This window comes from Mustela nigripes, chromosome 1 (genome assembly GCF_022355385.1).
Source record: "Mustela nigripes isolate SB6536 chromosome 1, MUSNIG.SB6536, whole genome shotgun sequence".
NCBI lineage: Eukaryota > Metazoa > Chordata > Mammalia > Carnivora > Mustelidae > Mustela > Mustela nigripes.
Genome location: NC_081557.1, coordinates 46,320,250 through 46,388,343, shown reverse-complemented (window position 1 = coordinate 46,388,343; position 68,094 = coordinate 46,320,250). Strand labels below are relative to the sequence as shown.

Sequence of the window (68,094 nt, the reverse complement as noted above, 5' to 3'; positions counted from 1 at the left end):
TGTGGGTAGGAGAAGAATCAATGAAACAAGATGGGATTGGGAGGGAGACAAACCATAAGTGACTCTTAATCTCACAAAACAAACTGAGGGTTGCTGGGGGGAGGGGGTTTGGGAGAAGGGGGTAAGATTATGGACATTGGGGAGGGTATGTGCTTTGGTGAGTGCTGTGAAGTGTGTAAACCTGGTGATTCACAGACCTGTACCCCTGGGGATAAAATATATGTTTATAAAAAATAAAAAATTTTTAAAAATGGAGGCTTTTTCTCAACTATTACAACTCTATGTTTTTCAAAAATACTGACTCCTTAATGTTTCTTTGTGGTTGAGTGTTGCAACAGGGTAGTATGTGCACTAATGAATAATCAGAACTCTCTCGTTGGGATGGGAGTTTCAGTTGTAAATTCAGATCTGTTTGGTCCAAGAACAACTTTTTAAAATGTGGTCCTCTGTTAATTTTTCCAACCCCAATTTTGTTCTTGGCAATTTTGGTCTAATTATAATGCCTTACAACTTTATCATGTGTCCACTCCCCTCCCATGTTGTCTATTAAACGTACATTCCAAATTGCTAATCTCTAGGCACTGCTGTATTTAATATTTTCAACTGAGAACCAGCTTTTTCAGGAGTTGAGAACCTCAGTATAATAATTGTCCTACAGAAAATGTACTCAAGTACTAAAGAAATTTGCCATTCACTGATAGTCTAGGAAAGTGAGAGATTATTTATCGCTTAATAGTCAAAAAACCCTCACAGTTCCATCTTTGAATGTCTTCTTAGGGAATTGTCAGACAAATGATCTAAACTTACTGACTTACCTGGCATTGGATGCCTCTCATTCTCCTTGTACTTTAATTTCTCTAATATGAATTTAAATCACTCTTCACAGATTTTCTTATAAAGCAAATCAATAATAACATACATTTTGAAACCTCTGCTGATTTAAGTAAGCCAAAATGCAAGGAATTTTAGCCTATGGTGAAATTACAATGTCCATAAATGTTTAAGTAGAAATTATTTGTATCATATCACATTTTATCATATGAGCATATATTATTTCTGAGTTAGTCTACCTCAGCAAGGACACTATCCAAATAAATGTGTAGAAATTGTCTTTAGTGACAGACAACTGCAGGAGTATTTTGTTTCCTTATTACAAGGCACTGAGATGATCTCTGTAAATATCTCCTTATTCATGAAACTGAGAAGCTTTACTAACTTTTACTAATATATTTCCACAGATGTATTTTCATTAATGTACATGTATGTATATGTAATTTGCTATATTACCAGCATCATATAAATGAAGGAAAGTACTAAGTATTGATATCCAGAGTTAAATGTAGGAAAATCCAAAAATCTTCCATTGGGAAGATAGTTATACCACTTGTAAGCTGAAGAATGTGTATGAGTCTTAGGTTTGGAGTACTTAGTAAGAAATAGTCTAGTTGTGAGACAATAGAGTGAGACATGGTATGATAGACAGTTTTCACAGAAAATAATTCCCCCCAGATTTTTTAAAGGTATTAGTCTAAACAGTTTAGGGACTGCCAAATTATAGGGCAGGGCTTTGAGATTGAAATACCAGAATTTGTGAAGATATGCTGCTTGCTGGGGAATGAGCCAAGGGAAGTTCATTTGCACCAACATGAATTTCATTCAGCATGATGTCAAGGTGAACTTGTTGAGTGTGTCAAAAATGGAACAGCTCCTTGCATTGCTCCTGACTCTCCACTTGTGACACAATTTGTATTTACTTCTGACCTCAGCAGGCAAGAATTGCAGCAATGTGGTTATAATCCACACTCTGAGGTTCCTTCTCTTCCTTACATGTTTCCAGTTAGTGCCATAGCTTTATGACAACTTTATGACTTTCTCTCCATTCAGTCCCCTCTCTAGACAAATTCATCCAAACTTCCCCTGAGGACCTTTCCTTTGCTCTGCACACTTCTGTATTGGCCGACCCCTCTCCCACCCCATACTGTGATTGGCTGGCTATACTTGTTTCATTTCTTAACACCATAGTACAATATTTTGAAAGTTATACTGGTCCCATAATAAACAGCCTCCACTCCCCGCCCCACACACACTTTCTTCTTTTTAGGAGCACAACTGAAATTATTCCTTGGACACTCTTTTACACTACCCACTGATACCAGAGGCAGGGGAATTCTCAACACCTGAGACCTCAACTGCCAGCCAATGCCAGGTTCTTGACTGTGCTGGAGAAAGAATTAAAAAACAAGTCAGAATAAAATGTAGCAGAAGCAGCTTTATTGCAAAAAACGAAAGTGCACACTCCAGATGAGGAAGTGAGGACAAACTCAGAAAATTCGAGTTGTGCCATTTGGACGTTGAGCTCTGATGTTTATGGGTGTTTATAATTTGGGAACAAAATATTCATGTGAGGTTCTGGGTATAGGAGTGGATTTCTAGGAATTGCGCCCAATATTATTCATGATATAAGTTAGGTATTATGTGTAGACAGTCTAATCTTTCTCTTGCAGGTACTCCATATATAGACATATAGACAAAACCTACTAGGAATCTTCTCACATCCAAAGTGGAGGGGCCATTCTGTCATTTGAGAGCTAGCTGGCTTTTTGTGTGTATGTATGCTGCAGTTAAGCAACAGTAGCAGGATGCTTGTGGTTATGGGAAACCACAGAGCGATCATAAGTTTGCTTAATCACCACAAACTGTCAGGTGTCAGACTCAGTTCCCTGTTTTTTTGTTACTCTTGAAAATATCCAACACTTCCCTATTCTGCCTGCCTCACCTGTATTATAGACACCTGAAAATTATGGAGTCTTGTGATGAGGAAAAATAACCCTTAAACCAGTGTCCATTGAAGCAGGGATTGGAATATGTATGGCAGAGAGGGCATCAATACTGAGTTACAGTGATTTACTTGTCCTGTTGTTGAAGTTTCATACTCAAAATTTCTGCTTACTGTGATTATATGGCCTTCAAGATCCTTAGGGATGAATATTTTCTTTTGAACATGAAAACAGCTGGATGTGTGGGTCAAGGAGTAGGGAATGTCTAGAGAATAACATTTTTGAATCATGATATAAACGGGGACACAAGAGGGCTACAGGGTAACCAGATTATTGGGAAGTAATATAATAATTTGCCATTCCTAAATGTTTACTCAGAATCAGTTGTTTTTCTGAGAACATTCCATGTATTAAACCACATAAATTTTAACTCGAATCAATATAAGTTTAAGTGACTTGTATAACATTAGACAGATGACAAGTGATAGACCTGGTTTGTCTCCACACACCGACTCCAGAGCCCTCATTCTAAAATGTTTTTATAAATTGTCCTAATGACACAATAGTTTATTTGTATTTTTGCATGTGAGACACTGGATGGTGACTATTCTGTACATAATATTGGAAAATACCATCATTAATTTGATTATGGGTGTTGGTTGAAAATATACCTTTTAAAAAAATTCCTCAAAGGGGCTGGTCCACATCTGAGCCTTTCTCTTCCAAATTAATGCTTTTGCAGTGCACTTACCCACCATATATGAGCTTTTACCTCAGAGTAAAAAATCATCACCAGACAAAAGCTCTCTCAATCTTACCTTGTCCTACCATTCAGTTTCTGTATATTCGTCAAGAAAACTCATTTTTACATACTTTCCTTTTTTATTTTTTTGGTCCTAAAATAAACTTTTATATCTTTTATATCTTTTTATCTGTGTTTGTGGCTTCATCAAGAGCACTTGGGTGGCTCAGACCGTTAAGCATCTACCTTCAGCTCAGGTCATGATCCCCAACTCGTAGCATAGAGTCCTGCATCCGGGTCCCTGCTCAGTGGGGAGTTTGCTTCTCTGCCCCTCCCTTGGCTTGTCACATTCTCTCTCTCCCTCTCGCTCACTCTCTCTCTAAGTAAATAAAATCTTTTAAAAAATTCACATTTCTTTTTTCAACATTTTGAGGAACCTCCATGCTGTTTTCCAGACATGGAAAGCTGGTTGCACCAGCTTGCATTCCCACCAACAGTGTATGATCTCCCTGATATGAGGAAGTGGTGATGCAACATGGGGGCTTAAGTGGGTAGGAGGAGAATAAATGAAACAAGATGGGATTGGGAGGGAGACAAACCATAAGTGACTCTTAATCTCACAAACAAACTGAGGGTTGCTGGTGGGGAGGGGGGTTGGAAGAAGGGGGGTTGGGGTTATAGACATTGGGGAGGGTATGTGCTTTGGTGAGTGCTGTGAAGTGTGTAAACCTGGTGATTCACAGACCTGTACCCCTGGGGATAAAAATATATGTTTATAAAAAATAAAAAATTAAAAAAAAAAGAAAACTGGTGAAATCCAAAAAAAAAAAAAATTCACATTTCTCATGCACTTTCACATTCATTCTTTCTATCTCTATCCCATTGCACAATTTATTTTTTCTTTTTTTATTTAAATTAAATGACCCAACATATGGCACATCATCAGCTTCAGATGTAGAGTTCAATAGCTCATCAGTTGCATATAACACTCAGTGCTCATCACATCACGTGCCCTCCCTAATGCCCATTATCCACTTACCCAAACCCCTACCGAACTCCCCTTCAGCAACCCTGTTTTTTCCTATAGTTAACAGCCTGGTTTAAAACATGGTTTGCCTCCCTCTCTGATGACTTTCCATTCAGTTTTCCCTCCCTTCCTTTGTGATCACTTGTGCTATTTCTTATAGTCCACATATTAGTAAAACCATATGATGACTGTGTTGATCTGACTGACTTCTTTGGCTCAGCATAATTCCATCCACATTGATGTAAATGGTAAGAGCTCACGTTTTTTTGTAAGATTTTATTTATTTATTTGACAGAGAGAGAGATTACAAGTAGGCAGAGATGCAGGCAGAGAGAGAGGGGGAGGCAGGCTCTCCGTTGAGCAGAGAGCCTGATGCGGGGCTCAATCCCAGGACCCTGAGATCACGACCTGGGCCAAAGGCAAAGGCTCAACCCACTGAGCCACCCAGGCACCCCAAGAGCTCACTTTTTTGATGGCTGAGTAATATTCCACAAATATATAAACACACACACATATGAGAGACATATTGTGTGTATATATAGATATATACATATATATGCATATATATGTGTATATTATATTATATTATATTATATTATATTATATTCACACACATACATACATATACATACCATGTCTTCTTTAGCCATTCATCTGTCAATGGACGTTTGGGCTCTGACCACAGTTAAGCCTCATGCTGTCAAAAATTTGCCTATAATTTCTGACTCTCCAAAACTTAACTACTAATATAGCCTTCTGTTAGCCCTACTGATAATATAAACAATTCATTGATGAACATATTTTGTAAGTTATATTTATTATATACTGTATTCCTAGAAGAAAGTAAACTATATAAATAAAATGTTAAGAAAATCATAAGGAAGAGAAAATACATATACTGTACTATATTTATAAAAACAATACATGTATAAGTGGACCTAGGCTGTTCAAACCTGTGTTGTTCCAAGGTCAACTGTGTAATATATACACAATTGTAATGGGAATTACATAAACATAGGAAAAAACCTAAAAATCCACACATCCAAACTAGGAGTCTAAAATGTAGGATGGATGGCAAAAAGTACAGAAAAGGTATCATTTAGTTGACTTTCTGGGGTCTGACATTTTTAACAGTGCCAATGTACTCAGTGCTTTCCCGCCTTACCTGTGTTGCAGTTACAATTGTATTCATCAGAAAAAATACATACAAATAAATTACAAAGAAGATGTGGCTTTCCATGTCTTGTAAAACATTCAGAAATCTTTCGCTCCTCTTAAAATACTTTTCTATATCTCACTGCATAGAGAACTTGTCATCTACTTAATTCATGAAGGTGGCAACTCCGTGTCTTTTTCTTCATGGCATTTCTTCACATACAAAAACCTCCCTCGGTAACTTGGTTAGAAGTGATGGCTCTTTTCACATATCAGCTCTTATAAGAGTAATTTTCTAGGAATTTGAACCCCGATTGACACTTATCCTCTCATCCATATGGCATGTGCACTTACCTGTCTTTCATCTCTTGTCATATTTATTTTATATTTTTGCATGACTTTCTCCTTTATTATATTGCACATTTTTCTTTGGAAGAGATCTTGTCTTTTCATATAGCTGGCTGCCATTCCAATGAATGAAGAAAAAGAGAAGCAGAAATAAAGTAAAAGAGTGTTATTATGTGTTTGGTAAATAATTTCAATGTAAATCTGAAACAACCAGTGAATTGTCATAAATTTATTAGAGCCCACACTGACCTCTAAATGCTATAGTGCACTAACAGTTTCCTGATTATAATATTAAATCTTTCAGACACAACCAAGAATCAGTCTCCAACAAAATTGAATTATGTCAACATTTTGCTCCTTACTTAACTACAGAATGAAAAGAAAAGAGAATAGAGGACAGAAACTCACATCTTCTTTCCGGGAAGAATAAAATAAATGACCTGTAATGTTTTCTGGCTAAATCCTACATCCTCTCTCTATCTCTTTACAAGAAATTAATTAATTAAAAGAAAGAAAGAAACAAATGCGTACTGAGCATATATGAGGGCTATGTGAGTTGCATTACAGGCGTTATCCCATTTACTTCTTTTTTATTTATTTCATTTTATTTTAAATTTAATTCCAGTATAGTTAATACACAGTGTTCTATTAGTTTCAGGTGTAAAATATAGTGATTCAACAATCCTATACATTACTCAATGCTTATCTTCATAAGTTTATTCTTAATTCCCTTTAAGTGTTTCACCCATGCCCCCACACACCTCCCCTCTGATAACCATTAGTTTGTTCACTCTAGTTTAAAGAAACTGTTTCTTGGTTTGCTTCTCCATCTCTTCTTTTTTGTTGTTCATTTGTTTGGTTTTTTAAATTCCACATGTGAGTGAAATAATATGGACTTTTCTTTCTCTAAATGTGTCATTTCACTTAGCATTATACTCTCTAGATCCACCCATGTTGTTGCAAATGCCAAGGTATCATTCTTTTTTATGGCTGAGTAATATTTCTAGGGATGATAGATAGGAATTTATCTATCTATATATCTATATAAGGATATATAGATAGGAATTTATCTATCAATCTATCTATCTATCTATCATCTGTCTTTATATATATACCACATCTTCTTTATCCATTAATCTATCAATGGACACCTGGGCTCCTTCCATAATTGAGCTATTGTACATCCTACGATAAATATAAGGGTACATGTATTGTTTTGAATTAATGTTTTTGTATTCTTTGTGTAAATATCCAGTAGTGGAATTACTAAATCATATCATAATTCTATTTTTAATTTTTTAAGAAACCTCCATACCATTTTCCATATTACAATTAATGCTTAAGAAATTTCATGGGATATAATCATAGCATGACACAGTTAAGCAAACAAGCTAATAATGTTCAATTCATTTACCTAAAACTACTCTAGTATGAATTCATTATACTGGAATTTGAACCCAAGTATAATTACAAATTTGTAATCTTTACACTTACATTGTAAACTTTGGATTCATATAGTTACATATCATTAAGTCAGTAGTCACTAAACTATTAGTAGTTAAGTTTTGGGGGAGTCAGCTTAAAAGATAAGCACTCCACAGGGTTTTGTAAATGTAAAATAACATAATGCATTTAATACTGTTTTGAGCAGCATGAAACATTACTCAAATATTATAGATTTCTTTTAAAAAATTATTTATTTATTTATTTGACAGATAGAAATCACAAGTAGGCAGAGAGGCAGGCAGAAAGAGAGGAGGAAGCAGCCTCCGAGCTGAGCAGAGAGCCTGGTGTGGGGCTCGATCCCAGGATCCTGTGATCATGACCGGATCAAATACTATAGATTTCTAAAGTTTGTTCAGAATTTGGGACTCCTACATCTACTCTCCCACCCATTCCTTCATCAACCTTCCTCTGATGGACTGAACTAAGCAGGGGCATCCATGCGTGAATTCATCTTCAAAGAGGCTGCAGTCTAGTCCCAAAGTATAACAGAATAGAGATGCTGGTGCTTTTAATATGGGCAATTGTATGATTTTAAGATCCATAGACCCTTTATTTTATTTAAGACTTTAATCAGTTGGAACGTGTCCACTCCTACTATGCATTTAAGCTAAGCTAGCCATCAGAGATACAGAGCTTCTTTGAATTTGTCCACCTAAGTCTCCCTTGGGCATTCTCTCTTCCAGTGGAAATCCCCACTATCTCATCCTGAGCCACATTCATCCCTCAGGCCCATGGGTTCCTACTCCTTAAGTAGTATTAGTAGCTATAGTTCCCTCAGGCTTCCAGGAATCCTGTATAACCAGGAGAACCTAAAATCTTCTTTCGCCTCAGATAGATAAACTGGTAACCTCCTATGTCCTTTAGGAAACACTGTCTACATTTGTGAACTCTGAGCGAGAAAGCAAAGCAGTGAATGTTCATTAAGTGATGGGGAAACAGAAGTGGCTATAGATTCAGGTAAGTTTGTTATAGGGAAGGAGGGCTAATCTTGGAGGAAAAACAATGATCAATTTTTCAATGGAAAGGAGGGCAGAAAATTTGGGGTAAAGAAAAGAAATTGTGGGTAGTTGGAAATAAGGATTGAAGTGAGGTGAAAAAGGGGTTTGAAGGAAAATAATGCATAATGTGGCACAGTTATGTGAGATTAGATATGTTGAGTGTTTTAGGTAAGTGAACAGGTAATAATTGAATAGAATTATGAGAAGGATATGTAGATTATTTTATAGGGAAAAAGAAAGAATATCTGTGCTTTGATGAATGAGGGTAACAATAATATGTATTGAGGTCAGAAATAGTAAAGCTATCTGAGAGGCAGTCTGGAGGATTTGAGCACAAAGGTAAAGAGAAAGGGGAGTAGGGACAAAATCATATGTATCAATCCATCTCCCTTTCCCCATACACTGGAAAGAAGGATCTTATTAGTAATGACGATGACTTTCCTTTCATCCTCAGATCAGTAGGCAGCAGTTAATAATTTTATAAACAGCAATGAAGGATGCCTGGGTGGCTCAATCAGTTAAGCATCTGTCTTCTGCTCAGGTCATGATCCTGGGGTCTTGGGATCAAGGCCCACTTCAGGCTCCCTGGTTGGTGGGGAGCCTGCTTCTCCCTTTCCCTCTGCCTACTGGTCCCTATGCTTGTGCTCTCTCTCTCTCTGTCAAATAAATAAATAAAATCTTAAAAAAAAAACCCAAAACACAGGAGTGATTTACCTTGTCTATGTCTTTCAGAATTGACTGCTGTAAGAAAAATTGATTTGAAGGAATGAAACAAAAAAGGGAAGAATTAGGTGAGTTAAATGGCTAACAAAATAGTTTAGAAGAGACATCATGACAGAACTAAAGAGAATAGTTAGTTAAATACTTTGGATATAGAAACAAGAGGATATATTGATGGGTGGATAGGAGTAAAAAAAGGTTTGAATAATCAAGGACAATAACTAGTTTTTACATATTATCAATTATACAGCATGAATTACATTTACTAAAATAGAAATATTAAGGCAATTATCAAGAATTCTTTCTTGGCCATGTGATCTTTGATGTGCCTTTTAGACACACAGACAGAGATATCTAGTAGACCATTTCTTATTTCCCCACTACTGTTGGAGATTCTTTTTTTTTTAAGATTTTATTTATTTATTTGAGAGAGAGGCAGTGAGAGACCATGAGCAAGGAGAAGGTCAGAGGGAGTGATTCTTTTTATTTATTTTGAGAGAAAGAGAGTGAGAGAAGGGGGCATGGCAAAGGGAGGAGAGAGAGAATTTTTTTTAAAGATTTTATTTATTTATTTGACAGACAGAGATCACAAGTAGGCAGAGAGGCAGGCAGAGAGAGAGGGGGAAGCAGGCTCCCTGTCGAGCAGAGAGCTGAAAAGGGGCTTAATCCCAGGACCCTGAGCCACCCAGGTGCCCTGAGAGAGAGAATCTTAAGCAGTCTCTGTACCTTGCATGGAGCCTGATGTGGGGCTCCATCTCACAATCCTGAGATCATGACATGAACCAAAATCAACAGTCAGGTGCTTATCTGACTGAGTTACCCAGGTGGCCGTAATTCTAATGATTCTTATGTTTGCTCAGTAACATTTCTGGGCTTCAGGCTACTCATATGTAACATGGCCTCTGTTGATCTGATATAAATAGTTAGTAGTTCAAATATAATATATATCTATAAATAATTTTTATTATGTCAGTTAGCTACTGTAAGGTATGTGATTAGTGTTTTTTTTAAGATTTTATTTATTTATTTGACAGAGAGAGATCACAAGTAGGCAGAGGCAGATAGAGAGAGAGGAGGAAGCAGGCTTCCTGCTGAGCAGAGAGCCCAATACGAGACTCGATCCCAGGACCCTGAGATCATGACCTGAGCCAAAGGCAGTGGCTTAACCTTACACTGAACCACGCAGGCACCCACATGATTAGTTTTTGATGTAGTGTTCAATGATTCATTAGTTAAATATAACATAATTTTAAGGAGTCTACAAGTACTCTTGGACATTGGGATATGATTATAACATGAATAAACTCAAGGAACTGGACAATGATATCTGTTTTTTCTTTATGTAGTTATCACTATTCATAACTTTGAATGAATCATTGCATTCATTATGAGAAATAAGATATAGATGGTTAAGTGACCAGGGCTTTAGTGACACATGTATCATGTGTGGCAAAAAAAATATAGATTGATAAAATATTAAGCTAGTGAAGTGTCTGAAGAAACTGAATTTGTTTAACACTGCTTTGGCATTCATGACTGCATGTGGTGGTAGGCTGGAACTCAAATGTTGACCAAGCTAGTCACATGGCTATAGGAAGCAGACAGGTGAGGGAGGGAGGTGAGGGAGTCACTATCCAGGGAAATCACCATCTACATGAACAAAACCCTGAAACCAAGATTTATGAAAGCTATTATTGTACCTGTGTGGCTTCCGGCAAACCACTTCAGTCTCTAAGCTTCGGTCTACATATCTATAACAAGCCTCTATTTTGACATTATTGGAGATATTTTACAGTACAAATATGATCATTAATATGTAAAAATATGGGGCACCTGAGTACCTCAGTGGATCAAGTCTCTGCCTTCAGCTCAGGTCATGATCTCAGGGTCCTGGGACTGAACCCCACATCAGGCTCTCTGCTCAACAGGGAGCCTGCTTCCCCCCTCTCTCTCTGCCTGTCTCTCTGCCTACTTGTGATTTCTCTCTCTGTCAAATAAGTAAAATCTTTTAAAAAGTGTAAAAATTCAAATTGAAAGAGAACTGGGGTAAGAACATTCATAAATTATTTAATGTAATCATCTATATTCTATTGTGAGATAGGGTTTGTTAACTTTGTTACTGAAATACATTCAAACTAAATGAACAAAGAAGCTAAAACAAGAAAATCAGGAGGTTGTCACCAGATTGAATCACAGTCTAAGGATGTCAGGGGTCCTAACTTCATTCCAAGGCCATAGGGACAGTTAGGCTGAGATTGGTGGTATTTTTCCTGCTTCTGTCAGAGATGGCCCAAGGCCATGTGTAGACAGGAGCATTAGAAAAGGAGCTGCAAGTTCCAATGACACCAAAAAGGTGGCTCCAGGATCAACGAGGATGATGTAGTTCACAATTCAATTGCATCAATGGAAAAAATGTTAACAATTCAATTAAGTAAAATCCTGGCCTGGCTGCAGTTTAAGTACATGTAGATGAACCTTGGTAGACAATATGAAATGGAAACCAAGCTCCAAATACCTGTGATTGAGTAAGTGAGGATAAGTTCTATTTACTCTTGGATGGGGTTCTGGTTCCCATTTAAACCAGTTTGAGGACTCATTTATTTCACTCTCTAATTGGTAATCACATTGCTGCATATACAATGTTTTTGAAGTATCCATTTATATCTCATGATATGATTTGATGTATCTTATGGACTCTTTTCTATTAGAGATAGCTAACTCTATATATTTATTGCCTATGCTTTTTCTGACATTCCTTCTAAATTATTTCCATCCAGTTTCCTTGTCAGAGGAAAATGAATGCTTAACATGGAGAGGTCTTGGCAAATATCCTTGCTTAACATCATACACAAAATGAATGACAAGTAAATGGTGACTCTAAAAGTAGATAGAAACAAACCAACTTATAAAAATATCAGTAGGAGATAGGAGAATATATTACAAATTTAGGGAAGGGAAGAGTATCCTGTGAATGACTCAAAATCCAGAATCAATGGAATAAAAGGTTGACAGAAAACTACATAACCATAATACACGTAAAGAATTTAAAAGTAATATATTAAAAAATGATGGTGTCTTTGGATAATTTTAAAAATCATTTTACAAACTGTACAGATACTGCCTCTACAAAGAATAAGAGGAAAAAAAAAACTAATGTAGAAACATAACTTGCTATCTTCTTAATGTTGTGTGTTTCTCTTCCTTCTAGGAGACCACATTCTTATGGTAGGAAAATGGCTACTTGGGACACCCTTTTAACCGGTTCTAACTCCAGTACTAAACAGTTTGTTTCATTCTACCTCACTGGGATTCCTGGCTATGAGAATGTTAATCACTTTATTTCCATCCCTTTTTGTGTGTGCTACCTGATTGGGATAGTGGGCAACTGTACAATCCTTCACATCATCCACACAGATAAGAGTCTCCACGAGCCCATGTACTATTTCCTGGCCATGCTGTCCCTCACTGACATGGGCATGTCATTCTCCACCTTGCCCACAGTATTAAAAATCTTATGGTTTGATGCTAGGGAGATTGAGGTGAATGCTTGTGTGGCACAGATGTATTTTATTCATACATTTTCTCTGATGGAGTCAGCTGTGCTTCTAGCCATGGCTTTTGACCGGTATGTTGCCATTTGTGATCCTTTGAGGTACTGCAGCAAACTCACTCCACAACGCATTATCTATATAGGGGTCTTCATTATAATCAGATGCTCCACTGTCCTCCCTGTTATTCTTGTTCGTATTCCCACATTTCCCTTCTGTCACTCCCATGTTCTCTCCCACTCTTTCTGCTTACATCAAGAAGTCATCCAGTTGGCCTGTGCTGACATCTCTTTCAACATTTTATATGGCTTGTTTGTTGTTGCATTTTATTGGGGTGTAGATTCTCTAGGGATCTTGTTATCTTATGCTTTCATCCTCCATTCTGTGCTAGGCATTGCATCCCAGAGAGGGAAGCTCAAAGCCCTCAATACGTGTGCTTCCCACATTTGTGCTGTGCTCATTCTGTATGTGCCCATGATAGGGCTATCCTTAGTGCATCGCTTTGCAAAACACTCCTCTCCCATTGTCCACATAACCATGGCCAATATTTACCTGTTAGTTCCACCAGTACTTAACCCAGTCATTTATAGCATCAAGACAAAGCAGATTCGCCAAGGCTTCCTAAGGATATTAGCGCCCAAAAGGGTTGGACTTGCTCACAATTAGAAGGGATAAGATCCTCTATTATTCTGACCATTGTATCCATAACCTTCATTCTGAAGAAAACCAGCTTAGAATTTTTTGAACATATTTGGTATATAGTAAGTGCATGATAGTTAATAAATTCTACGTATCTCTATAAGAAAAATATTGTAATTGTGTCTTTCATTACTTCCCAGCTTTAAAGCATCTCAAAATCCTGATACAAAGAGGTTTAGTAAGAGGAAATTCATTTCAACCAAAACATTTGTGGAGATACTTTTTGTTCAGGTTTGGAGAGAAGCCCAATCTCCCATGTTAAAACTAAGACTTACAGAATTTAATATTGCAAAGGTAACAGAGGTAATATGTAGTAAACTGGGCACTGGTAACTAGGAACATTTTCTTTCAAATGAAACAAAGTAGACCTCATTCTTCAGATTTTGAGCCAAATCATAATAAAATGGATGTTTCAGTTTAGATATAGAATAAATAATTTCTTTGTCTGCTTTACTTCTGTTGGAATGAATGTCGGAAAAAAAACTTGGGCAATGAATGCATTGGGTTAGATTTCACAAGACCAATCAACACTTCACACTCACAGGGCTGTATATTCATGCTGAGTATAAATGTATCAAACCCCCCTGGTCAGTGTACACTCATATGAGGAAAAATGTCTTCAGAACTTTAAGCAAAATAGAGAAAGAGAGATGCCAAAATTTCCCAAGACTCTTGCTGTCTCATCTAATTCCCTAGGAAAGAAGAGAAAACAAATTTCCAAATTGAAGCTTAAAGTGTACACTCTAATGGGACAATGGAAATGCATCTGAAGTAATGAAAGAGCATTCAAAGAGAATCTAAACTAATTATTTTTCACTCTAGTACCATAAAGATAATGAAACTCTGAATGCTGGTATTTTCTTGCATCTGCTGTCTGCTGTGTGTCTTATCTTCTCTCAGTGCCCACTTTTGTAACTGATGTATTTAGGAAAACTAAATATGCAGTGATTAATCTGAAGTTTTCTTTCTTACACTTCTCTGAGGTAACCCCCAATTTTGAAAAAAGAATTACGCCTGTTTAATCAAAAAATGGACATCAGATTTCTTGTAAGAAAACAATGAAGAAAAATGACATGTTAAAAATTCAACACTTAATAAAATCCAGATAGTGATAGTCCTGGTGATCCACGCAGAGATGGTAAGGGATAGAGATGTATACACGCATGTGAAATAGATATTTCTCTTTCAGATTAATTAAGAATTTGTTAGGAAACAGACACCACACTCAAACTGGATAATTTCAAGAATTTGATAAAAGGGTCAGGATTCATTGAAAATATGTTGGCAAGATTTAGGAAAATGAGGAAGGTTTATATTTATAACTATATCTATATCTATATTTGTATTTATAGTATTCTGGATGAGAAGTTTGTTACCATCACTAGTCCTATTGAGGCAAAGGAAAAAGAATTTACCCAAATTTAGAAAAGGCATCGTGTGGAGAAGGACACTTGACATCCACTCCCTCTTTCTGTAGAAAGAGGCAACCATTGTGAGGGGTTGGTGGGCTTCCAGAAGAGTTAACACCTCAACTGTATGTTCTTCTGTATTCCTGTTTTCAGCTTCCATCACTGACTAAGTCAAACCAGAAGCCAGAGATTGAAAGGAGCTATTCATGCAGTTCATTATGGTCAGGACAGAAAGCAGAGTAGATTTGGGAAATAGAATGAGCATGCCCTTGTCACAGAAACCATTTTGCCTTTCATTTTTATATCCACTCTCAGGCTTGTGAACCTAGATAGTACTCTACCCATAGCTCTAAATGTGAATATTTGCCCATCACATTTTCCTCATCATAGTGAATCATTCAAAATTGAACTTATGACTTAAGGTTGTCAAAAATGTTGGCAGTGGAAAACAAAATTATTTTCTTATTTTTTCCACTGTGTATCTGAGGAATATATATAGACAATACAGAAAAAGAGTATGGATGCAATGACTATTGAAAACACTTTAATTTGGGAATCCTTGATTATATCAAACTTACATGATACCAAACTGATTTAAGTTAAAGAAACTAAAGTGTAAGGAGAATTATGAAGCATCCAGTGCCAGTAAAGGCAGTAAGTTTAAATCATTTGTCTGGCAATTCCTCAATATGTTTGGAGATGGAACTGTGAGCGTTTTCCTATTGTTACAGTATAAATAATCTCACATTTTCATAGTCTATCAGTGCATGATAAATTTCTTTAGTAATTGAGTACTTTTTCTGTAGGAAGACTATTACTTATACTGAGGGCATCAATTTCTGAAAAAGCCAGTTCTCAACTGAAAGTAGTAAATGCAGCAGTGACTGAAGATTACTGAGTCACTGTGACATATGTGCAATAGAAAACACCCGAGTTCAGTGAACACATGATAAAGTTGTCAGATGTTTTTGTTTGTTTGTTTGTTTGTTTTCAATTTTCTTTCTTTCTTTTTTCTTTATTTTGTTTGTTCTTTCTTTCTCTTTTTTTTTTCTTTCTTTCTCTTAAATTTCACTTAGTTAACATACAGTGCAATACTGGTTTCAGGAGTAGAATTTGGGGATTCATCACTTACATATAATACTCAGTGCTCCTCACAACAAATGCCCTCCTTAATACCCATCACCTAATTAGCCCATCCTCCTACCCACCTCCATCTATCAACCCTGTTTGTTCACTATCATTAGGAGTCTATTATGTCTTGTTTCCTTCTCTCCTTTTATTTCTTTCCCCCCTTCCCATATGTGATCTGTTTTCTTTCCTAAATTCCACACGAGTGAGATCATATGGTATTTGTCTTTCTCTGACTGACTTATTTCACTTAGCATAATACACTACCTCCATCCATGTTGTTGCAAATGGCAAGATTTCATTCTTTTTGATGACTGAATAATATTCCAATATATATATTATATATCATACACACACACACACACACACACACACATGCACATATACCACATCTTCATTATCCATTCATCAGTTGATGGACATTTGGGCTTTCTCCATAGCTGGCTGTTGTTGATAATGCTGCTGCAAACATCAGCGTATATATAGCACTTTATTATATCCTTTGGGTAAATGCTTACTAGAGCAATTCCTGGATAGTAGGATTGTGCTATTTTTAACTTTTTGAAGAACCTCCAAACTCTTCTCCAGAATGGCTGCACTGGTTTGCGTTCCTACCAGCAGTGCAAGAGCGTTCCCTTTTCTCTGTATCCTCACCAATACTTGTTGTTTATTGTATTTTTTAATTTTAGCTATTCTGAAAGATGTAAGGTGGTACCTCATAGTGCTTTTAATTTGTATTTACCTGATGATGAGTGATGTCAAGCATTTTTTCACGTGTTGGTTAGCCACTTGGATGTCTTCTTTGGAAAACTATCAATTCATGCCTTTCATACATTTTGAATTTATTTTTGTATATGGTGTAAGAAAGTGGTCCAGTTTCATTGCTCTGCAGTTGCTGCCTAGTTTCCCAACTCCATTTGATGAAAAGACTGTCTTTTTTCCATTGGACATTCTTTCTTGCTTTGTCAAATATTAGTTGACTCTAGAGTTGTGGGACCATTCTGGGTTCTCAATTATGTTCCATTGATCTAAGTGTCTGTTTTTGTGCCATTACTATACTGTCTTGATGATTACAGCTTTGTGACATAGCTTGAAATCTGGAATCATGATGCCTCTATTTTTGTTTTCTTCTTTCAGAAATGCTTTGGGTATTTGGGGTCTTTTGGCATTCCACACAAATTTTAGGATTGTTTATTCCAGCTCTGTGAAAAATGCTGGTGTGATTTTGATAAAGACTACACTGAATGTGTAGATTACTTTGGGCAGCATAGACATTTTGGCAATGTTTTTTCTACCAATCTATGAGCATGGAATGTTTTTCTACTTATTTGTGCCTCTTCATTTACTTTCATAAGTGTTCTATGGTCTTCAGTGTACAGATTTTTTGCCGCTTTAGGTAAGGTTTATTTGTAGGTATCTTACTGTTTTTGGTGCATTGCAAATGGAATCGATTTCTTTTCCTGCTGCTTAGTAATTGTTGTATAGGTATTTCTGCACGTTGATTTTATATCCTCCAACGTTGCTAAATTCTGGGAGAAGTTCTAGAATTTTTGTGGTGGAGCTTTCAGGTTTTCTACATAGAATAGCATGTTGTCTGCAAATAGTGAAAGATTGAAGCTTCTTTCCCAATTTAGATGAATTTTATTTCCTTTTGTTTTCTGATTTCTGAGCCTAGGATTTCCAATACTATGTTAAATGGTAATTGTGAGAGTGGAAATCCTTGTCTTGTTCCTGACAATAGGGGAAAGGCTCTCAGTTTTTCCTCACTGAGGATAATATTAGCTGTGGGTCCTTCAAACATGGCATGATGTTCAGGTATGTTCCATCCATCCCGACTTTTTTGTTTTTTTTTTTAATTATTTCTTTTCAGTGTAACAGTATTCATTGTTTTTGCACCACACCCAGTGCTCCATGCAATCCGTGCCCTCTCTAATATCCACCACCTGGTTCCCCCAACCTCCGACCTCCAACCCCTTCAAAACCTTCAGATAGTTTTTCAGAGTCCATAGTCTCTCATTGTTCACCTCCCCTTCCAATTTCACCCAACTCCCTTCTCCTCTCCATCTCCCCTTGTCCTCCATGCTATTTGTTATGCTCCACAAATAAGTGAAACCATATGATAATTGCCTCTCTCTGCTTGACTTATTTCACTCAGCATAATCTCTTTCAGTCCCGTCGATGTTGCTACAAAAGTTGGGTATTCATCCTTTCTGATGGAGGCATAATCCTCCATAGTGTATATGGATCACATCTTCCTTATCCATTTGTCCGTTGAAGGGCTTCTTGGTTCTTTCCACAGTTTGGCGACCGTGGCGATTGCTGCTATAAACATTGGGTACAGATGGCCCTTCTTTTCACTACATCTGTATCTTTGGGGTAAATACCCAGGAGTGCAATTACAGGGTCATAGGGAAGCTCTAGTTTTAATTTCTTGAGGAATCTCCACACTGTTCTCAAAAGTGGCTGCACCAACTTGCATTCCCACCAACAGTGTAAGAGGGTTCCCCTTTCTCCACATCCTCTCTAACACATGTTGTTTCCTGTCTTGCTAATTTTGGCCATTCTAACTGGTGTAAGGTGGTATCTCAGTGTGGTTTTAATTTGAATCTCCCTGATGGCTAGTGATGATTAACATTTTTTTTATGTGTCTGATAGCTATTTGTATGTCTTCATTGGAGAAGTGTCTGTTCATATCTTCTGCCCATTTTTTTTATATGATTGTCTGTTTTGTGTGTTGAGTTTGAGGAGTTCTTTATAGATCCTGGATATCAACCTTTTGTTTGTACTGTCATTTGCAAATATCTTCTCCCATTCCCTGGGTTGCCTCTTTGTTTTGTTGACTGTTTCCTTTGCTGTGCAGAAGCTTTTGATTTTGATGAAGTCCCAAAAGTTCATCTTCACTTTTGTTTCCTTTGCCTTTGGAGACATATCTTGAAAGAAGTTGCTGTGGCAGATATCAAAGAGATTATTGCCTATGTTCTCCTCTAGGATTCTGATGGATTCCTGTCTCACATTGAGGTCTTTTCTCCATTTTGAGTTTATCTTTGTGTATGGTGTAAGAGAATGGTCGAGTTTCATTCTTCTACATATCAAGAAAGGATGCTGTATTTTGTTGAATGCTTCTTCCTCATCTATTGACAGGATCCTATGGCTCTTTTTTCTTATTAATGTAGTGTATCATGATGTTTTATTTGTTAATGTTGAACTACCTCTTTAGCCAGTGATAAATCCGACTAGATTATGGTGAATAATTCTTAAATTCTCAAGTACGTTCTCAAGAACTCTTGAATTTGATTTTCTAGGTTTTTTTGTTTTTACTTTTGCTTTTTTATAATTTTTGCATGTATGTTCATCTGTGATTTTGGCCTGTAAGTCTCCTTTTTATTGGACCTTGATTTTGGAATCAAGGTAATGCTAGCATTCAAGAATGAGCTTGGAAGTTTTCCTTCCATTTCTATATTTTGAAACACTATGAGGATAATAGGTATTAACTCTTCTTTAAATGTCTGGTAGAAACCCCTGGGAATCAATATGGTCGTAGATTTTTATTTGCTGGGAGATGCTAGCCATTATAATTACACCAATATTGCCAAAATCAACACCAGAGTTGGAGAAATTCATAGAAGACCACATTTTTAGAAGTAGTTTCTGTACCAAACAGGGCTGACATTACAATTGCAACATCCATCTAATTATAGATTTCTGATTATTCAGTAATGCACATGCCACCCTGTTGTTTCTCAATCCCAAATAGAGATTCAGGAGTCAGTATTGTTGACAAAGAGAGTTTTAAAAGTTAAGTAAAAGCTTCTCCTTTAGACATATTAAACATTTTAATCTGTGTCATTAGGAAGAATTCAGTGGCACAGTGAAGAAAATACCACCAGGCAATCAGATCTAAGTGATAATATTGGTTTCATTGTTTTATATGTGGTTTTAAATAAAGATTTTATTTTTTATAGTGGTTTTAGGTTCACAGAAAAATTGAGTGAAAGGAACACACATTTCCATATACCCACTGTTGTGTGATTTTGAGGGAAGCAGATCACATAACGGAATCTCATTTTTATGCAGTGTATAATAATAGTACTGAACTAATGTCACTTCTAGCTCTTATGGCACACACTCTAGGTCCATACCCTGTTCCAGTATTTAACAAGGTCCTCTCATTGGCTATATTGTAACCAAACACCTTTACTGACCCATCGTATTCTGGATACAAACTAATATTTCATCTCGTGTTGCACTACCTCGTTTGTTCCAGACATTGAAGCAGAAAGCCTTAAAGAATCTCAATAGGATTCTTGCCCCTGTATTCCCAAACTGTCATCCCCTGCTGCAGCCTGAGTGCTGGGGAGAAACCACACTGAACTGGCAGCACTGACAGGGTTACACACACTGTGCTGCATTTATCCTGGGGTTTCCTGTCTCAAAGGACTGGAGGAAGACTTATCTGATCCTTCTTGCTCTGAGAATTGGAATGGTCTCTAATGACAAGAGGTACTATTCTGCCAGGTATGTGAGGCTTGGCGACAATGAAAGCAGGAGGTAAGAGGGAAACACAGAGGGGGACCTGAGAGACAAAAGAGAGGAGAGTGGACACCCAGAGTGTGAGGAGGAGAACCAGGAGACTGTTCTGGAAGGAAGAGGTTCTCAGTTCATCACATAATTTTCACCAAAATACCTTCATTGTTCATGCTCATTCTTACAGCATTCAGGCCAGCCTCAGTCAGACTTTTCAGATTGGAATTGCTTGAGATCCCCTAGATCTTTATGGTAGGTGGTGTCTATGTCCCTGGGCAGGATGTGATGTTTACATGGGGGTGACAATTTTTTTTTTCTGACATGACAGAATGGAGATTCCAGAGTGATTGAGATTGTATCAGATCACCTTCAAAGACTCCAAGAATCCCAAATATCAGTGCTTTTGATATGACATTAATTGTGACTCACAAATGTAAACCCCAAATTATAACTCCTTTCAGTCTTTGAGTTTATAAACTAAGTCCTCAAACACCATCCTCCTCTTCTGAGGAATAGTAGAAGACATCACAAGGCCATGTGAATGAAGTTTACATTACAGGATCAGAAGTAGTAGGGCTTAGAGGACCCCTTTCAATATTTCCTGTAGAGCTGGTTTGGTATTTGCAAATTCTTTCAGTTTTTGTTTGTCCTGGAAGCTTTTAATCTCTCCCTCTATTTTCAATGATAGCCTGGCTGGATATAGTATTCTTGGCTGCATGTTTTTCTCATTTAGTGCTCTGAAAATATCATGCCAGCTCTTTCTGGCCTGCCAGGTCTCTGTGGATAAGTCAGCTGCCAATATAATATTTTTACCATTGTATGTTACAGACTTCTTTTCCCGGGCTGCTTTCAGGATTTTCTCTTTGTCACTGAGACTTGTAAATTTTGGGGGGCTTAAGTGGGTAGGAGAAGAATAAATGAAACAAGATGGGATTGGGAGGGAGACAAACCATAAGTGACTCTTAATCTCACAAAACAAACTGAGGGTTGCTGGGGGAGGGGGGTTGGGAGAAGGGGGTGGGATTATGGACATTGGGGAGGGTATGTGCTTTGGTGAGTGCTGTGAAGTGTGTAAACCTGGTGATTCACAGACCTGTACCCCTGGGGATAAAAATATATGTTTATAAAAAATAAAAAATTAATAAAAAAAAAAAAAAGAAGTAGTAGGAGTTGGGCAGTCAAAATGAAGCCATGTCAAAATACAAGGAGTTGTGGGATAATAGGCAAGGCAGATCATAGTGAATACATGGAATATGGTGCATATTTGCTGTTGTGGCTACTTCAGAATACTAACATGGCTGCTCAGATTCCAAGCTCATGGTAGTCCCAAATCTCATTGCTTTTCTTCAAGAGACTTCCCATTTTATCCTGAAATGTATCTTTTTTTTTCTCAAATTGGCAATTAATAGAATGAAAAGTATATAAGTAAAGCTATTAAAATTACCAGAAGAATTTGGGGGTAGAGTAAAAGAGCATGAAGCAGTTTGTACCTATGGCAATACTGAATTTTTCACTAGATGGCACAGAGATGAATCTGATATCTTTCACTTCACTCAGCTGACCTAGGTCACTTTTGTGAGATGCCCACTCAGGGGTTTCCTCTCTGGAAGGATACTCCAGAGTCTCTTCATCTCTTACTTCCTTCCATTACACTTCAAAGAAATATTGTTGTTGTCATTGTTGTCTTCATCATTATCACCATTATTTTATGTTCATTATATGTAAGGCTCTAGGCTAAGTATTTCACCCACAGGATCTCCTTTATTCTGAAGCAAAATTCTGTCAAATTGTTTTTATCTACAGTTCACAGATGAGGCTACTTTGCTACAGGGGAAAATCAGCAATTTGTCCCACTTAAAAAGTGAGGAAGCCTTGGAACCAGAATATTCCCGACGTGGATAGGTTTGTGGAAGCAGATGGAGAATCTGAATGAGGGGAATGGTGGACAGTTGTTTCCTAAAAACTCAATAGAAAGTCATAGAGATGATAAAGCTGCTTCAGACTGGCCTCCAGCTTAGGTATCTTCCAATTTTAAATTAAACTTCAATTTCACCTCTTCATGGCAAAGGGAGAGAGCCACAATAAAATTGGAGAAATGGTCTGAACTAACTAAGCAGCGAGTTAAAAAGAAGGCATATTTCTAAATTTGGATTAAGGATGAGATTTGGAAAATAATTAACGTTAAAAAGGAGTAATATTGGAAAATCTGAGCATTGAAGGTAACCAGTGGAAGTATAGAATGACAGAAAGGAAGGTAAGGGAGACAATCCCAGGGTAAGAGAAGCAAGAATTGGGGGTGGTCATTAGCCACACAGATTGAAATATATAGGAGGACCATAGGCACAGGTCTTACAATATGTGACAGGTTTGAATGTAATGGGAGTAGTCAGAGACTGAATTTATCTCTGGCATTTACTTATTTGATTTCTTGATAATGGTTCTTCCATTTTTTAGAAAATTATGATTAGTAATCATTCCAGTAAAAACTGCTGAATTCAGGTTTTATCTGTGTGGAGCTAGAGAAGATTGAAAGAGATTTTAAGTTCCCAAGGAACAAAGTAGACTTTACTAAACAGAAAAAGGCCAATTTATCCATTTGAAATGGGAAATACCCTGTCTCCTGGATTGTAAATTCTCAAAACAGCATTTTGGTGAGCAGGAATTCTTGGCAAGTGATGGGCAAGTGAGATTTTGAGACGCGTTTTCCTTCCTTACTTCAGAGATGTTTTTCTGGACCACAGAAGAAATACTGGAATCTTTTGGGAGAAAATATATTTTCTCTTTTGTTCTGAGTAGGAAAGATTTAATATCAAGTTTAGATGTTTTTTTTGAACATTATAATTTTTGTTATCCTATTTTCCCTTGTTTTTGCTTTGAAGCATGGGTTTCTACTCTATCTTTCCTTATAGTACCTATTTTGTGTGTGTGTGTGTGTGTGTGTGTGTGAAAGGTATCAGTCTCTAAATGACTGATCAGATCTGAAACTTAAGAGAAAGAAGGTTTTGAATTTTTAAAGTCAGAGTCAGACAGTTATGTTTTGTTTAAATCGTATATTTTCTTACAGTAAGAACATTACATATAAAATTTCATATTTCATTATTATAATTTTTAAATTCAAAATGGGAGGTCGGGGTACCAGGTGGTGGGTATTATAGAGGGCACGGATTGCATGGAGCACTGGGTGTGGTGAAAAAATAATGATACTGTTATGCTGAAAATAAATAAATGAAAAAAAATTGTTTTAAATAACTCTATTTCACCTTATATTTAGCTCCTAGCAATGCTAGTCCAGCACCAGGCCTGTAGCTTTAATTACACAATGAAAGATATATGTTAGTAAGATCTCTGCTTATGTTAATAAGTACTGCTGACCCATACTTGCTTGAATCCTATAAAGGTACCTCACATGGTGTTCTAGTACTTATTGAAAAAGCTGTGTTGTTTAGGCAGAATAAGGCATCATATGTAAATCACTGAAGGAGTCATTAAAAAAAAAAAAAAAGACAAATGTTAAGATCCGTACCCCTTGCCAAGAAAATTCTGGAAGAAAATTATAAATGAAAGATGTTAGCTAGAAACATTTAATGTGTGTTTGGTGCCTTAGGAGTGTCCTTAGAAGAAGATCGTCTGTATGTAGACAGGATGTCAAAGGGTCTTCATTTGAGAGGCAGGAAGAAAAGTCCTTATGGTAATAAAGTAAATGTTTTACTTAACTTGCCATTCCCAGCAATGCAATGAAAAAAGACAGAGCAAAAATGTGGAGATGAATGGAAGAGTATTTACAGAAAGTGCTGAAGTTTCACTGTTTTGTTTTGCTTTCCAGGCTCAGATGCTGATCTCATCATTGCCCTCCCCACTGGAGTGGGATCCTGAAACTGGGTGGTGATTTAACAGCGAGCTCCATGGCAAACATAAACTCCAGTAATACCCTGTCCTCCACATTCTATCTCACAGGTATCCCCGGCTATGAGGAATTTCACCACTGGATATCCATCCCATTCTGTGTCCTCTACCTTGTTGGAATAATGGGCAACTGCACCATCCTGCATATTGTTCGGACGGACCCCAGGCTCCACGAGCCCATGTACTACTTCCTGGCCATGCTCTCCCTCACTGACATGGGCATGTCCATGCCCACAATGATATCACTCTTCAGGGTGTTGTGGTCCATTTCCAGGGAAATCCAGTTCAATATCTGTGTGGTCCAAATGTTTCTTATTCACACTTTCTCCTTCACAGAATCATCTGTGCTCTTGGCCATGGCCTTTGACCGCTATGTGGCTATCTGCCACCCTCTACGATATGCTACCATTCTCACACCAAGACTTATTGCTAAAATTGGAATTGCAGCTTTGCTTAGGAGTGCCTTTGCCATGATTCCACTTCTGGCCCGGCTGGCCTTCTTTCCTTTCTGCCACTCCCACACCCTTTCTCATTCCTATTGTCTACACCAGGACATGATTCGCCTTGCCTGTGCTGACACCATGTTTAATATTATATATGGGTTGCTTCTGGTCATTGTGCTGTGGGGCATGGACTCTCTGGGTATATTTGTGTCTTATATGTGCATCCTTCAGTCAATATTAAGAATTGCATCACATGAGGGGAGGCTTAAGGCTCTCAACACATGTGCATCCCACATCTGTGTTGTACTCATCCTTTACGTGCCTATGATTGGGCTCTCTATCGTCCATCGTTTTGCCAAACACTCTTCCCCACTCATCCATATCTTCATGGCTCATGTCTACTTATTGGTCCCACCTGTGCTCAATCCAATCATCTATAGTGTGAAGACGAAACAGATCCGCCAAGGAATCCTCCATCTGCTTTTTCCCACAAAAGTCAGTTCTACTGTGATGTAGGCATGTCCTCAAGGCAATGAAGGTTTCAATCTAAATGATTTAAATAATACTTATTTATGTGCTCTAGATATGTTGTCATCATAATTGCCAACAAAAGAGTAAAGAACAGAAATAGAGTCAACAGAGTATGTTGAGAAGTGGTTATAGTAGAGTTGGTGTCCATTGGGACTATACAGCTTAACATGTACTTCATAAATTCCCTTTAAATATAAATGTATTGGAGTGGAGTGTCATAGAAATCATTTCCATCTATTCCCTTCCATTTCTAATTCCAATCTTTTCCAGGGTGATTTATCTGTTAATTCTTCATTAAATATATTAAATCCATGTATCTTTCCTTCCTGATACTCTGCATTTGTCAGGGAATTTACTATTCCCTTTCTTGTAATACCAGTGTCTCTGGATATCTACTTTTCCTTCTTTCTTAACAATCAGAAAAATCTTATCTTGACATAAAGGCATTTTAGAGCTCAAAACAGAAGTTAGAAATCCTAGCAATGTATCCACATCATATTTCAAAAGTTTATATTTATGTTATACGCTACTAAGGATATTTAGTTTCCGCTGGAATAGAAAAGTACAATATGCATATTTTTTTCTTGCTCAATTTTTAGAAATAATTTTAATTTTATAAAAATTGAGATCCTGTCATTACTTAAATACTTCAGATATTATGATGTGAAGTCTATGATTATAATCCATTGGGTTAAATGCATCTTAATAATTAAGGGCATACTATTTATTTAAATGTAAAAAATATTATCTTTGGTATCCTTGGCTATGAGGAATTTCACTCATGTAGCAATATAATTCATTGGGGTGTAGCTACTTATAAATTTGTGGTAGCTGGAAACAGCTAAAGATGAAGGTCTCACAATTTTATCTAGAACTGTTTTCAACACACAAAACTATCTCTCCTTGTGATTCTGAAATTATTTGGCACCTGGCTGTGCATAGGGTTGTATAAAAATACTTGCAAATGCAACTGAATTTTCTTAGCTGGTACAGTTAAAATTGTGCAAAGCAAAAAATAAACAAAGGGGATAAATAAAACTTTAAAAACGTGTTATGGTTCCCAGTATTTATGTAATAATTAGTAATATATTTGACATATCTTGTTCTACCTAGTATAGCAACTATGCTTCAAAGAGCTTGCTGCCTGTAGGCATGAATATTATGCTTAGCATAAAAGTGACATTAAATAATTATTGAATATATAAATAATGAAAGGAATGAATCAATTATTGAAAAAGAATGACTAGTTTGGATATAAAAAAAAAGTCTTGAAGGAAAAGATTTGACATGTCATGAACCTACATGTCACATAATAAAAGAGAGTTTACTAACTTAAAATCAGGATTTCAAATTTCAGGCACATGGAGTATATCTACAACTTATATCTGCTATCTGGTTTTAACTCAACTATGATGTTTCCACCATATTATCCTATTTCTTGATTCTAATTCTAATTACCCTTCTCCTTTTAGCACATTCACTTCAAGTAAGGGACATCAACTAAAAATAAGAAAGATGTATAAACATCATAATTAGATAATATTTGGTGTAATAAATAATTAAATAAAATTGATAGGAAAAGTAAAAATTTTGAGAATGATCATGGTATACATTGTATAAGTAATATTTAACTATTGATAATCATTTTTATTTTTATTTTTTTAAAGATTTTATTTATTTATTTGACAGACATTGATCACAAGTAGGCAGAGAGGCAGACAGAGAGAGAGGGGGAAGCAGAGTCCCTGATGAACAGAGAGCCCGATGCCATGTGGCGCTCCATCCCAGAACCCTGAGATCATGACCTGAGCTGAAGGCAGAGGCTTTAATCCACTGAGCCACCCAGCCGCCCCTAATAATCATTTTTAAAATAAGAACTTCAAATACAAAATATGTATTTTTTTAATATTTTATTTATTTATTTGACAGAGAGAGAGAGCAAGCACAAGCAGGGGGGAGCAGCAGAGGGAGAGGGAGAAACAGACTTCCCACTGAAGGGAACCCAATGCCGGACTGGATCCCAGGACCTCAGGATTATGACCTGAGCTGAAGGCAGAAACTTAGCTAACTGAGACACCCAAGAACCCTACAAAATATATTTTCAACCTGTGATGTTGAAGATACCTTTCCTAGCATCTATGCTTCAAAAAAAAACCGGTGTTGTATTAGGCTTTGTTGTTGTTGTTCACAGAACTATGTTTAAGCTACTTACTGCACCTTAGATTTTGCATTTTGCATATGAATAAAGCTATTTTAAAGGAATACCTGCATAGGTAATGCAATATTTGGACACACAAATTATTATTTCCTATGTTACATTAAATTTATTACTATAATTGCATTATAATCATATTTTATCAAAAACATTTAGAAAACCACATATTTTTAAATTAAGATCATTTTCCCCAAAGAATATCATTGCTGAGGAGATGAGTGATTGAATATCTGAATGGATGAATGAATGGATGAATGAATGACAAGTTAGTACTATGAGTTGAGAACAGAAAGATCTTGTTCTGGAACCTTACTGAAGGCAAGCGTTCAGTCTTCTGGCAAGCAGTTGGTGCTCGAAAAACAGGAGGTCTCTTGTTCTTGCCAAGAACTATAATAATATGACTGAAACGTCTTTCTCATTTGTATATGGATTTATAAATCAGGAGGCACTCTTACTCATATTACCTTGCTTGACAAAGTCATGAGTGTCTTTTGAAAACATTCTCTGCCATCTTGCAGAATGTGTAAGTGATCCAGAAACCCAAATCATAATTCATTTTTGTATACGAATCCCCAATCACTGGGCAAAATGCAATGCAATTGTTTTCATAATGTCAAACGTTATCTTTTAGGTTATACCTTAATCCTCTTGATACTGCAGAAGACTTCTTTTTTTTTTTTTTAAAGATTTTATTTATTTATTTGACAGACAGAGATTACAAATAGGCAGAGAGAGAGGAGGAAGCAGGCTCCCTGCTGAGCAGAGAGCCCGATGCGGGGCTCGATCCCAGGACTCTGAGATCATGACCCGAGCTGAAGGCAGCGGCTTAACCCACTGAGCCACCCAGGCACCCCCTGCAGAAGACTTCTTGTTGCAAAACACAATGGCAAGAAAAAATAATAGCAGAGATCACTATCCCCTTTGTCATTAAAGTGTCCAGTATTGTCTTCTACACAAAGCATTACCACAAAATACTTCATTATCCCACTTAGTAATTCAGTTATCCAATCCGGTATCTCAAATAATAAAAACATAATTCAGTCAAAAATGTACAGTGTGGAAATGATCTGACTACACTTAGAGTCTGGAAATAGCCACATGCATTAATAAGGAGAATGATAACAATATAAATATTTTGAAGGCACTCCATCAACTACTTCAACTACTAGACCATGTATATGTTTATATTATGTTCATGATACTCATTTTTATTGTCTGATGCCAGGGAAAATTTTAACTCTTTTATTAATCAACGGGTGGACATTTTATATGGGATAAAAGGTATTACATTCCAGGAATTTTGCCAGATAGATTTATAGATGATAATGTTTGTCCCAGGTAATATAGAATGCAATTAGCAAGAAGGTTTGGGGTGTGAAAAGCTACACTAGGAAAATTACATGTGCTTTTTTATTTAAAGAGCTAAATGAATCCAGTGAACATAATCCTGCTGGATTGCTGTGATTTTTTTTTTTTTTTTTGAGAATTTCGTTGACAAAATTTCATCCCCATTAACCAGAATGTTAAGTGATGTGACAGATTAATGCAGTTTTAGCAACCTGACCCAAGATGGGGCAATTAGCCTGACTTTCTCCTTCCTGAGTCATCAGTACTCAAATTCTTTGCATGTCATGCCACTCCTCAGATCCTGCTTTTTTGTTTACTTAACCCAATCAAAATAACTTTCTATTGTGTGTAAAAATATCTTTATTGCAACAAAGTATTGAAGGAGATATGAAACAAACAAGCTAAGTGAAAGAATAAAGGAAGGAAGTATTTAAAGAATATGCCCTATACAATACATAAGGACATATTAGGGCATTTGTTACTTAGAATTATTAGCATTCAGTATTTTTTTTTAAGATTATTTATTTATTTATTTGTCAGAGAGAGAGAGAACACGAGCAAGCAGAGTAGCAGGCGGAGGCAGAGAGAGAAGCAGGCTCCCCACTGAGCAAGGAGCCCAATGCAGGACTCAATCCCAGGACCCTGAGATAATGACCTGAGCCGAAGGCAGCAGCTTAACTGACTGAGCCACCCAGGCATCAATGACAATCAATGCTAAGATTGCCCATAGCAAACTGACATTAAGAGAGGCATTTTGTAGTACAAAATGGATATTTCACTCACCTATGCTATTATAGTGACTCCACTGATTATTACCTTAATATGTTGAGATACCCTTTCATGGTACTGGAGCAGTTGCCTGACACCTTCCTTTTTACCCTTTGCTGGGAAGGCAGCATTGAGAAATGTGAGTATTTTAAGTTCTATCCAGAGGTTAGGTGTTCTGGGGATAGATCTGCCTGGGTTGATTCACACTTGACATTTAAGTCTGATCCTCTACCCTGAACTCATCTATTCTTTGTTGCTTCATAACCCTTGGGTCATTTTGGTTGGTTACAAAGCCCTAGGACACGCATCCTTATCTCCTTTGTCTTTACCCCATAAACAATGGGGTTCATGGTAGGTGGCACCAGTAAGTAGAGGTTTGCCAGGAGGATAAGGACGTGTCTGGGTACATGATTTCCAAAGCGATGGGTAAAGAAGGAAAAGAAGGCCAGAGTATAAAATATCAAGATGACACATATATGAGCTCCACATGTTCCAAAGGCCTTAGTCCGGGCTTCCTTGGAAGGCAGCTGGAAGACTGTTCTCAGGATTAGCCAGTAGGACAGGGAGATGAGCACAAAGTCCAGCCCTGTGGTGAGGAGAGCAGCGGTGAGTCCATAAATGCTATTAAGGGCATAGCTATTACAGGCTAACTTGGCAATGCCCATGTTCTCACAGTAGGTATGGTGGATGACATTGCTCCGACAGAAATGCAGCCGGAAAATGAGGAGGACACCAGGAGTGACCACAGCCACACTCCGAGCCAGCAGAGCCAGGCCCACCTTGCTGATGAGAGAGCCTGTAAGTAGGGTTGCATAATGGAGTGGTGTACAGATAGCCACGTAGCGATCAAAAGCCATTGCTAAGAGAACAGCAGACTCAGAGAGGAACAGGGCATGAACAAAAAACATCTGTGTGAGACATGCAGGATAAGTTGATGGGGAAGGGCCCTGCCAGAAGATAATAAGCATTTTGGGCACTGTGACAGTACAAAGGAGAACATCATTGAGTGCCAGCATGGCCAGGAAAAGATACATGGGTTCATGGAGGTTCCTGTCCCAGGCCACCACTGCCATAACCAGGCCATTTCCTATCACAGCCAAAAGGTACATGAAGCTGAAGGGGATGGAGATCCAGATTTGGAAGTCTTCTAATCCTGGGACTCCAGTCAACAGAAAGGCACTGAGGTGAGTGGATGTAGAATTACATGGTCTTACGGACAGGTGTCCCAAGTCTGTTACATGATGGAGAGAAAATAGGTAGAGTGCACACTAGTAGAAAACAAATATTTATTCTTTTATCCTAGTGACAACCTAACCATTAATTTTGACATGGCGAACTGGAAGGAAAATAAAATGGTCTGAGAAAAGCTATTAATTATCTGAATAAGGATGCCTGAATAGCTCAATTGATAGAGCATGTGACTCAATCTCCAGGTTTTGAGTTCAAGCCTCAATTTTGGGCTTAGAGCTTACAAAACAAAACAAAACAAAATAAAACAAAACTCAGAGAACAGCAACCAACAAAGCACACACACACAAAACCCCCACCAAAACAAACAAACAAATAAATAAATAATTTTAAAAATCCTGAATGATTATAAGCAAAAATCACCTCTCTTATGGATTATCTAGTTCTTTCTGAAAAAAAAAATTAAATCAGAATAATAAGGGTTGAAATCTTTGTGTAAACCTAATTGTTATAACCACATCATGTATGTATATGTCTTTTGAACTTTTAACCATGTTATGTGTATAATTTTTGTCTACCTAATAATAAAAAAATAATTAATTAAATACAGAAAAGTCATTTTCTCTTTCCTTTTTCTCTGTAACATTACATAGAAGTCTGGAGATGGTTAATATTCCATTCTTTGACAAAAATCTTAAGGGGAGGTCATGGGTTGGAGGACAGACTGATACATAATGGGCCAGTATAAAGCTTCCAAGTCTTGTTTCCCATCCTGATAATCTGAGAGATGTTTCCTTACCCTACACTTTTGCTACAGTAAAGAAAAAGTTTTACTCATCTGCCTCTCATTTGAACTCTTGAAGACAATGAACATTTAAACATGAAGTTTCAACTGCTATGCCAAAGTTGTAGCATCATTCAGATCCTAACAAGCAATCTCAAGGATCATGAAGTAGAATCAAGGAAGACACTAAAAATCCAGAGTACAGAGTGTTCTCTTTCAGAACAAGACAGTCACTGAAGATGTCAAAGTCCATTATCATTCAACAGCTATCATTGAAAGACCCTTCTACAGAGCAGAGTTATTTCGATTTTCATACTCACCAACCAAAGAATAAGATAACATTTTAGCAACTTTTTAAAGTAACAGTAGTTCTTACTTTTAATCTATCAAAAAACTATAATATAAAAATAGCTTTCTCTAAAAAGTCCCTCCAATATAAAATTATTCTTTTCCCAAGTCAATAAAATATTAATTCAATTAGTCAAGTTTGTAATTAAGGGCAATATTTTTGGCAAAGGCACAAAGTATGTTTAGAAACGCTTTTGACTGCAATTCTTGAGAAGTTTCAAAGTGATAGACAAGTCTAGAACCTGCAAAGGGTACACTTTTCATATGGCCCTGTCACACCATCCCTTAGATCGAAAGCTACACTGTATTACATTATGTCTATTATCCCTGTAATTGTTAATTGAAACCTTTTTCAGATTATCTCTACCATTCACAATAAAAAGGGTATATTTTCATATGAATTAACACATATTTATTCTATTCTCCCTCACACTGTCTTCTCTCTCTCTCTCTCTCTCTCCCATATGAAATTGAAATAAGAAAGAAAAGACAAATTTTTTCATCAAAGGGAAAACACATGGAAGGGATGAACTTGTGTTTTTTTTTTTTTTTTTTTTTTTTTTTTTTTTTTTTTTATGTATTTGACAGAGAGAGAGATCACAAGTAGGCAGAGTGGCAGGTAGAGGGGGAGGGCGAAGCAGGCTCCCTGCTGAGCAGAGAGCCTGATGCAGGGGTTTATCCCAGGACACTGAGATCATGACCTGAGCCGAAGGCAGAGGCTTTAAGCCACTGACCCACCCAGGCGTCCTGGGATGAAATTATTTTTAATGCAACTCTGAGAGCTATTTTTTTGAATGGTTATCCTGTTAAAAATATGGAGGCAACACAATTTTATTAGCCTGGTAAGTTTGTGGCTTTGCTGCTGCTGCTGCTGCTGCTGCTGCTGCTTCTGCTGCTTTATCTTTTTTTATTGTGTTATGTTAGTCACCATACAGTACATCATTAATTTTTGAGGTAGTGTTCCAAAGATTCATTTTTTGCATATAACACCCAGTGCTCCATGCAATCTGTCTCTCCTTAATACCCATCACCAGGCTTTGCTTCTTTTATCTGGTATCTCTCAACAGTGCCTGATTTTGCTGTGTAACAACCACACAGACTATCACCATATTTGGATAGAAGGCATATCACATATCAGCACAGGGATGGGCAGTGTAGCAGTAATAATAATTGGAAATACATATTAATGGTTGCAGTGTGCTAAAGCATTTTCCTAAAACCTATGCTAATCAGTTTACATGGATTATCCAATTTAATGGTAACAGCTACTATAAGAAATAACTATCATTAGTGTCCTAATTTTACACAGAAGACAACTCAGGTACCTGAGGACCTTCCTAAGATCGTATTACTAAGGGGTGTGTAAAGTCTGTTTTCAAATCAGGGATCCTAACTGCAGCACCCACAATTTTAACCATGAAACTATTCTAACTTACCTTTCAGATGCATGGTTTTTCAAGATCAAGGTAGATCTTGAATTTCCTCTTAGCACACAGTGATATTCTTAGGTGTTAGGTGAAAATGTCATGTCTGTTTATAGGGATTTAGAGAATGTGTGTGTGTGTGTGTGTGTGCAAATAAATATCTATACTTGTATTGTACATAGATCTTTACAACAGCAACTCAAGGACTAACCTCTGGGACAAGAAGTCTTTTGGGTATTTCACATGCTAAGTGATTGCTTTGGCACTTGAGACCCACAGTTAGTATATGGATTAGTAGACTGAACCTATCTTTAATACTTATGAAATTATATTTCCCAATTTTGAACAGCATTGGATAATTTTCCATGTCCAGCCAAGTCTCTGAGCAACATCTCTACACTTTTTTGCTAGTTCACTATGTAGCCCTTAAACAGAACTAAAAAAATAAGGTTTCCTGAGTTAATCTACTGGAACATGGATGTCTTCTAAGACAAAGCCTAACTATTGAGCCTATTTCAATACATGTCTATGCATGACAAAGTGTCCTTTAGTGAGATATTTTGAGGTTTTTCAAAGGAAAAAGCATGGCAATATATTTGAATAACTCCCATTTCTCAAATAAAAGTTTATAAGTTAACACATATTGCTTGATAGAGCAGTTTGAGGTCTACAAAAAAATAATCAGAAAGTACACAGCCCACATATGATCCCTTCTCCTCACCCACCCAGTTTCCCCTATTAACACCTCACATTGCTGTGATATATGCGTCACAGTTCATAAGCCAGCATTGCCACATTTTTATTAGCTAAAGTCAGTAGTTTACATAAGACCTCTCCCTTTAGGTTGTACATTGTATGGATTTTGACAAGTATATAATGACATGTATGCACCTTTATAGTATCATACACAACAGTTTCACTGTCCTACAAATCCATTGTGTTCCACCTCACTCTAAGCCCTCTGAAAACCACTGATATTCTGTCTCCATAGTTTTATTTTTTTACACAGTGTCCTGCAGTTGGAAACATGTTGTAATTGTGCCTTTTTGAATCAGCTTTTCTTTTCTTTTATCTTCTTTTATTTTTTTTCTTTTCATCATCATTAGTGTACTCTTTAATCCCCATAAAGTATTTCACCTTTCCTCCTACCCACTTACCCACTGGTTCTCTATAAAGAGTCTGTTTGGTTTCTCTTTCTCTTTCTTTTTGTTTCCTCTTTGATCATCTGTTTTCTTTCTTAAATTCTACATATGAGTGAGCTTATAGAGTGTTTGTGTTTCTCTGAGTTATTTCACTTAACATTATACTCTCTAGTTCCATCCATGTCATGGCAAATGGTAAGATTTCATTCTTTTTTATGGCTGAATGAGATATCTCATTAGTCATGTGATATATCTAAATATCTACATCTATTATGTAGATATAGATATAATCATAAAATGTTATGCATTCACCTATTGATGGACACTTGAGCAGCTTCCATAGATCAGATATTGTGAATCATGCTGCGATATGTATAAGGGTACATGCATCTCTGAATTAACATTTCTGTATCTGGGGGATAAATACCCACTAGCACAATTCCTGGATCTTAGGTAGTTCTATTTTTAATTTTTTGAGGTACTTACACACTGTTTTCCACTGTGGATTTACTAGTTTGCATTCCCTACAAAGTGCAAGAGGTTTCCTCTTCCTCCACATCTTTGCCAACACTTGCTTCTTATGGTTTTGATTTTAACCATTCTGAGCTGTGAGGTGATATCTCACTGTAGTTGTGATGTGCATTTCCCTGATGATGAGTAGCATTGAGCATCTTATTTTCATGTGTATATTGGCCATCTGGCTGCCTTCCTTACAGAAATGTCTGTTCATGTGTTTTGCCCATTTTTAAATAGATTATTTTTGGGTGGTGTTGAGTTGTATCAGTTCTTTATATATTTTGGATAGTAACCTTTTATCTGATATCTCATTTACAAATATGTTCTTCCATTCAGTAGGTTTCCTTTAAGTTTTGTTGATGCTTCCTTCACTGTACAGAAACTTTTTATTTTGATGTAGTCTGAATAGTTTATTTTTACTTTTATTTCCCTTGCATCAGGGGACCTATCTAGAAAAATGTTGCTGTGGGTGATGTCAGGGAAATTAATGCCTGGACTCTCTTTAAAGATTTCTGTACATTGACTTTGTATTCTGTGACTTTATCAAGTTCATTTATCATTCCTAATGGCAGAATCCTTAGGGTTTTGGTGGAGTCCTTCAGTTTTTCTCTATATAGTATCATGTCATCTACAAATAGAGTTTTACCTCTTCCTTATCAATTTGGATGCCTTTTGTTTCTTTATGTTGTGTAATTGCTGTGGCTAGGACTTCCAGTACTATGTTGAATAAAAGTGGTGAAAGTGGACAATCTTATCGTGTTTCTGACGATAAGGGGAAAACTTTCTGTTTTTCATCATTGAGTATGAGGTTAGCTGCGGTTTTTCATATAAAGCCTTCATTATGTTGAGGTAAGTTCTTTCTACACCAACTTTTCAGTGCTAGAGGGTTTTTATCATGAATGGATATGGTTTCATCATGGATGGAATGGCTATACTTTGTCATTTGGTTTTTCTGCATCTAATGAAATGATTATATGGTTTTTATACTTTGTCTTATTAATATGACATATCCCTTTGATTGTTTTCAGAATATTGACCACCCGGCATACCAGGAATAAATTTCACTTGTTTGTGGTGTATGATTTTTTAAAATATATTTTTGAGGGGTACCTGGGTGGCTCAGTGGGTTAAGCCTCTACCTTCGACTCAGGTCATGATCTCAGTGTCCTGGGATCAAGCCCTACGTCATGCTCTCTGCTCAGCGGGGAGCCTGCTTCCCCCTCTCTCTTTGCCTGCTGCTCTTGCCTACTTCTGATCTCTCTCTCTGTCAAATAAATAGGATCTTAAAAAAAAAAAGAAGAAGAAAATCCAAAAAAAATTTTAAAAACATTATATATATATATATATATATATATATATATATATATATATATATATATATACACATATTTTTTAATGTTGTCTGCCAATATTTTGTTGAGGATTTTTGCATCTCTCCTCAGGAGAGATATTGCCTGCAGTTCTCTTTTTTGTGGTGTCTTTATCTGGTTTTGGTATCAGGGTGATATTGGCCTCATAGAATAAATTTGGAAGTGTTCCTTTATCTTCTAGTTTTTGGAATAATTTGAGAAGAATAGATATTAACTCTTCTTTAACAGTTTGGTAGAATTCACCTGGGACACACTCTAGTTCTGGACTTTTCTTGGTGGGAGGTTTTCTGTTTTTTGGTTTTTGGTTTTACTTAATTTTGTTTTTTACTGATTCAATTTCATTGCACTTAATTTGGTCTGTCCAAATTTTCTATTTCTTACTGCTTTAATTTTGGTCATTTGTATATTTCTAGGAATTTACCCATTGATCCTATGTTATTCAATTTGTTGACATATACATTTTCATATTTTGTTGCAATTGTTTATATTTCTGAAGTGTTTATTGTTATTTCTTCTCTTTCATTAGTGATTTTTTATTTTTTTAATTTGGGTCTTTACTGTCTCCTTTCTTTCTTTTCATGAATCTGGCTAGAGAGTTATGAATATTGTTTATCTTTACAAAGAACCAGCTCCTAGTTTCATTTATCTGGATTTTTTTAAAGTTCCATATTTTTTTAAGGTTTTATTTATTTATTTGTTTAAGAGAGAAGGAGATAGAAAAAAAGAGAGAGAGAAAGAGCAGGGGGCGGGGAGGAGAGGGAGAGGGACAAGCAGACTCTGTGATGAGCACAGAGCCCCATGTAGGGCTTAATATCTCCACCCCTAGATAATGACAGAGCTGAAACCAAGAGTTTGACAGTCAACCAACTGAGGCACCCAAGCACAACTGAACCACCCAGGTGCTCCTCTTTTTAATTTAATTTAATTGTTTTAGTTTCTATATCATTTATTTCTGTTCTAATCTTTATTTATTTTCTTTTTCTGGGTCTTGGTTGTGTTTGTTCTTCTAGCTCCTTTAGGTTGGAAGACAGGTTACTTGAGATTTTTCTTGCTTCTTGAGGTAAGCCTGTATTGCTATAAACTTCCCTCTTAGAATCACTTTTACTACATTCCAAACATTTTGGAACTTTGTGTTTTCATTTTCATTTGTTTCCATGTATTTTTTTTCTTCTTTTATTTTTTGGTTGATCTATTCATTGTTTAGTAGCATGTTATTTAATTTCCATGTATTTGTGTCCTTTCCAGATTTTTTTTCTTGTGGTTGACTTCTACTTTCATAGGGTTGTGATCAGAAAAGATGAATTGTACTATTTCAATTTTGTGAAAGTGTTTGAGACGTGCTTTTTGGCTTAATCTGTGATCTATCCTGGAGAATGTTTTATGTGCACTTGAAAAGAATGCATATTCTTCTGTTTTAGAGTGGAATGTTCTCAAATGTATATTAAATCCATCTGGTCGTTGGACACTTGGATGGCTCAGTGGGTTAAGCCTCTGCCTTTGGCTCAGGTCATGATCTCAGAGTCCTGGGATGGAACCCCGCCACAAGCTTTCTGCTCAGCAGGGAGACTGCTTCCCCACACTTCTCTCTGCTGACCTCTCTGCCTACTTGTGATCCCTGTCTGTCAAATAAATAAATAAAATATTTTTTTAAAAATCCATCTGGTCCAGTTTCTCAGTCAAGACCACCATTTCCCTTATTTTCTCTTTGGATGATCTGTCCATCAATGTAAGTGGGGTATTAAAGTCCCTTACTATTATTGTATTATTATCAGTTACATTATTGACGTTTTTTAGTAATTGTTTTATATATTTGAGTGCTCCCATATTGGGTGTATAAGTATTTACAACTATTATATTCTCTTGTTAGATTGTTCCCTTTATTGTTCCATAGTGTCCCTCTTTGTCTCTTCTTACAGTCTTTGTTTTAAAGTCTATTTTGTCCAATATAAGTACAGCTACCCTAGTTTTCTTTTGACATCCATTTGCATAATAAATATTTCTCCATCCCCTAACTTTCAATCTGTAGGTGTCTTTCAGTCTGATATGTGTCTCTTTTAGGCAGCATATAGGTGGGTCTTGTTTTTTAATCCACTCTGTAATCCCATGTCTTTCTATTGGAGCATTTATTTCATTTTCATTCAAAGTAATTACTGATTGGTATGTATTTATTGACATTTTGCTACTTGTTTTGTGGTTGTTTCTATAGATTTTCTGTGATCTTTTTCTCTTGCTCTCTTTCATGGTTGGCTTGTTTTCTTTAGTAATACACTTAGATTATTTTCTCTTTATTCTTTACATATCTACTACTGGTTTTTGATTTGTCGTTACCATCTTCTGCATATTGCAGTCTGTATTAAGTTGATGGTTGTTTAAGTTTGAACCTATTCTTCTCTCTCCACCATGTTTTAGGTATATGATATGATATTTTACATTCTTTTTTCTTATGGATCCCTTGATATATTTGTATAAAAATATTTTTATTGATTTTGTGGTTTTTTGTTTTTGTTTGTTTTTGGCTTTTTTATACTTTCACTTATGGTCTTTCCTTTTTGCTCAAGTGTCCCCCTTAATATTTCTTGTAGGGATTGTGTAGCAGTCATGAACATAATGAACTTTTTCTTAAAGAAAAACTTCAAGAGTTTTTCTGAGAAACTCTTTATCTCCCCTTCTAGTCTGAATAATAGCCTTGCTGAAAGGAGTACTCTTGGGTGTAGATTTTTCCCTTTCAGCACTTTGAATATATTTGAATATATTGAATATATTTGAATATGCCACTTCCTTCTGGCCTGCAAAGTTTTTGCTGAAAAATCTGCTCATAGCCTTATGGTGTCTCCTCTTATAGGTAACTGTGTTCTTTTCTCTTGCTGGCTTTTTTTTTTTTTTTAATGATTTTATTTATCTATTTGAGAAAGGAAGAGTGAGAGAGCACAAGTAGGGAGAGCAGCAAAGGGAGAGGAAGAAGCAGAAACATGCTCCCCGCCTAGCAGGAAACCTGATTTGGGGCTCAATCCCAGGACCCTGGAATCATGACCTAAGCCGAAGGCAGATGATTAACTGACTGAGCCACTCAGGTGCCCCTCTCTTGCTGCTTTAAAGTTCTTCCTTTATCATGGCTTTCTGCCATATTATTTACTCTTTGTATTGATATGGACCTCTTTCTTTTGAATTTCTGGGGGGATCTCGGTGCCTCCTGGATCTAGATATCTTTTTCCTTTCAAAACTTTCGGAAGTTTCAGCTATTATTTTTTCAAATAAAATTTCAGGCCCCCCCCTTTACTCTCTTCTTTTTCTGGCATCCCTATAATGTGGATGTCATTATGGTTGATGGAGTCCCTGAGCTCCCTAAAACTATTTTCAATTTGCATAATTTTCTTTCCTCTCCTTTGCTCAGTTTGACTACTTTCCATTACTTTGTTTTCTAGGTCACTAATTCATTCCTCTGCTTTACTAGCCTGCTATTTTTTCCATCAAGTGTATTTTTAATTTCATTTATTGTGTTCTTCAACTCTGATTGGTTATTTTTTTTTATCTTCGTGTTAAGGTCTCACTGATGTTCTCTACTCTTCTCAAATCCAGTGAGTATCTTTATGAGCATTACATTAAATTCTATATCAGGCAAATTACTTGTATCTGCTGTGCTTTTGTTTTTGTTTGTTTTTGGCTTTTTTATACTTTCACTTATGGTCTTTCCTTTTTGCTCAAGTGTCCCCCTTAATATTTCTTGTAGGGATTGTGTAGCAGTCATGAACATAATGAACTTTTTCTTAAAGAAAAACTTCAAGAGTTTTTCTGAGAAACTCTAGTTGTCTGCTGTGGTTTTTTCCCTATTCTTTCATTTGGGACATAATTCTCCATCTCCTCCTTTTGTCTCACTCTAAGTTTGCTTTTCTGTGTTAAAAAGTCATCTACTTCCATTGCTCTTTAACAATGATAGCTTTATGAAGGAGAGGTCCCATAGTATCCTGCAGTGCAGTGTCTCCTGTTCCCTAGGATCTGGCACTTCAGGGAGTGTCTCCTATGTTGTATGTACTCTGCTGTTGAGTCTTGACCTCTTTTTCTTTAATTCTAGTTATCTGCAGTGGCTCTCTTTTTCTATTGTGGCTAGTGCTTTGTCACCAGCTTGGATAGGTGTGTTTTAACAAGGTGTGCAGCAGTCTGCTTGCAAAATGAGACCTGCCCCTGCCACGGAGAACTGAGGTCATGCAAAACATGTGGATTGGGAGATAGGGTATTGTCTTTTATTTGAGTTGGTCTTCTGGAAGAGGAGAACAACAGTGTAGGGACTAAAGTGAGCATGCCTGGGAAGGGCAGATGTGTCAAAGAACAGGAGAAGCAGAGCTTGATAAAAAGCAAGTTAGGTAGCAAGTGTTAGCATTGTCTTGGTCCTCAGATGACCCTGGTTTATGCTGGGGAACAGAGGAGGGAAATGGCGCCTGCCAGCATCTTTGTTCCTGCAGGGGCTTCCAGATGACCTAACTCTCTGAGGTGTGCTCTGAGACTGAAAAACAAAAAACAAAAAACAAAAAACAAACAAACAAACAAACAAACAAAAAACAACACTCTTCTTCCCACCGACTCCTAGTGTTTCTCAAATTGCTGCTTCTTTGTTGTCTGCATGCACTATTTGTATGGCTGTCTCTTTTTCTTTTTTTCATTTTTTTTTCCATTTTTTTAAAATTAATTTATTTATTTTCAGAAAAACAGTATTCATTATTTTTGCACCACACCCAGTGCTCCATGCAATCCATGCCCTCTATAATACCCACCACCTGGTACCCCAACCTCCCACCCCCCTGCCACTTCAAACCCCTCAGATTGTTTTTCAGAGTCCATAGTCTCTCATGATTCACCTCCCCTTCCAATTTACCCCAACTCCCTTCTCCTCTCTAACACCCCTTGTCCTCCATGATATTTATTATGCTCCACAAATAAGTGAAACCATGTGATAGTTGACTCTCTCTGCTTGACTTGTTTCACTCAGCATAATATCTTCCAGTCCGGTCCCTGTTGCTACAAAAGTTGGGTATTCGTCCTTTCTGATGGAGGCATAATACTCCGTAGTGTATATGGACCACATCTTCCTTATCCATGTATGGCTGTCTCTTTAAGAACAGGGACTCCAATTCTAATACCCTCCAGGCTCTCCCACAACCCAGCATGCTGATTTTTTTTTTTTTTTAATTACGGGTTTTAAGTGTCACTGGTTATTAAGAACTCAAAAAATTTGTCCCCTCTTGCTTTCAAAGACAAAGGTTGTGGGAATCCATCCTCCCTTTTGAGGGCTCCCTGGTGTGAAAGTCTATTTTCTATCCTGTTTCATGCTACCGGCTCCATCCCCACCATAGATGATGAAGGTCAATTTCACTTCCAAACTAGATCTTTGCCCTTCTATTTTTTGATGGGGGCTTTTCTCTACCTTTATTTTGGAATTTGTTCTGCCAGTCTTTGGATCACTTTCTCTGTTATTTACATGGATATAGCTGTTATCTAGTGGTATCCCTGGGATGAGGAGAACCTAGGGTCCTTCTACTCCACAATCTTTCTAGCTTTCTGTCTCCTTTTACTTAGCAGAAGCATTTAAGTTTCTTTAAATCAAGAGGTAGCTTTATAAAAAGGGATTCAAGTGAGTAGTTTGAACATAACATGGACCTAATCTCTCTCTGTCTTCTCCAGTTCTCAGTTTTGCTTCTTTACCATTAGTTCCATTATTAGTAGGTATCCTTTTCAAAAGACCAAGGAGAAAATTCTTAAGAATGTTTATGTCAGCATAACTTAGCATCAAGGAAATACAAACCAAAACCACAATAAGATACCACCTCTCGCCAGTCAGAATGGTTAAAATTAACAAGTCAGGAAACAATAAATATTGGTGAGAATGCAAAGAAGAGAACTCTCTTACACTGTTGGTGGGAATGCAAGCTGGTATAGCCACTTTGGAAAACAGTATGGAGGTTCCTCAAGATGTTAAAAATGGAGCTACCCTATGACCCAGTGATTGCTTTATATCCTTGTACTTTCAACTCTAGCCATTTAAATGGATATTCAAGATATCTATGAAATATAGGTAGATCACTTTATGGTACCTGTTTCAAACCTGTATTGCCTCTTTGTGCCACAATGTTCAGGAGGTGGGGTGGTGTATCTATTTTGGATGTCCATGCCTTTTAACTCTGCATCTGTAGAACTGAGCCTAGTACCTGCCAAATAGTTGTTGAAAGAATGTATGAATGATATCTAGGATTCATAAAGTAGAAATGAAAATATTGCTTCTTATGACTTTCATTCTGCTATTTGGTAGTTTTTCAAGACATCTTGCCTGGACTGAACTGCTGCTTGAATGTAGATAAAGAATGTAGATAAAGGAAACATGGAGAAATAGAAAGCAGAATTGCTATGATTTAGACAAGGAAAACCCAGGAGAGATAGAGATAGGAATAGGCACATTGAAAGATTGACTGGAATGGTTATTTATTGATTTGGCATTGTCAGAATGATTTACTATGACTTAATAACAAGTATGTGACTTTGCAGTACTAAATATATTGATGATATCAAATATTTAGCAAGGATATCTTCTGTGATATGTTATGGGAATATATGACTTTAAGTTTATACTATCCTTGAAGACTTGTGGAACCTCACGCTGTTATTGCATACTGCTATTTAGTGTTTCATAATATTCCAAGACTCTATCAAGGAGAATGGAACTAATTGGTCACATAACTGTTTCATTTTTACTTTTTCTTTTTCATACTTACCATTGTGTTTCTTCGTTTCTTGGATGTTATCACAGCTCTCATGCAACTAGTTTTAGCTCTCCAATCTCCCTGTAATATACTAAGCTAAGAGATGGCGGTTCTGTTCCCCAAATAAATCTAATACCATTACATATATACAGATCACATCAAGCTGATATGCATTAAAAAGCACTAATCTTTAATAACAACGTGGAGTCAAGAAATTTTCTAAATTTAGACTTGTAAATTAGACTTGTAAGTAAACCTGTAAATTATTCCTCAAGTTATTATATTTTAAGCTTTAGAGTATGTTTTTGAGGTTAATAAATCAATAATTTAGAAATAATGGATTTTAATCTCAATAACCTTGAGTTTATTGACTGAGGCTAATACTATTCTTTTTTTTTTTCCCAAGAGGAAAGATACTTTGTCATTTTCCTGTCCTTCTACCAAAATTTTATCCTACACCAGTCATTTCCAGGGACCTTCCTCAGTCTTAGTATGGCTTATTTGAAGGGCAGAGAATTAACCCACTCTTGGATTCAAGTACATCTATACCAAAATGTATTTAAGAAGAGGAAATTTCCCAGTGGGTTTCCAGCCTCCCCTTATTGTACATTTTATTGTTGGTCTCTCTTATAGTAGTACATTTGGAGAAGTATCTAGGAAACTATACTTCTCAGTGGCTCCTAAATGGTTCATTAGAGTGCAGCTCTTTTGTCTTTCTAGATATCCACGGTACTGATATTCAGGACTTCCCCCAGGAAGTCTGCTGGTAGTATCCTCAACCACAGAGCTGTTTCTCCTTTCCTTTCCCAGTCCCATGGTACTGAGTCACTCTCAGAATGTCAAAGCTGGGACTATGTCTCTCCACTGCAGGAGTTCAGTGGCACAGGGTTCACGGCAACCTGGCTAATGCCCTAAAAGCTCTTTCCTTCCGAAACAGGGAAGGTTCCTTCCAACGGGCTAGGGGAAGTCATGCAGACAAGTTCTGCAATGGGCCCCAGAAAGACTCTTTCATGACTGAGAAATGTTTGGCCCTATCCCAGTGCAAGTTCTTCAGATTCTGAATGCTCCATCCTAGGCTGAGGCAAGCCTAAAATGCATGGGGGGAAAGAGGATCTTTAAAGAATTATCTCATTCTGATCTCTAGAACTGACCACTTAGAACTCAAACAAGGCAAAATCTTATGTTCTGTATGTTAGAACGAATATTTGAGACTGGAAGGCTTTCCACGCAGTGTATCAGGAGAAAGGGAAGCACAATCACTGGAATCAGCAACATAAACATTAGGCGCTATAAGACTATAGGTGTTTCTGTGTTTCTGAAATTTAATATCTAAAGCAGAAGTTACAAAAATATGAAAAAGGAGGATTTGTGGACCATGCTAAGAAATTTCAACCCTCTTATCAGTGGCATGTGGTAGCATTTCTCCTTCTGTGTCTGACACATTTCACTAACATAATGTTGTCCACATTTATCCATATTCTCACAAAGGACAGAATTATCTTCTTTTTAAAGGTAGAATAAAGGGCACCTGGGTGGCTCAGTCACTTGAATATATAACACCTGATCTCATCTCAGATCTTGATTTTAGGGTTCCAGTTGAAGCCATACATTGGGCTCTTCGCTGGGTGTAGAGCCTACTTAAAAAAAAAAAAAAATTAAACGTGGTATAATATTCCATTATAGGTGTCTGCTGTAATTTGTTTATCCATGTCTGTGAATGAACACTTAGGCTGAACACAGGTTAGTCTGTCTTGGCTATTGTGAATAGTACTGCAGTGAACATGAGAGTGCAAGTATCTCTGTTTTCATTTCCTTTGAATAAGTACCTAGAAATGGGATTGCTGGATCATACAGTCATTCTTTTTTTAACTTTTATTTAAAAAAGATTTTGTTTAACTGAGGGAGAGAGACAGAGAGAATGAGCTAGAGAGAGAAGGAGCAGGGGGAAGAGGGAGAAAGAAGCATTCTTTCCACTGAGTGAGGAGCCTGATGCTTGGCTCAATCGTGGAACTCCTGGACCATGACCTGAGTTGAAGGCAGATGCTTAACTGACTTAGTCACCCAAGCATCTGAGAAGGATTATATACATTTTTATTCTACACATCCTTTAATGAATCTGTGTTAAATTTCTAATGGGGAAAAATAGAGGAGGAGGAAGGCTCAATATCATAGATTCAGTTGCCTTTCACCTCACCCCATTATATTTTGCTATAAGGACTGTTACTTGAAGAATCTAAACAATAAATATGCTACCAGAATTTTAGGTAGAGGTGTGTCTAAATGGAAATAAAATATTGATGAACTGAAGGTCATAATCTTCATATGGCTTTAAGAATATTTCAATAAGATGCCAAGACAGGTGTTCTCATGCCCATAATGGCTATGATTATCCCACAGCAAAATTTCAGGAATGTCAAATTTTTTTTGACAAAAACTAGTTCTATCTTGCTTCTTGCATTAAAAAGCCTCTTAAATTCTTTAATACTTAAATTTTCTTTAAACAGCAAAATGTTTTAGATATTATTCAGATTATAAACTGTTTCACACATAAGAAATACAATTACCCTTTTGACATTAAAACATTCCAGTGAGTAAATCCAAAGCTTCTACTTCAATTTCAGGGAAAACCACTGCTTAATCCTGCTTCGGATCTGCTGGGTCTTTACACTGTAGATGATTGGATTCATCAGGGGTGGAAAGAGAATATAGATATTGCCCATAAGCACATGAACAAAAGGTGAGAGATGCTTTCCAAAGCGGTGCACCATGGTAAGGCCAATGATGGGGATGTAAAAAACCAGGACAGCACAGATGTGGGATACACAGGTCTGCAAGGACTTGAGCCTCTCCTCCCGGGATGCAATTGCCAGCACTGTATGCAAGATGAAAACATAGGAGATGAGAATGAGCACAGCATCCAACAACAAGTTACAAATGACCAGAGCCAGGGCATAGAAGCTATTGAAGCGGATGTCAGAGCAGGCAAGTCGGAGTAGGTCCTGGTGCAGGCAGAAAGAGTGGGAGAGGATGTGGGGGCGGCAGTAATGGAAGAACTTCAGGCGAATGATGACAGGAAGAATGGACAATGCACTTCTCATCAAAATCGCCACCATGACATGAATGACTCTGTTGTTGGTCAGGATGGATGTGTAGCGTAGAGGATTGCAGATTGCAATGAAGCGATCAAAGGCCATGGCCAGAAGGACTCCAGACTCTGTGCCAGAGAGACCATGGACAAAGTAAGTCTGTGAAATGCAGGCATCCAGACCAATCTCCTGGCTGAGCCCCCACAGGACCCCCAGCACCGTGTGCACTGTGGAAAGCCCTATGCACAGGTCAGTGAGGGCCAGCATGGCCAGGAAGTAGAACATGGGCTCATGCAAGCTCTGCTCTGTCCGGATCACATGTAGCACCAGGCAGTTTCCCAGGAAAACCACAGCATAGATGGAGGAGAAGGGAATTGAAAACCAGGGATAGTACTGGTCTAGGCCAGGGAACCCTGTGAGAATGAATACCGAGGAATTGATAATGGAAGCAGAAGAAGCAGACATGATTATGTGAAAGTAATTTTCCAGTGAAGATCAATATTTACTGACCAGTTTTGCCCAGTGACCTGCTGTGTTGAGAGTTGTGGAGTATGACACAGCTACTCACACTGTAGCACAGGTAAGGCACATTGTAGAATCCCATGAAAGCTCCACTCTACAGGAGAAGCCACAGCCCAAGATGATTTCCTAAGAAAGCTCCTTGACAGTAGGTCTCAGGCCGTAGAAGCAAGTCAATGCCCTGACCATTTTGGGCAAATTAGATCATTAACGTCATTCTCTTTTAATCCCTCTGAGTCACTTGTAGGACACACAGCAGGTGACAGTGGCTAAAGTTCTTGAGAGCACAGGGCTGTTTCTTCCCTGCTGCTCCTGAGGAAGCCCCCCACACACTGTCTTCTTGCCAGTGCTTGTGGCACAGGGAGTCAGAACGTCAGATTTATGAGGAAGGAATGAAGAGGATTGTGTGGCCCAGGTGGACCCCGGGCTCCTGGGAGGCCACCATTCCCATCTGGAGGCTGACGCAAGTGAGAGATTCTACCCACTTACAGCAGGCTAGTAGTTTGAGTCCCAGGGAATACGAGGAATGGGGAAATGACAGCCGTTTTGGGGGTCCACAGATCTTTTAAGGGAGGGATGCCTACTGCATTGACTGAAATCTCAATGCCTACTCAGAAGGAGAAGACAATAAACATCCAAGGGGACAAGATATATTAGTATTCCAAATAAGTTTTATTTACCATATCTGTCTGAATCAACATATCTTGTATATTTTAATACCATATTTCATTTTTATTTTTCACATAATTCTTCAGTAAACATTTCTCCTTTCCTGAACCCAAGAGAAAGGGTGGCCTAGAGTCCTCCCCATAACACAGGACAATTGTTTTGAGCAAAAAGACTGCCACAATCTTATCCCAGTTAAGTGAATTCCCCTTCTTTCCAGCTCCCTCAGACTTCCTGTCTCATCTAAGAGGGAAAGGATCACAATTCACTAGACTGGGAATGCTATAGTGAATGAAGAAAGATATGAATGTGGTGGTGGCAGAGGGGGAGGAAGACCATTGTAGAAATCCCTGTGAAGGTCACAGCTCTGAGAAACAATCCCAGTAATATCAGGTGCACAAAGATTTCATTAGAAGATTATTGTATGCTTTCCTCCTCCACCTATGTCATGAGCACACTATGAGGGCACAACAGCAGTTGTGTCCTTCCACAATGTCAGCTTTATTCAATCATAAAGCAAAGTTAAATCACAATGATAAAGCAAGTTCAGGATTCCAAACTCAATGACAGTTCACCATGTGATTAAACTTGGCTTCTTTCACAGCATACAAAGCAGGATGGAAGACAAGCCACACAACAAACAAGATAACACAAGGGTGCAGGAAATTAAGGAACCAAATGTAAAGTTAGTCGGTGGGGGGTGGGTGGCACACAGTTGGGGTAAGGCCTTGGTTTGGTCCTGGTCAACTGTTGGCTGTCAGTGCTTCTGATGTTCAAACAGGGAAGGATCTCGGTTCTGTTCAGAGATGGATTTGGAAGAGCCTCTGGCAGCAGCAATTACCTTTTTCAAGGGATCAGAGGTAGAGGGGTCAGGCTGGAAGAGTGTAAGAATTTGCTGCCAAAATCCCTTTTTTTTTTTTAAGTTAATTAGTGTGTTTATTTATTTTTGTGAGAGAGAGACAGAGAAAGAAGAGAGCAAGTATACAAACTTGGTGAGGGACAGAGGAAGAAGCAGGCTCCCTGCTGAGCAGCAGGGCCTGCTTTGTGACTCTATCCCAGGACACTGAGACCATGACCTGAGCTGAAGGCAGATGCTTAACTGACTAAGCCACCCAGAAGCCCCAAATCCTTTTCTTTTTAAAGGGATTTCATCAGTTCTGGGTCTTTGCAGGCCTCCTCTGGTTTTGCTTGTTATCAGTTCTGGGGTGGCAGCTGACATTGGTCCTGGGGACATCTCCTAGCTGAAGGACCTTAACTGCTTGCCTCGTTGCTTGACACTGTCCCCTACTTGACATGAGAGACTCCATTTTGCTTTCCACAACCCACCATTCCTTACCAGAAACCTAACAAGGGCCTGGTAAAATATCAATCGATCACAGCTAAAAAAAAGTCTGTATAAATACAGATTTACATGCAAACAATGAATCATGGAACACTATATCAAAAATTAATGATGTATGGATATTGGGGAGTGTATGTGCTATGGTGAGTGCTGTGAAGTATGTATACCTAGTGATTCACAGACCTGTACCCCTGGGGCTAATAATACATTATATGTTTATAAAAAATTTAAAAAGGTACTTAAAAAAATGTAATGATGTACTACTGTATAGTGACTAACATAACATGATAAAAATATATAGAGATTTTCTCTAAGGAAGAACACATTGGAAAAACTAAAGTCAAAAGGGAAATAAAGAATGATAAAGAACAAATAAAAGCAACAGCTTCTCGTACCTATAGCTACAATAAACAGCTCAACCTACAGCTACCACAAAACTTTAGTTTATGAAAAACTCATTATCTGCAAAGCACAATAATGTGAAGCACGATAGAGGGAGGTATGCCTGTATATTGGTCTGTAATATCCTTTTCTTGTAATATCTTTGACTTTGGTAGCAGGGTAATGCTGGATTTATAGAATGAATAAGGAAGTGTTCCCTCCTCTTCAGTTTTTGGGAAGAGTTTGAAAAGGATTGAACAATTTAATTTTTTTAAAGAATTTTATTTATTTATTTGACAGAGATCACAAGTAGGCAGAGAGGCAGGCAGAGAGAGAGGAAGGGAAGCAGGCTCCCTGCTGAGCAGAGATTCCCAAGATCCTGGGATCATGACCTGAGCTGAAGGCAGAGGCTTCTAACCCACTGAGGCGCCCCTGGGCAATTTACTTTTTAAGAGTATCAGATTCAGATTCAAATTAACTGTCACAAATCCCAGTTGTGCCACTTTCTAACTATAAGATCAATTACTAAATATCTCTAAGCTTTGATTTCTCACCTAAAAATAAAAATTATCAGATGCCTATCATTTGAAAAGTACAAGAGATATTTATAAATTATTTAGGGTTTTTTTTTTTTTGCAATTTCTTTAATTGCTCTAAAATTGGTGATTGAGTCTCAGAGTTTTGTCATATGATTCATGTGACATGCAATTCAGAAATATACCAGTTATCATTTAATTTACCTCCATAACAAATCATGTGTTCACAATTTTTAAATTCCAGTCATAGGGAACAGAGCCGTGGCCATATCCTCAGTAGGTCTTCTCTAGCTGTCCTCTTCCATCCGAATAACCAAAATGAAAAAAAAAAAAAGTTTCTGTTGAATACTTTCTCTATTTAAACACAATTTGAATATTAGCCAACCAAATATGCTTAACTGAGTTTTAAAATCATTCCTGTTTGAAATAATTTTTTAAAAGCATTTCCAACAAACAGGTATGTCTTCAATCATTTTATATACCTTCTTTTCCCAGAGTCTAGTTATTTCATTCAGTCTTCTAATATTTTATGACTAAGAATGCCTAGTGGATCTTAAAATATGAAATTTCAGATTTGTCTTGTGCCTATGTGAAGATGGAGAAAAAGAGAAGAAAAAAAGTATTGCAAAGCAAATGGTATACTTACTGGGAAAATAGCCAGTTTGTCTCAGGCTAGAGAGCAATAAATACTACCCTCTTGCCTAGTATTCCTGTGTAGCTCTTTCTGCTCTCATTCTCTATCTGCTTTCTTGCAACGAGTGTCTTTGTTGTGCCCAAATTTCGAAACCCCCCAAAGACGACCACCAGAGACCAGAGTCAAAGCCAAACAGCAAGGGTCATTTATTACGAGATCGAACCCGGCCCTCCGCGCACTCGTTGCTGGTGACGCTAAGAGGTCCCGAGCTCAGGATCACAATATCTTTTATACACTATTTTTGGGGAGGCAGGGACTTAGCATACATCATAGTATCTTGTAACAAATCGCCACGTACCAAGGGAAAATCAAAAAGGAACTCTATAATATGACTGGCGCACTACAGAGCAGGAAAGGACTGGGAACAGATTATTGGTTAGGTCACAGGGCTGTCCTTCTTCAAACTGCTGAGTTGGCACCGCTAGGGTATGTGTCACCTCAGGATTGACCGGGGTCTTCCTGTCAAGCCGCAGGGCGCCAGATGGTTGTTATCTCTCGGCCCAGAGCTGGATGGGGGGTCCGGGAGCGGCCATTCTGTCAGGTTCAATTCTGGGCGGAGGATGTGTGGTTACAGAGTGTCTATAGAAAGTCTGCTGGTATTTTTCCATCTCCTTGTGGGTTAGCAAGCGAAGGTACAGAAGCAGAAATAGCAGTAATGGTTATAATTTAGGCATCTCATCTTATGGCACAGCTTCCAGGACAACTGAGAAAATCGCAGCTTTTAAATTACTTGCTGGCTTGGGCAGCTCTTGTCAATGTATCTTAGATTCTCTTTGCTACTTCTGTGATATATTAAGAAATAAAGAATTTTTGCTAATTCTTAACTCACTGATCCACCTAGGCACCTCTGATTTTTTGCTAATTCTTAATCCACCTGGAGGGAATTATCTGAAAACGTTTTTGCAATGTATGTCTGAGGGAAATCTAATATTTGCACCGTACATATCTACTGTTCTTGCTATAGAGATATAGATCTCTAGATCCAAATCATTTTGTTTCTCACATGAATCTCATTTCTCTGCCTCCCAGTTTTAGTTTCAATAATGACTAAGCACCTCAAATCACACAGTCCACGCACTTTACTATTCGGTGATTTGTAGTTATATTTAGAGATTTGAACAATGAAAATTTTTCCTTTGGTCTCCCCATTATCCATCTATTTGGCTGTAGAAATTTAGTTTCTGAGAATCTTTTTTTCCACATGGCTAAAAAGGACACTTAGCAATTGGACCAGTAACAAGGCCCTAAAGGCAGGGAGGGACAATTCTGTACACAGGATTCTGCAATTCAGGGTAGAGTGCTAATAGCATTTACCCTGATTCCAGGACTACTACTACTTTGGCATTTGAAATAGTTGAAAAGATCTTATCTTATTTAAACTGTCTTTATGGGCCTTCTGAAGGAACAATCTCTCTACTCCCTTATCCTTCTCTGAGTCCATTTAAAATTAATACTTTCTCATTCTCTCTTAATCTTGATTTCCCTGTGGTTTTATTCTCTGACCACTGCTCATTCTTTCTTACTTTTAAATCCTTGGGGGGAAAATATCAATCAATCCTTGGGCAATAAAATCCATGTCATTGTTTTAACAGTCACTTATATACTGATTATTTAACATATCTGTGTTTGAAGCCCTGATCTCTTTCCTCAGTTTCAGAACTATATTCTTATTTGTGTACATAGTTATTTAATTACCTTAGAAAACTCACACAAAGATATACAGAATTGAATTCTTCATCTTCTTATCCATCTTTACTTATAGTGCCAGAAAAATGTGCCATCATATACTCAGTCATTAAAATCAGAAAAAAAATAAAATAAAAAAGCCTAAATTGAGATAGATTGTGGAAACAGGCATATTCAGCAACTAAATGTAGTGATTAGTGATTCTACATTGATTTAGCACTATTAATTATGGTTATTGAAGACAGACAAACAAGCAGATATCCTTAAGTAACAGAAACTTTTTGTTTATAGTATATATGTAGAATGGATGTTTTCCTAGAACATGTCACCAGAAGAAATACTTTTCTGTTTTGTGTTTCTCACCCAGATTTTGTTTCATATTATGAATTCCAATTATAGTATATATAGTAATGTGTCTATTGGTATTTCAAGTGATAGCTAAATGATATGAGACTATTTAGTCCTTGGTCTGCTCATCTTTCTTTGCTTACATTAGATTTTTCAAAATTATAATTTTTTTCCTGCATTTTGAGTTGTAATAACACATCCACTTGCTACTTCCATCCCTGACTGTATCTCTAAATTTCCCTCTTAATCTGATATAAGTGAGGATGCTACAAGGGAAGATTTTATGAAGTATATATAAATAGCTGTGCCATTCATTGCAAGGGCTATAGAAATAAAATTCACCTGTTTTATTTTCAAAGCATCTTTCATTTATAGTTGTGCTCAAGACTGATGAGATTTTTTTAAAAATAACATTACAGCTAAGAGAATACTGCTTGAAAATTTTTTTCATTCTTGTTATAAAAAAAATATGTGTTGGTATTGAGGCGGATAGAGACTCCAGGCTGGAGCCCCTTTCTGTCCCTGGTTCCCCTTTGCTCTTGCTAAGGCCAAGAAAAGGACCAATAGCCATCCGGTTTGACTCCTGCAGAGACAGAAGAAAAAGACCAGAAGCCTGGTCCTGTTTGAATAAGAAAAGAAAGAGAAACATCCCCCAGGGTGATTTAGCACCCTCCTGAGATGCCTCCACATAGATTATACTTCCACCTGGAGGGGCCATTTGGGTTTGAGAGACTGGGAAGGTGCCCTGGCCTTGAAAGACCCTGAAAACAGCCCGCTACCATCCCCCATTGTCTGTAACCATAAAAACTCACTCCTAACCCTGTCGGGTGCTCAGTCTTTGGGAACGATCCCACTGAGCCCATTGGCATTGATAAAGCTGTGTTCTCCTATCTCTCCGTGTGCCCTTTGGATTTCCTCCGTCACCTCAGATTTTTCGCAGCAGTATCTCTGGCCAGAGACATTGCAGTTTAAGAGCTACGTAAGCTTACCATTTTTGAAATTTATTTTGAAAAGATGAAAAAGCCAGCAAAATCCTGGAATACTCTAAAAAGGAAATTAAGAAGTCCTCATAGTCTTGGTTCTCACATATCTGGAATTACATTCACTGCTTATGAACATTTCATCTTTGCAAGCGATGCAGACTGGCTGGGTTCCAGGATCCAGAAAAGGGGTCCCACGGGATCAGCCAAAAGGGGTCCTTCACTTCATGGGGTAGAAATCAAACAGCCCAGAGGAAGTGAGAGCAGAGTTTACTGAAGATACCTAGAGAGTGCAGGTACAGACAGAGCTTCTGGAAGACACTTTTATTCTTTCATTCTGCAAAGACTAACAAAATACTTAATGTATGGAAAGGGCAACATTTAGGAAAGGGGATGCAGTGACTTACAGGAGAAAAGGAATGTCTTTCCTCATGAGGATTATTTTTAGTGGGGATTTTCCAAAATGCTTCTAATATCACTGAATTCCAAATATAGCCACCACTTACTTGCCAAAAATTCTTTCTCCTAAACTCCGAGGCAAAGCACTATGTGCACTGTTTACATTTGTAAGATCTGTAAGTTATTCTTTCGAATTCCTTTCCCATTTCGATGGCAGTCCCCTTCATCAGTCTTAAATATTATGAACCTTTCCTCTAAAATGGAGGCTATATCTTAGTTCTATTTCTATTTATAGGGTCAATAGTAGTATTGACAGACTAACAGAGTGTTCAGTGAAACTTTGCGTAATGAGAAATAAATGAGTACATGGTTATTTCTTCCCATGAGTGAGAACTTCTTATGAAGATGATGCTGTCTCCTTGTTACATTTTTCTCACTATAGGAATTTATGTGAAATGGCCCATTAAACATCTATGACCAAAGTCTCTCATGCCCTCTCTCTCTCACCAAAGACCTACTGAACCTGAGTGTCTCTGATGCCAGCCCCATGTGACGCAAAGAAGCGTAGCATCCTCAGCCGGATCTGCTTAGTCTTGATGGTGTAAACCAGTGGATTAGCACTGGATGTATGAGAAAGTGCAGATAGGAGAGCAGCACAGGGCTGGAAGGGGAAGCTTGCCTCCCAAATCTGTGGATCATGGGACAGGCCAATCATAGGTGTGTAGAAGAGCAGCACAACACAGATGTGGGAGACACATGTGTTGAGGGCTTTGAGGCGCTCAGCTTTGGAGGCAATGGACAGCACTGTTTGGAGGATCAGCTCTCCGTAGGAGAGAACAATGAGCACCGAGTCCACCCCCAGTGTGGAGAGCACTACAAAGAGACCATAGGCGCTGTTGATGTGGGTGTCTGCACAGGCCAGCTTCATGACATCTGGGTGCAGGCAGTAGGAGTGGGAAAGCAGGTGATTCTGGCAGTAAGGCAATTTCTTCAGCATGATGGGGGCTGGGATGTGGAGCCCGAGGCTGCACACCACACTGGCCAGGCCCAAGCTGGCTATACGGGGGCTCGTGAGGATGGTGCCATAGTGTAGGGGGTTGCTGATGGCCACAAAATGGTCCAAGGCCATGGTCAGCAGCACGGAGGACTCCATGATGGAGAAGGTGTGGATGAAGAAGAGCTGGGCCAGGCATATATCCACTGACACCCGCCTGAGGCCCAGTATGTAGATGGGGGGCATGGTGGGCAGCGTGAAGGCAGACAGGCCCAGGTCAGTCACTGCCAGCATCGACAGCAGGTAGTACATGGGCTGGTGAAGGGAGGGCTCTGACTTCACCAGCCATAGGATCAAGCTGTTCCCTGCCAGAGAGGCCCCATACATGGCACACAGAGGGATGGAGAGCCATTTGTGCATCACCTCAAGGCCTTGGAATCTGACATGGTGGGCAGATCTCCCAGCAGAAATGCAGCCACAGACCCTGGAATCAAAGGAGTTGCTGGGTCAGAATCTGTTCTACAAACCAAGACCTTTCACTGATCCCCCAAAGTGTTTCCCTGACAACCATGGCCTTGTGGGTTGTGGAGGCATTTCCCCCAGGGTCTTTGGGAATGAGCCTTGAAACAAAGGTTAGTTTAAATTACTAAAGAAATGTTGCATTCATGGGGAGCCTGGCTTGCCAGCCTCACAACAAAATTTATCACAAAATCAGAAGTTGAATGGTGGATCAGGAAAGGGACCAAGATAGTGTTGGTCCTAACTCTTTCCTCTACCTCCTGAGACATGAACTCTAGGTCCCTGATCTGGGAGCAGAGTTCAGGTTCCTGATTTCCTGTCATGTTCCCTTTCACACTGCTTTTCAGTAGGTACTTCGGTGTGAATATCCAAATTTTGCAGACTGACATCTTTTAATAATTAAAACAATATAAAATAATTCCTTCTTACATGTCAGCCCACCTGTGTGAGCACACAGATACAATCTTATCTTCCATATGGCTTAAAATGTTAACCTTGTTAACCTGTGGCAAACATTTTAAATACTTTTCCAAATACAATTCATTCTCCAGTTGAGCTGTAAGTGTGGAACATAAAATAGAATGATTCAACTCGTAGAAGATTAAACAGTTACTGTGTACCTTATCTGTCATTATTCAGCATTATATTGATGAATATACAAAATCAGAAAAAGTTCTGAAGGAATCAAAACTTAGATCTACTTATAAAGTGATTTCTGGAAAAAAAAAATACAATGATCTGGGACTACATCTTGGGTCTTGTGTTCTCTCCCTTGAACTTTGGCTCCTGTTTTACTTCCTGCCGTTTCAGCTTTCTCCCCAGAGTTAACCCATTAAACGTTCCATTTTTTGAGAACCCAGTCAAAGCACTGTCTGAAAACTTTCTGCCTTCCCACCTAATCATAAATAAAGGAGGGAGATTTCTGGAGTTTCCCTGGAGTACAAAACTGAAGAACAATAACCAACAAGAACAGCTTAATTTTTAGGGAACTTTCTTAACTGTCTCTTTAGAGTTTTGTTTTGTTTTGTTCTTTTCCAATGATCCTGATTTTCTCTTCATTTTATCACCTTTTCTCTCCTATGTCTTGGAAAATAATCCAGTATTCCTCTTGCTTTGAAAAGTAGCTCCACAGAAAGATGACTTCTGTCGCTTTTTCTTCTGCAGGTAAAAATATACAAGTATAATTTCTTCCTTTCATATTTCATTTAAAGTATTTTTCAACATATTTCAAAACACTTTCAGATGTTTGATTTTAAAGCATCTGGAGCCTTGGACGTTAGCAGATCATTTTTTTCCAGATTAAGATACTTAATCCTTAAGAATTCAACTATATAACTTTACTAAAATCACATCGATTATAAAGGGCGATCTAGGACCGGAAATAATATCTGACTAAGTAGCTTTTACTCTGGGTATTGTCACTTGATGGTAAACACAAAGGTCAGCTATTAATAAACAAATCAATAAATTCACAATCTTTATCCTCACAGCTAAGTAAATAAAAGTTTAAGTTTAAAAATTTCCATTATGATGGCCATTTCTGGTTTTCCTCTTGTAATCTACTTTGTTTCCTCCAGATTAAATGTCCTAATTTCCATTCAGTAATTAAACCGTCTAAGTCACTGTTTTAGACACAAGATATAAATATGATCCCAATAATAAGGAAAGCATGAATCAATACTTCAAATACGTGAATAAATTAAAACAATATGGGAAGAGAAGGGTACATGATTTTCAATTCAGAGTTTAGGTGACAGCTCTCTGAGGAGGGGAGAATTGGAGACGGGCAAAACAAAAAGAAGGAGATTTGTGCATGTCTTGGTGAGTGAGTTCTGATTAGTAGGGAAAGTATGGAGGTACATCATGAAAAACCTAAAGTTGTTAGCATACAGGATAGCTAAGAGATATGTATCCATTCAAGCTGGTGCTGTGACAAATAAAAGAGACAACCTTCCAGAACCAACACAATTACTTCAGAGAACTACGTTTCACTTGACCAGGGTGGGGAGGTACTGTCTTCTGTGCTGAGTATGTATTCAGTGGCTCTGACAGTGTGGCCTGGCTGGTGGCATCATCGGCACACGACAGATTGTAATAAATACAGATTATTCGGTTTCAGCCTCAACATACTGAATCGGGATTTCTTGAGTTGAAGCCCAGTGTCCAGTGTTTTACTAAACCCTGTGGGTGACTCTGACGCAGACCAAGGCCTGAGAATTACAGAGGTCCATCTTTAGGTATAGTATTATTTTGTAAGCAGATGAGTGCAGTGCTATGGGAAAAGCAAGAAGTAGGAGAGAAGCAGAGGTTATGAGTTAATAGGAAAGGGACACCCTTAGACAAAGAAAGAAACCTTGCTCCTGAGGGCTCAACTCTGAGAAGGAGCCTGCAAGGGTGCTGGGTCACAGACCCGGATTCTTTGATATGATCTTACCATAAAGACCAAAAAAGCACATGGCAATTATAAAATAAAGATACTAATTTTTGCCTTATAATTTATTTGAAAAGTACTAAATTATTAATAAGAAAATCTATAGTCTGTGAACTGCTGCTGCTATAGGAAGCCGGACGAGCTGTTTTACTGACCCCTCTATATACAGATTTATGAATTTCTAGTCAGGTACTGGGACATGGTGCAAACTTGAAGTAAGATGGAGAAATGTTTGAGGATACTGACTGGGAAGAATTGTGTATTCAAATGGAGAGTTTGAATGCCATCTATGACTTCTTTACCCGACATTCATGCTGGATTGTTTCTTCAAAATTAGAGAAAAATGTGTAACATTTCTTTAGTACACTGGAAGTCCCATCCTTTCTCCCTTAGATTCCAAACGTGGAAATATAAACATAATGAATGGGCATAGTCTGAGCATATTCGGAATTTCTGACATTTTTCACTTAGAATTTGAGAAAATGGTCTTATGAGAAAAGGCACTCGGGTGCTCAGATATGTAGAGCATATTGTTTTTGTGTATTGCATGAAGCTGACTATGCAGAAGAGGAAGAGTTTCGTGAGTTTGTGTGTGTGCGTGTGATGGTTTTTCTTAATTTTTAAGAAAGCCCTGTGGAGTAAAGGGATTTTGTGATAAGGAACACAAGGATATAGGTGAAAAGGCAGGGTACTTCTTTCTGGTCCTGGCTTTGGCACAAAACTCTGGAAAACAAGACAAACAACCAAACATATAACTTGGGCCAGCTTGGGCATAAGCAACAGCTATTTATCCAAAAAGGTTAAGAATGCACTGTGATCTTTTGTTGCAGGAACTCTTCCTTTTGGCTTGCCAACAGATTTTTAGTCAGATGTAGTAAACCTGTGTCCTCATGGAGTAAAGTGAGAAACCATGTTGGGTTTCCTAGCACCAATGTCTGTTTTCTTCTGCAGTCACACCAGGATTCAGATTAACAGCATTAAGAGCCAGTGTTCTGCCATGACGGTAATAAGAAATAATAAGAACATAGATTTCATGTTCACAAAAGAGTCTCCTCTCACAATATAGAGCTGGCACACTTACATGGATGTACAACATTGGTTTCACTTTTCCCATTGTCTAAAGAACGGCAGTGGGTGAGTTGTACTACATCTCATACAAATCTCATAGGTTTCTCCCGTGAGAAGCTAAGACAGTGGGTGGAAGAGTTCCCAATATTCTGTAAAGTAGTTAGAAAAGAATCATTGTTAATATTTGTCTGTTCTTTAATTTTTCCTAAATTCATTTACTGTGCTCAAAATGCAAGGAGCCTTTTCATAGATGATTCTTCAAAGATTTAGAAGCAATTGCAATTAACCTTGATCACTCTGGATTTATCAGTTCCCATCATCATTCTGTTAACCTTCCATCATTCAAATAGGAATGGACTGCCTTTTCAAACTGTCTTCCCAAACCAGCAACTTTCCATTCCATTCTGCTCCTCAAACTTTTCCTCATCTCAGCATGTTTCCCTTCAGGGGCATAGAATCCATCTGCCTAAAGATTTAGGTACACATTTATCAGGATACATTTAAGGCATGGAGGATTGAGGCTGGTGAGTTACTAGCCCATCTGCCAATTTCCCATTTATTTGGTTTTATCTATTATGAAAGTACATTTGAGGAATTCTTCAGTAAATGTAGTTCCCAGATGGCACCTGAAGATAAAGAGCAATTTTTCTTCCTCTAAATCCTCAATATAGTTCTTTTTCAGGGCCTTATTTTTCTATGAACACTAACAAGGAATCTTGGCAAATGGCTTCACCCCTTTCCTCTCCAAACCCCATGTTATTGACTCACCCACAAGGAGTTAAGAGCTGAAGACATTTCTCACCCTCCTCCAGGGTATATTCCTGGATAGCATCCCCTGATTAATATAATAGGCAGCATGGGCTTTGGGGCAGCAAACAGCTTTAACCATGTCACTGCCAAAGAAGTTTTCAAATGGGCTATAAGAAACTCCATCCTGATTGGAATACAAGTCTGTCTCAGTTACAGATTCTTCCAATATTATTATAAAGCAATTAGCTTTTGAGAGTACAAGCTTCAACATCAAAAAGACCTGAATCAAAACTCTCAGTTTCCTCACTTGTGAAACTGGAATAGTGAAAGAAACTAATGTACAATATTACTGTGAAGATTAAATCAGGTACTCCATTAAAAACATAATTATGTTTGTCAATACTTGAATAATTACCTACTATTTTATTATTATTTTATAATAACATTGTGAGAGTTTAATATAATATATGCAAATCACTTACTATCATTCTTAAAAAAAGCACACATTAAGCACTTAATAAGTTAGATAATCATGATGATGATGATGATGATATACTTACAAATGCAACAAAGAAACTTTTTACTGTTGCAACAGAAATAATAAAAATTCAATAAAATGAAGGACTTTATGACTTAGAGGAAAATAAAAATAAAAAATAAATGGACATAAATAGGACAGAAATCAAAATTTAGCCACAACAACTGGGTTGTCTGCCACAAATAATTCATACTTCCCCACCCAAAAGACTGTTTTGTAAAATTCTTTGTTTCACCATATAAGTGCAAAACAAAAAAGCTCAGCTCTTGTGAGCATACACATTTGTCAAAACTTTGAGTATGAATGCAAGAAAATAGTGAGACCCCAAAAGCTTTCAACCTGAATGTTACATGTTCTAAAGAAGAAATGGATGTTTGACATATTCCAACAGAAAAACAACTCTAACTCTGGGCAAGATATATATAAAATATATCAGATATTGAAAAACAGACAGTACAGAGGTGTGATTCCTTGTGATAAAGAAAATAAGGTGTAAACTCCATAACCATCTAGGCTTTCTGCCAGACTGCACTTTACAAACTAAGAAAAGGTGCATAAACAATGAATCTTGGAACACTGAAAAAATAAAATAAAAATTAAAAAAAAAAAGACAAACACACACACACACATACACACAAACACAAACTAAGACAAGGAAGTTGAAGGCAAATTGAAAGCAGCTCTCTCCTTAAGGGAGGGAAAGAAGACAGAAGTGATTTTAGAGGTCATGAGGGATCAAAATTTGGGGCACCTACTAGACATGAAGAAGTCCTAGAAATCTGCTTAGGTGTCCACTTGAAGTTTTCACCAAGTACTAAACTTCAGATTCAGAGGACAAGATTCTGAAAAGCTTGGCAAAGAACATCTCTGAGCTATAAGTTGCCTATAGATTCTGGAGTTCATTCAGTACTGGGACGCATTGAAGTTCCAACAAGGGAGAGAGGACAGGGCTCTTGAACACCTTGGACATTGACCTGAAACCCTAGAAGGGCCACGCCATAAGAAGAGGGAGTATGTGGTGTGGTTTCTGATTTCATGAAACTGATTCAATATCATGTGCTGCTTTGGCATCTGAAACTGGATGCATCAGAAAGCCTACCCATGAGCTTCCCTACTCTTCCAGATACACCCTGCATCCAGTGGACAAGGGACCCCTCCCAGCAATCAAACCAGCTGCACTCCAACTAATGGCTTTCACTTTCCTATAAGCCGATGTAGGAATGAGGGGGTGACCTGTAGGAATGAGGGGGTGACCCCACCAGCCGTTACTACAGAACCTGTCTCCCATGGCCCCTTGTTTGTTCATTCTGTCCCCAAGTGCCACCCCTGTGTGCCCCGTGCCTGGTGTGCAGTTTCCTCTTTCCCTAGTCTCTGAGTATCTATGACCAATAAACTGCTATCAGTTTTATCTTTCCAGTGTCAAGTGCCATGCTTTCACCCATTTCTATAACCGTGCAGTAGAAATCTTTCTCACCAACAGGGTGAATGGAAGGCAGGAATATTGTAACCTGAGAAAGAGGGCTAATAATCATCAACCTTAATAAGGCCAAAAACCAAGATGTAAAAACATGAACATGATCCTCCAATAACTTAACTGACTGCCATGTCAAATCAGATTCTCTTTATATAAGATAATATGACCCAGATTCCCAATAGCATAGCATTTGCAGTGCCCATGGCCACTTAAAAAAAAAAAAAAAAAGACAAATAAAATGCAGAAGATAATCAGAATAAAGTAAAAGAGAAAGAAAAAGAGATTCAGGATGAATAGAGATTCTGGAATTAGAGGAAAAGAGCTTTAAAACACTTAGGACAAATACATTTGCACATGTAAAGAGAAACATGAACATTAGCAGTCATATATATGTACATATGTGTATATTCGTATATGTGTGTGTGTGTATGCATAATCCAGCCCAATGGGGGTACATTCTAGCTTTCTTTCATTAGCTTATTTAAACATGACTATATTCTTCAACAAAACTCAGAATTGTAAACCACAAAGTGTGAACTTCGCTGCATGTAAATTTATAAAAGAAAAAAAAAATGTTGGGAGATCCCATGATAGATGGCTGACTATGAAAAAATATTGTACCTGTATTACAAATATGTGACACAATATCACTGAAGGGCATAAAGGGGAAATGGAGCTGATCTCAATAACTTCAGAAAATGGTATTTTAGTTTTATTTTATTTTTCTTTGTTTTCTTTTTCTTTGTAATTTTCTTTTATTTTTTTTTCAATGTTCCAAGATTCATTGTTTATGCACCACACCCAGTGCTCCATGCAATATGTGCCTTCCTTAGTACCCACCACCAGGTTCACAGAAAATGGTATTTTGACTGGACTTTGTCAGTTTAATGATACGGAACTGCACACATACATTGCACTCAAGGTGGTAAATTTGTCTCCAGCAGGAGTATGGATTAATAATTTTGAAACTACATTTATGTGTACAAGAGATATAATGATGAGACAATAAATTCAACTTCATTCACAGGGCTGGTGAAGATTGGAGGCTGTGTCCACCCTTCTTGAATCATGGAATATTAAAAAACATACTGAACTGCCTAATAGTCACATTGGGACACATTTTATTATGATAATTAAGGTCTTTATTTCTTTAAGTGTATTTAAAGTTTTGAAGTATTTCATTTGGTTTAGATTTTCTAGTGTAACCCACATCTACAGTTATTATGCAAATTACAAGAAAAACATTTTGATTTTACATATTTGCCAAATTTTCAGAAGGTATACCAAGTGAAGTCCTCCTGTGTTTAATTTATAAATAAAATTCTAGGTTTTTAGTTGGAGATATCTTAGATTTCTTTGAATTCCACTCTTCTAATCTGCTTGCTCTTACATGTTAATGATATTCTCTCAACATACTGTCAGTTTCCTCTGTAATAATCTGAGTCTTTTACAGTCTGATATTGATTTTTGCAGAATGAGCAACATGTTTTTTTTTTTCATTAAACAGGTGTTGTTTTAAAAGGTATATGTTAAAACACATTTCAATATATTTCAATTGATGTTTTTGAATAATTAATTGATTGATACATCAGATGGGAGCTATATGCTCTGCCCTGTCTCCGAGATGTCTTCAGTTGGAAGAGGGACTATAGCAACCAATATTTCATCTCTGTGACTCAGAGTTTTCTTGGATGGAACGTCTTCAGAATGCATACCTGAATCTTTGGTTTTAATACTGTAGACAATTGGGTTGAGCACTGGAGGAAAAAGAAAGTGAAGATAGGATAGAAGCATGTATACCTGAGCTGGTAGCTTCCTTTTCCCAAAACAGTGGATTATTGACAGGCTGACCAGAGGGGTATAAAACAGTAATACAGCACAGATGTGGGAAATGCAGGTGTTAAAGGCTTTGAGTCGCTCAGTGTTGGAAGCAATGCTCAATATTGTCCTCAAGATTAGCACATAGGAGAGCAGAATGAGTACAGCATCCAACCCCAGTGTGGGGAGCATGACAAAGAGCCCAAAGCCACTGTTTAGAAGAGTGCTAGAACTGGCTAGCCTTAAGACATCAGGATGAACACAGTATGAATGAGACAGAACATTCACGGGCTGAAATTGCAGTCTGCCAAGGAGCACAGGCAGGGGCAGATGGAGAGCAGCACTACGGGTCACAATGACCAGCCCAATGGCCCCAATGCGTGTGGTTGTGAGGATTGTTGGCATAGTGTAAGGGTTCTCAAATAGCCACACAGCAGTCAAAGGCCATGGCCAAGAGCACAGCTGATTCAATAACTGAGAATGTGTGGATGAAGAGAGTTGCAGAAAGCAGGTTGCAGCTCCTACCTTTCTCTGGCCTAGGAGAAAGACAATTGCCATTGAAGGCAGCGTAAAAGCTGAGAGGCCCAGGTCAGCCATTGAAAGCACGGATAGGAAGAGGTACATAGGTATGTGGAGGCTGGGAACAGACTTGACAATGTACATTATGGTGATGTTGTCCAACAAAGAGAGAATATAGGCAGAGCAGACAAGGATAGCTGCCCAGCAATGAGCGGCCTCCAATTCTGGGAGATCCATCAGTATGAAGATGAAGCTGCTGGCATTACTGTTGTTAAGAACTACCATAAATTTGGGAAGAGCTTGCCCTGGAAAAATTATAAAGAAGGCAAAAAAATTATTCTTTCATAGCATTTTCCTAGCATCTCATCCCACAGCACCCAAGGCCCATGCTTGCCGAGTAATATCACTCTGCTTCCTCTTTTCCAGCACTGAATCTCATTCCTTTAGAGGTTCCACCAGAGTACAAATGCTGTCTGTCTTCTCTGAGGCTTGTCTTAGTTTTCAGGGGGCTGTTTGTGCCTTTCGCAGAGAAAACTCCTTCCTCATTTGAAGATGTTTCAAGGCTTGAAAAATGGAAAGGGAAACTGTGGTGAGAGCACAGGATACAGATGCATAAACTAGATTACTTTTAATACCAGAAAATGGGTTCTAAAGAAAAAAAGATAATTATATTTAATGGTTCCTTGGAAGTTAGAAAATCAAGTACAAGAATGTTAATACTGGCTCTGAACTCTGATGCCACCAAATATATCTTTTTCTCTGAAAGAGATTTAAAAGTAGTACCTGTGACAAGAAGACACCAGGAGGGACTGGGCTTGATGTGTTTGCCTAATGGATTAAATCCCTTCTCAATCTCTGTTATCACTCTCTGAAAAAGTGCTGGAGAGCTAGGACAGATGTGTGAGAGGAAGAAGATGGAGAGTAAATATTTGTAGTTGGAAATACATATATTCTCAATGGCATTACACATTTACTGAGCTCCCGCTGTGCACTCAGTTTAAGTAATATGAAACAGACAATATGTAATTTACGTCTTTGGAGGTCTAGTAATCCACTGGCCAACACAAAACACATCCATTAGGGCACTCATGGATGACCATGGGACAGATAAAAAATCCCAACTGGGATCGACATTCTTCTCTCCACAACTCACTTTTTTTTTTTTTTTAATTAAAGATTTTACTTATTTATCCCAGGGAGAGAAAGAGAGAGAGTGAGCAGGTGGAAGAGCAGAGGGAGAGGGACAAGCAGACTCTGAACTGAGCATAAAGCCTGACATGGGGCTTGATGTCAGGACCCTGAGATCATGATCCCAGCTGAAACCAAGAGTCTTAACTAATTGAGTCCCCACAACTCACTTTTCTAAAGAATGATCTTGGTTTTGTCTCTATCTCTGTTTTCATCTTGTTTCATTTTTTCCCTCTCATCCTCTATGATCTGCTGTTTTGTTTCTCAAATTCCTCATATCAGAACATGGGGGCTTAAGTGGGTAGAAGAAGAATCAATGAAACAAGATGGGATTGGGAGGGAAACAAACCATAAATGACTCTTAATCTCACAAAACAAACTGAGGGTTGCTGGGGGGAGGGGGGTTGGGAGAAGGGGGTGGGATTATGGACATTGGGGAGGGTATGTGCTTTGGTGAGTGCTGTGAAATGTGTAAACCTGGTGATTCACAGACCTGTACCCCTGGGGATAAAAATATATGTTTATAAAAAAATAAAAAATTTAAATAAATAAATAAATAAATAAAATGCTAAAAAAAAATTTCCTCATATCAGTAAGAGACTCTTAATCTCAGGAAACAAACTGGGAGTTGCTGGAAGGGAGGGGATGGGAGACATAGGGTGGCTGGGTGATGGACATTGGGGAGGGTATGTGCCATGGTGAGTGCTGTGAATTGTGTAAGACTGATGAATCACAGACCTATACCCCTGAAACAAATAATACATTATATATTAATTTTTTTTAAAAAATGATCTTGGGTAACTTCAAAGTCAATTATTAAAGAAAGGAATACAGTGTGAAATCTGAGTACATAGAGTTCAAAAGAAACTTGAGCACATACATGAAGTTCACATTGAATGACGATTTTCTTAACTAACATCTTAGGAAAATTCTCTTAACAATGGAGGTTTTAACATGTTCTCCTTTTTTGTACACTAATTATAATACTGTCCTCTAACGTCATCAAGAATACCTACACTCCCTTTTCAACAGACTAACCATCTGTCTAAAAAAACCTAGAGAAGAAATTCTGTGAAGAGTGAAAACCATGTCAGAATCAAAGCAAAATGGTAATTGAACAGTAAATCAATATTGACAATTAGTATAGGATGGGTTGTGGAGGAAGAAAAAGTGATAACCACCTACAAGAAAGGCAAAAGGCAGAGGCGTCCTATCAGGTTTGAGAAAAGATCTTCAATAGGCAGGGGAGGACTGGAATTTTCTGTTTATACCTGTGGAGAGGTGATGGTGGGTGAGTACCAGTCATCATTGTTGCTTTAATAAAAACTCTCTCTGAACTTTGATTATAGAGGGTGAGGTGCGCAATGCAGACACTTTGTATCATCCATCAATTTACCTCAACAAATTTTACCTATAGGCTGTTAACCACAGCATATTTTCAAAAGAAAGGAAAAGCACCACCCCCTAATAATACACTAAAATTCTCATAAATGCAGAGACATAATCATCATTAGTCAAAATAAAACATCTGAGATTCAGCATTAATATTCCTGGGAAAATATTTAACATACCATTATGAATAGAATAGAAAATCCATTCCTGAAATAGGACAAGAGTGGGAAAGAAGAAAATTTTGTATTAGGGAGACATGTGATGATATGCGATAAGCTGGTGGTCAATTCACAGATGGGAAAAGTCTCTGGGGATGTTGGACGTCTTTGCCTTGACTCTAACTTCTAAGGAAGTCAGAAACGAAAGGTTGCTACGATCAGACTTTCAAGTATAGGGATGGATTCCACCTATGTGTCTGATTCTGTCTATAGTTAGGTATTGAGCTGAGTAGGAACCTAAGGAAGGCAAACTTCCATCCTCCAAAGACAGCAAATGCTCACCAAACATAAGGCTTGGTGGGAAGAATCATGGACGCTAGGGATTTGGGGAATTGCCTGAGACAGGCAAGCAGAAAATGAAGATAGTAGCAGATACTGCATTTTGTCAACAGCATGAAATACATTTTTTCAATATAATTCAAAGTCTGTTATGTGTCAGGCATATTACTGGAATTTGCGGAGAGATAATGGACTTAATAAAGCCAAATTCTGATAGAGAATAATTATCCAAAGAGCATAATTTCATTTGAGATAACTGTGGCAATAAGTATGAGAAGAGAGAGAAGGATTCTAACAGACTCGTCATGGTGCTTAGAGTTTAGTCCACCAGAGGTGAGAAGCATGCATTTCTCCGCCCGCTTTTCCTCATGCCGTCCTCTGCTGAGTGTAAGCAGATGGGCAAAATATCCCTCCCACAAGAACATCTGGCAGGATGTTTATGGTCACAGAGTGAGTAGTAAAAATGGTATTCTCTTTATTTGAGCTTTTCCAGAAAACAAAAGCAAAAAGAAACAAACTTTTAAGATTTTTCAAGGTCATCCTGTCCAATTCCCACTAAACTGAGTCTGCAGTACCCCTAAAATGAATGTGAAACTCTCTTTCTCAGAAAGTAAGCTATCCTACTGTGATATTTAAGAAATTAAGGAAAGGTATGTTTCCGCACTGCTTTTTGTGCAAGCTGGAGAAGTATTCTAAGCCCTTACGTGATTCATAGTCCAGATTTTACCTGCATTCAAGCATTCCAGCCTGCGTTCTCATCTGATAAAATGAGCCAGTGGGTATTTCCTTTATTCCCGTAGTCCTAAAGAATTTTTTTTATGTTTAATATCTAGTAAGCAGTTGCTATATAATGTGGGCATTCATCTACCCATGGAGAAGGGGTGCGCATTACAAACTGTCTGGATTTGATCATAAAAAATGCTAAAATGACAGGCATTAACGAGGAGTGGAAGGGAGGACACC

At 37.8% G+C, this 68,094-nt stretch overlaps 4 protein-coding genes and 2 pseudogenes across 4 annotated transcripts; 2 read left to right on the top strand and 4 right to left on the bottom strand.

The window, feature by feature from the left end:
- Positions 1-12,506: 12,506 nt before the first annotated feature.
- Positions 12,507-13,487, top strand: LOC132015589 (olfactory receptor 51G1-like). The gene has a single exon (XM_059396207.1). It carries the CDS (start codon positions 12,507-12,509, stop codon positions 13,485-13,487), a length of 981 nt encoding a protein of 326 aa, XP_059252190.1.
- Positions 13,488-20,486: 6,999 nt separating this feature from the next.
- Positions 20,487-33,557, bottom strand: LOC132015533 (olfactory receptor 52Z1P-like). The gene is made up of 4 exons (XM_059396072.1): positions 33,545-33,557; positions 30,078-31,019; positions 23,297-23,337; positions 20,487-20,630 (listed from the first exon to the last, which is right to left on the bottom strand). Exons 1-4 carry the CDS (start codon positions 33,555-33,557, stop codon positions 20,487-20,489), a joined length of 1,140 nt encoding a protein of 379 aa, XP_059252055.1.
- Positions 24,484-25,443, top strand: LOC132011566 (olfactory receptor 51L1-like). The gene has a single exon (XM_059390350.1). The coding sequence runs from the start codon at positions 24,484-24,486 to the stop codon at positions 25,441-25,443; it is 960 nt and encodes a 319-aa protein (XP_059246333.1).
- Positions 33,558-45,912: 12,355 nt separating the features above from the next.
- LOC132015448 (olfactory receptor 51V1-like) lies at positions 45,913-46,857 on the bottom strand. The gene has a single exon (XM_059395969.1). It carries the CDS (start codon positions 46,855-46,857, stop codon positions 45,913-45,915), a length of 945 nt encoding a protein of 314 aa, XP_059251952.1.
- A 7,600-nt stretch (positions 46,858-54,457) lies between these two features.
- On the bottom strand, positions 54,458-58,200 carry LOC132015344 (olfactory receptor 51G2-like; annotated as a pseudogene).
- Positions 58,201-63,393: 5,193 nt separating this feature from the next.
- LOC132015240 (olfactory receptor 51G2-like) lies at positions 63,394-64,339 on the bottom strand (annotated as a pseudogene).
- Between the last annotated feature and the right edge of the window lie 3,755 nt (positions 64,340-68,094).

What these genes read in the sequence shown, in the direction of transcription:
- LOC132015448 (XM_059395969.1), bottom strand. Translation starts at nt 46,857, where the DNA reads ATGTCTGCTTCTTCTGCTTCCATTATCAATTCCTCGGTATTCATTCTC.
- LOC132015533 (XM_059396072.1), bottom strand. An exon ending in GATGCGTGTCCTAGGGCTTT is followed by an intron (nt 23,338 to 30,077) that starts GTAACCAACCAA and finishes TTCTCCCAAAAG; the next exon opens with ATTCCAGTATTTCTTCTGTG. An exon ending in TCCAGAAAAACATCTCTGAA is followed by an intron (nt 20,631 to 23,296) that starts GTAAGGAAGGAA and finishes TTTGTCTCTCAG; the next exon opens with GTCCCCCTCTGTGTTTCCCT.
- LOC132011566 (XM_059390350.1), top strand. Translation starts at nt 24,484, where the DNA reads ATGGCAAACATAAACTCCAGTAATACCCTGTCCTCCACATTCTATCTC.
- LOC132015589 (XM_059396207.1), top strand. Translation starts at nt 12,507, where the DNA reads ATGGCTACTTGGGACACCCTTTTAACCGGTTCTAACTCCAGTACTAAA.